The sequence below is a fragment of the Physcomitrium patens genome, chromosome 7 (assembly GCF_059467195.1).
Source record: "Physcomitrium patens ecotype Gransden chromosome 7, ASM5946719v1, whole genome shotgun sequence".
NCBI classification, from domain to species: Eukaryota; Viridiplantae; Streptophyta; class Bryopsida; order Funariales; family Funariaceae; genus Physcomitrium; species Physcomitrium patens.
In genome coordinates this window covers 7,852,350-7,924,438 of record NC_143416.1, presented here as the reverse complement: position 1 = coordinate 7,924,438, position 72,089 = coordinate 7,852,350, and the positions used below count along the sequence as shown (strand labels likewise).

The 72,089-nt window shown below is 31.8% G+C and overlaps 2 protein-coding genes and 1 long non-coding RNA gene across 4 annotated transcripts; 1 reads left to right on the top strand and 2 right to left on the bottom strand.

The window, feature by feature from the left end:
* Positions 1-48,218: 48,218 nt before the first annotated feature.
* Positions 48,219-49,755, bottom strand: LOC149988544 (uncharacterized). Of its 2 annotated transcripts, none has more exons than XR_016504163.1 (2): positions 49,050-49,755; positions 48,219-48,860 (listed from the first exon to the last, which is right to left on the bottom strand). It is a non-coding gene; the product is annotated as an uncharacterized LOC149988544 (long non-coding RNA). The 2 variants fall into 2 exon arrangements; XR_016504164.1 differs by having other exon boundaries at positions 49,054-49,755.
* Positions 49,756-50,320: 565 nt separating this feature from the next.
* LOC112284880 (glycosylinositol phosphorylceramide mannosyl transferase 1) lies at positions 50,321-54,817 on the top strand. Its single transcript, XM_024525219.3, has 5 exons — positions 50,321-51,711; positions 52,478-52,877; positions 53,558-53,727; positions 53,875-53,945; positions 54,369-54,817. The coding sequence occupies exons 1-5, from the start codon at positions 51,455-51,457 to the stop codon at positions 54,527-54,529; spliced, it is 1,059 nt and encodes a 352-aa protein (XP_024380987.1). The 5' UTR covers positions 50,321-51,454; the 3' UTR covers positions 54,530-54,817.
* Positions 54,818-61,282: 6,465 nt separating this feature from the next.
* On the bottom strand, positions 61,283-62,793 carry LOC141045589 (uncharacterized). Its single transcript, XM_073535182.2, has 2 exons — positions 62,183-62,793; positions 61,283-61,709 (listed from the first exon to the last, which is right to left on the bottom strand). Exons 1-2 carry the CDS (start codon positions 62,345-62,347, stop codon positions 61,455-61,457), a joined length of 420 nt encoding a protein of 139 aa, XP_073391283.2. The 5' UTR covers positions 62,348-62,793; the 3' UTR covers positions 61,283-61,454.
* Positions 62,794-72,089: the final 9,296 nt, after the last annotated feature.

The following is a 72,089-nucleotide window of genomic DNA, read 5'->3' as shown; positions in this document are numbered from 1 at the left end:
ATACAAACACAGACTCATTCTCTCTACTGAACTACAATCAAATTTCAGCATTCAATCTTTCTTCTTCTCAAATAATACCAATCACATTTCCATTCCATAATTCACTTCACAATATTCAGAAACTTTCAATCCTCTTATTCAAAGAAAATAACAAATAAAAAAAAAGAGGTAGCACCAAGCTTACCCCGGCTCACAATTCTCACAGTCTAGCATTTTCTTCCCCTCTCCCATCTCCCTTATACTATCTTGAGATACCAACTCCTATACTACAAATGATAACTACTTTTCCTGAGTATTCATCCATTCTACCTATTGAACCACCTTTTCAACAGTTATCTTTCCCTGTTTACACTATACACTAGGTATCTACATTTTGAAAATAACTACTTATTCTATAATGAGTTAGTAGCAGTATCAGTTAGAACTCCGTAATGCCTAGATCTTGAAACTGGAGGCTCAAGTCCGTGAATTGGGAGAATATAATGAAGATCTTTCAAACTAGTTGAGGAAAGAGTTGATGGATGGATTAGAGGAGGAGGAAGATTTGCATTTAGAACAAGCATTGGTAGAATCAACAATGGTTAATGCGGTAAGTGATCAATAGGGTGGACTAGAAGAAATAGTAACTTTGTAGAGTTTTGTTAAGTAGTTTTTAGAAAGGTAAAAATTCTGTGTTTGCGAGGACGCTGCACAGATAAGAGTGGCGCTATGTAGAATAGATATTAGTTTGTTTTTATAAGATATTGATAAAATAGACTAATAGTCCATAGAATATTAAGTTCATGAAGATGGATGGTTAATTTAGTTATTAAAAGTGGTTATTTAGAGGATTACAATTAGAATCTGGGAATAGAGAGTAAGTGTATAGGAGTTGTAGAAGTTAGTTTGATGGCCAAATTGTGATAGTCATAAGCCGGAGTAAACTTGGTGCTACTTCTTTATTTCTTTGTTCTTGAAGAGTAATAGATAGTTTTTGAATGTTATGAAGTGAATTTGTAGAATAAATCAGAGATTGATTTATGAGTTATTGATTATGTAATTGGAATACTATGTGGTTGGATTATTGTGAGAAAATATTGGGAGTTTGTTATTAGACTTTGTAGGAGATTCTTAATAGATGGAAGATTATGATTATTGTTTATTGTGAATTGTGTGTGTTTTGACAGAAGAAGTCTGTGATTACAAAAATTGTATCAAGATAGATTATTTGGAGTAGAAATCTACTATTTTTGGTATGAATAGAATTTATGTATTTAGAGTGGTCTTTTAAGACAGTGCAAGAGTTGCGCTTTGTTGTTATCAATGATTGCAGAGTACTATTAAGAAGTAGAAATCATTATAATATTCTTTGATATTTTCAATGATTCACAATATAGTTAATTATGTGATCCTAATAAGTAGAACTCATGTACTTAATCTTTCCATGCATTTGAATCTCTCGATACAGGTTTATTCTGAAAGGAATTTGTAGAATAAGTAAAACGACAATTACAGTTTTTATTGTCATAGATATTACAAAGAATCTTCTATGCTTCCACTAATCCATTATAAGCAATTACATGTAAAAAATTGGCATTATCCAAATTTGATACAATCATACCAAAAGCCTTCTTTTCACAATATTTATACTCTTTTTTCACCTTGACATCAGCATCATCACTTGTAAGTTCTTCACTTTTATGTACAATGTCTTATAAGACCAATGAAGCTAACAAAAGCTCCATTTTTTTCTTCTAGTGGTAGAAGTTGTCACCTCTATATTTCACAATTGCTCTCAAACCTTTACTTTTACTTGAAGCCATGTCTAAAAAAGAGGTGTATTAAAGAAAATCAAAAAAAGAGAAGAAAAAAACTTTCAAAATAAATAAGAAGGTATTGCTACTTTAGAAACTCAGAATGTCCTCTTTGTAAATAAATAAGTGATTTCACTTTTAAATCACTCTCAATTTCACTTGTAAGACTTCTCATAAATCTTATATTCTATCTTAACTTCTTGTAGAAGCTTTGCCACACTAAAATCACCGTTCTTCTCTCATAAAATACTTGTAACCTCATAAAACACTTCTCATCACTATAAGAGGATTTCAAGAGAAGTTTATCACATAAAACTATAATGTTAGATCACAGATGATATAAATTAACAAAAAAATATAATATTAGTATTCTAAAATATCACTCAAAGGTATCTAATAACTTCCAAGATTATCAATGCATTTAACAACAAGTAAAAGTAAAACTACATTTATTTCAACAATTAGATATAACAATAGAATTAAATAATACCAAATCCTAATATCAGCAATAACCAAAAGATCTACTCCTTACAACAAGTAAGACTTCAAAGAAATTCAAAACTTACAACTTAAGGTGAGTGGGCCTATAACCTATTGAAGAACAAGCATTATGAAGTTACAACACTTAGCATCAACAAGGTTGCACACAAAGAGAGTATAGAATTAGATGTCTCTCACTTCCAATTTTCATTGTCGTATTGTGATTGCTTATAGTATGTAAAAATTAATTAAGACATATAATATGTTTGTAAGTCTTGATATAGATTAGAATAGTTAGTAAATAAATTTAAAGAGAATTGATATAAGGAAATTTATTTGGAGATTTATTTATTTTGATTATAGTATTTATATTATGTAGGATTTAGATATTTAGTATAAAGCTTAAGAGAAGATTGGAGTCTAAAGATGAAAGTCTAAACTATTAGGAGGCTTATCCAAAGAGAAGAAAGCAAGGTATGGTTGGATGAAGGCTAGGAATGGAAAACTTCATTCCTATTGGTCAAAGGCCATGCCCAATGGGCTTCAAGGAGGCTGCTTGAGGCCTTATTAGGGATTAGGATTTCTCTTTCGAAGGCATTTGAGCTTTGGAGGCTAGGATCAATAAATTCAAGATTTTGAGTATAATTCGGATGAAGAATTTGTGTGCTTTCGAGTTTTTGTGAAGGAGATATAGGTGTTCAAAGTTAAGGTATCAGATTTGTACCTACTATCACTTTTTGAAGCATAACATAAGCGTACAAAGAGCAATGAAAGATCGGTGACTAGATTTGGAGAGAACACTTTTTTGACTATACTTTATATATATTATTTAATGAATTCTAAGTCTAGATGAAGGAGTTATAGGGTATTGAAGACAACACATGTAATTCAAAGGTAGTAAGTGAGTCATTTTGTTGATAGTAATGGTTGGAGCAATATCTTGAGTTTTTGGACGAATTTTTGGCTCAAAATTTCTATAAGTATGAGGTATTAAGTTAAGAAGCTATAGAATAAAGTTTCATGGTCTTTAAGTACTTATTTTGTGAGATATGAAGAAAATATCATGTGGGTGTATGTAAGATAGGGTTTAAAGCTACTATTAGGATTTTGATGATATTCTAAGATTCCTAAAGAATTTATAGTTGAATTTTTTTGTGATAGTTTTTGAGAGTATATCAGTACTTTTTGTTAAATTTTAGGTTGTTTGGACAGTCCGATCGTGAGATATGAGCTATTGAAGTTTAAGAAACATTTCTCATAAGGACATATAAGGTTTTAAGATACTTTATCATACATTTGGATGTTTCTTGGTACTTGGGCTTGTATATTGATGTAATTGCTCTAAAAGAAAATATATTATATATATATATATAAACTTGGTAATTTTATATCTTAGACTTGATTGAGAATTTAGTGGCAGCCAGAAGCCCAGTGCTTTCTTAAGGTAAACTCTCTTTATCCCAAAATCATTACTTATAAGTAGTGGCTGTTGTCCTAATGAATAACTTCCATCCTTTGATCAATACATCCATCCAACATTCTACCGAGACTATCCATTGTTATTTTATCTACTAGAAGAATATATCTTAAGTATATTTTTTATATCTTTAAGATTCTTTGTCTATTCATCTACCTTATCTCTTGGCCTTCTTATATAACAAGAGCCAAACCTTTAACTAATAGCAACTTACTTAAATTAATATCTTCTACAATATAATTTTTACTTATTTATTTTAATAATTTTAATATTTATTACATACTCTAATCTTTGTTCTCTTCAAAGGTAGTTGATCGGTCCTTTCAACTACCAATAATGTGTCATTTCAAGGTGGAAAGACCACCATGTTATTTGATCATTGTTCAGGCCTTCATTACTTTTTTTTAAAAAAATATTTGTAATACCATCCTGAGTCGTTTCTACCTCAAATAAATTCACCAAACATCAAAAGTCTCTAACAAGATTATAATAATAAATATGTTATATCTCACCATCTATTCAATGTAGAACATGTTGTTCTTAAAGGTCTTTATTTTAATTACATCGATTTAAAAGTTATAATAATCGTAATGTCTTCTTTGATAAGTCAATAAACAATAGCATTTGAATTGAATTTATTGGTTGTTGGTTCTCCATTTCTTTAGCATCACAAATATACATAAATTATAAACAAAGATAGAAAGTAAAATTTAATATTTTTATAAAATATATTTCTTTTATAGTTATTTGCTATAAATTCTTTTATAATTATTTTCTATAAATTTGTTATTTTTTATCTCGGTTTTGATGGATGTCATTGATGAAAAGCATCAACCTTCTTTGCTGCATTTGTAAGATTCTTAACTAGGTCTTATGTATATTTATTAATATCATATTTGTACCAATGAACTAGATATTTTATCCTATTTTGGCACCACCTTGAGTCTATGACTTCTTCTACCTTGAATTCTTGATTATTATTCACATCTATAGAAAGAGATAGCATTTGTCTTCTTTTTGAGATTTCATTGTCTTATGTGACTTAAGAAGAGACATATAGAATATGAGATAGATCTTCATAGACTTTAGTAGATATAATAGACAAGTAATTGGATTCATTTATGTACAAATAAAAAAATGATCCAAGCCTATAATAATCTAACTTATCACATGATGGCTAGTCTTGATATTACAACAAAATAACTATATCTTGTCACCAACATAGAATTTAGATTGCTCTTTGCATAAGGCATCCGTGTTGGTCTTTTGTCTTTTTTAAGCTTTTTTTAGTTATATCCTCATTGTTGTATGTAGCTTAAATCAACAATTTTCAAAATCTTTTGCCTCAATATTATCAATTTTTGAAAAGTCAAAAATATCAAGTCATGGAAGATAATCATAATTAATATAAAAAAAAATTATATAAAATAATATATTATATTATTATAAGTATCTCTATTAATAATAATAAAAAATTATTTTATTATTTTATTGATAGTTAATGATATATTTCAAATATTGCTCTAAAACTTAGTTTATACTCTCTATTTATCTATTGATTTGAGGATAAAAAGCCAAAAATAGCTTTATGTCTACCTTTAAAATCTTAAAAAGCGTTCTTTAAAATCTTGATATAATTTGAATCATCTTATCTGATATAACATCTTTTGCCATTCTATGATAGCAATAGATGTTGTCAAAAAAAAAACGTAATTATTTATACACTAGTGATAAATTTTTTATATAATAAAAAATATTTTATCTTAATTAAATAATTTTCTATTACAAATATAGAATCACATAAACTTGAGATTAAAAGATACATTGTCGAGGTAGACAAAGTTTGCCTTAAAAAAGTGCTAGACTTTTTTTTGCTACTAAATGCTCAATTAAATTTAAGATATTAAAGTTTCAAGTTTATATATATAATATTTTTTCTTTTAGGATAATTACATCAATACATAAGCTTAAGTAAAAAAAATAAAATCCAAATATATATAAGGTTTTAAGTTATTTTAATGAATTTTTTTTCTAAACTTCAATAATTTATATCTCACAATTGGACCATCCAAAAAAATTAAAATTTTACATAAAATATTGATATACTTTCAACAATTACTATAACAAATTTTGACTATAAATTCATTACAAAACTTGAGATATCACCAAAATCCTAACAGTAGCTTCAAATCCTTGCTTATATACACCCACATGCAATTTTCTTTATATCTCATAAGCTAAGTATTCAAATACCATAAAACTTTGATTTATAGCTTTTTAACATAATAACACATACTTTTAAAAATTTTGAGTCAAAAATTCGTCCAAAAACTCAAGATATGGCTCCAACCATTACTATCAACAAAATGACTCACATACTGTCTTTGAATTACATATGTTGTCTTCAACGTCCTATAACTCTATCTAGACTTATAATTCATCAAAAAATATATGAAAATTATAGCCAAAAAATTATTTTTTCTAATTCTAGTTGCTGATCTTTTGTTGTTTTCCGTGAACATATCTTATGCTCCAAAGAATGATAGGAGATACAAAATAGATACTTTAATTTTGAGCACCTATAACTCCTTCATAAAAACTCCAAATTACACAAAATTTATATCCAAACCATATCAGAAAACCTAAACTTGCTTATCTTAGTCTCCAAAGCTCAAATGACCTTGGAAGAGAAATCCTAATTCCTAATAAGGCCTTAAATAGCCTCCTTGAAGTCCATTGGATATGACACTCGACCAATAGAAATGAACATCTTTATCCTTTGCCTTCATCCAACCATACCTTGCATTCATCTTTTCCAATAAGCTTTCTAATAGTTTAAACTTTCATCTTTAGATTCCTACCTTTTCTTAAGCTTTATACTAAATATCTAAATCTTACATAATATAAACACTATAATAAAAATAGATAAACCTCCGAACAAATTTTCTTATATCAAATCTCTTTAAATTTACTTACTAATCACTCTAATCTACATCAAGGCTTACAAAAATAATATATTTTTTAATTAATTTTTACATACTATAAACAATTATAATATGACAACATAATAAAATCCATAGAAATAAAAGACTATGATTATTCTGGAATAGGTAATAATTAAATAAGTCTATAAAATTAATGATGAAGAGTTTTTAATCTTATATAAATGTTACATGATTGTAAAAAGCTTTTGATTGTCTTGCATATTTGATGCCATCAAAAATCTCAAGATATTAGCTCTAAAGTCTTGTTATATCTAAAATATCCAACTGTTGGAAAATCATGATGAACTTGAAGAACATATAATCATGCTTTGTTTTCTAGAATTTAGAATCATCTCTCAAAATAAAATAGACTAATCTTAAATTTGAACCAAATAGTTTTATAAAAAATTAAAAAATTATTTTTAATATCATGAATAAGAAAATCAAAGGATATACTCAATTGAACTTACTTAAGAAAGGTTAAATCAATAGTCAATTTTGATTTCATTATTCAAAGATAAAAATACTTTGGCTTCAAGAAAATTATTTTTTGTTGATTAAAAGCTATATTTTCTTCTTTGGATGCAAGATAAAAATGTTTAAAAAGGGCGTTTAACATATCTTATTATTTTTTAGGTTGATAAAAAATCTTGAAATCAAATCTTAATAAAGATATACTCTAACAAGTTTAACAACAATTCAAAACATGTATTGACATGTAGTACTTGAGGTTCTTATAATCCATATATATAATGACTAGATTTAAGGCATCTTCTAAATAATGATGCTATTTTTGAATTGAATTCATAATTATAAGAAGTTCTTTATTGAGGATTTCATAGTTAATCTGTGTTGATAAATTTCTTTTAGAATAAAAATCTATTGAATAGAGCTAATTATTTACTCTCATTTGTGATAACACTACATTTGTAGCAAAGTTAGATGCATTTATTTTTATAAAAATGACTAAAATAAATTGACATAATACAAAATTGGTGTAAAAGTAAATGTTATTTTTAATGCTTCAAAAGATGTTTTAAGTTCTTTGCTCCACTCAAATTTGTCTTTATCAGTCAAACATATAAAAAGAGTTACAACTTGAAAAAACTTCTTGATAAATATTCAATAATAATTGATAATTTTCAAAAATCATTACATGTTTCTTATTGTTTTTGAAATCTTCTATTTTATGATAGTCTAAAATTTCTTAGAATCCATCATAAGGCCATCATTTGAAATAATGTATCATAAAAAATCAAATTGAGTAATATAAAATATACACTTTTTTATCTTAGCATAAAATCCTGCATCTCTAAGTTTTTATAGTATATGAGAAATATAAAGTTTATGCTCTATTGTATTCATAGAATAGATTAAAATTTTGTCTATATTAATAAACATCAAAATCATCAAGAAATTCACAAAAGACATCATTTATTAGATGTTGAAATATAATTAATGCATTAGTGAATACATAAGGCATGATATTATATTTAAAATACCTATATTTGATTCAAAATATAGTCTTTTATTCATCTCCTTCTTTAATATATATTAAGTTGTTTGTTCATTATAGATTTATTTTTATATAGATCTTTGCTTGATTTAGTTGATCAAAAAGTCCTAAAATCAATAATACAAGATACATATTCTTGATGGTAATCTTATTGAGTCCTCAATAGTGTATATTTATTAACAAAGATCTATTTTTTTTCTTCAAAAATAAGATAAGAGCTCTTGTTGGAGATTTAGAATCAAATATGAAGTTTTTAGCCAAATTCTCATAAATATATTTCTTGAGTACAATCAACTTATTTTATAATAAGCTATAAATTGGTCTAAATAGTGACTGAGATCTTTTTCAAAGATTAATAGAACAAACATAGAGACAATGTTTTAGAAGAATATCTACATTCTTCTTTTCAAAAACATCTTAATAATCTCAATATTAGCTTGGAATGCTCATTGAAATCTTTTTGCCATCAAAAATAGATATGGCATATATAACAAAAGTTAACCCTTCTTTTCCAGCATATATAAAAGTTCTTACACTTATCAATAAAGATTTGAACATATTAGATTTATGGATTTTTATTTGGCAAGAAAAATCTTGAGCTAAACTACGAAAAATCATCTATTACTTCTACATTCATGCATTTGATTTTTTCAATTAAGAATATTTCTTATTTTTTGGTAAAATTTTTGTCTACAAAACAGACTAAGGTTCTTAAATCTAACATGGCTAAGACTTTGTGATTTTTTGATTTTAATTAAATTTCTACTATAAAACAAGGTGAAGGATTTGATGAAAAAAAATGATTTTTATTAAGTATTGTACAAGATTTTAGTCACATGATTGCTATTATAGCTGAAGAAATTGGTTTTCTGAACATTATCTTTTTTGGTAATCATATTCTTCATTTTTTTTATTATATTGCTTCTTTATAAAATATTGAATAGTATACTTAGCTTCTTTATAATATAGATACAATTCTTTTACATGACATTAAATATTTTCTTATTCGGTAAGAGGTTTGAAACATACCATGTCAATTTATATAGGTTTTAATCTTGATAAAGAAGCTTTTGTAAACTTAGAAGCTATTGTTATCAATTGACTTATACTTCTGTAACCAAATCTTTATTTTTGGCCTCTTTCGAAGCCTTAATTGTTATATGTAATGGATTGAGCAATAAATTGCTTTAATGCATCTCCTCTTAGCATCATCAACAATAAATCTTTGATTTTATCTTTTAATTCATATTAAAATTGATTGATAAGGGCCTTATCATTTCAATCCACATTACAAGCAAGGTTTTAGAATTTGGCAGCATATATGGTAGTTAAACATGATCATTATCATAAAAATATAAATTTGGTCTCTATTATCTTTTTTAAAGCACTTTTTTTAAATGTGGCTATAAAGTCTTTTTAGAATGAATTTAAATAATAATATAGTCATGAATCTTTTTTCATCAAAAGTATAAACAAAAAGAGAGCATTGCTAAAAAAAAGTACACTTATAAATCCAATTGAGAAAATCATTTAATTAATTTTGGTATGAGTTAAAAGTATGAATAAATCCATCAAGGTATTGAGTATTGAAGAAATAGAACTTTGAAGTCACAACACATAGCATCAGTATGGTTGTACACAAAAAGACTATGGAGTAAGATATCTCTCACTTCCAATACTCAATACTTATAGGTTGTCGTTGCCGCCCTACAAGACAACTTCCACTCATTGACTTTTACACACATGATCCTTGGTCCTAGGATCCTTTGGTATCCAATATACCTCAAGGGTATCCTATGGTCCTTAGATCCTTTGGCATCTTACTAACCACAAAGATCTCCTATGCCAAATACTAATTACTCTTACATTATTTATGGATATTTCCTAGTTCATATTTTGTCCTCTTGACTTTGACTCTTGGTCCTTGAATTCATCCTATATCCATAGGATGCTCTTCCTATACACCAAGAATCAATCTTTTGACCATTAACAACTTACTTTAAGTGATATCTTCCACAAGGTAATTTATTCTACTTTCACTTTTACTTCAACACTCTCACTTTGCTATTGGTCAAAAGACTTTTAATCTTAATGCCTTTATCAACATGTGATGTCTATCCTTTACTAATGCCTTTGTTAACAAATCAGCAAGCATATCTTTCATTGCACAATACTTCATATCAATCACTCCCATTTCAATTTTTTTTTCTTATGAAGTGATATTGAATGTCAACGAGCTTGGTCCTTGAATGGTGCTTTGGATTCTTTGAAAATGCAAGACATCCTTGAATGTCACACTTCATTGGAGTTGCTTCTATTTGCACATCTTCAATGTCCTCTAAAAGTTGTCTTAGCCATATTGCGTCCATTGCACTATGGCTTGCTGCCATGTACTCCACTTCTATTGTTGATCTTGCAATTGTTGGTTGTCTTTTGCAATTCCATGAAATTACTCCCACTTGAACAAAGGATACATATCCCATTGTTGACCTTCTATCATTTGCATCTCCAGCCCAATCCGCATCACAATAACCATGTATAATAATGTTATCACCTCCAAGATATAATTTGAAGTTCAAAGTACCTTTTAAGTACCTCATGATCCTTTTGATAGTTGTCCAATGGATTGGTCCAACCTTTAACATGTGTTGACTCATAACACTCATCGCATATGCAAGATCCACTCTTGTGCCAACCATTACATATATTAGTGAGCCCATTGCTACTTTATATGGAATACCTTGCATTTGTCCTTCAACTTCAGCAAACTCTTCTTCCGTGAGCTTCATCAACTTCAATTTGGCCTCCAAAGGTGTTCTAATAGGCTTACACTCTTCCATGTTGAATCGTTTCAACACCTCTTCAATGTACTTACTTTGACTCATTGTAATGGGCTTCTTAACACGATCCTTCACAAACTCTATTCCTAAACAATAGTGAAGTTCTCCCAAATCACTCATCTCATATTCTTTTTCTAACTTTTCCTTCAAGCAATCTATCATCTTTATAACATTGGTTGAGATGATCAAATCATCAACATAGAGGATAACAATCAATATGAACTCATTTTATTGCATCACATAAAATGAATGATCAACTTCACTCCTTATAAATCCTTCATTTACAAAGAATGTATCATTACGTTGATACCATGCCTTTGGAGACCGCTTCAGCCCATACAAGGATTTCTTCAACTTACAAACAAGGTCTTATTTTCCATCTTCAACAAATCCTTGAGGTCGATCTATGTAGATATTTTCTTCCAAATTTTCATTCAAGAAAGTCGTCTTCACATCCATTTGATGCATCTCCAAATCCATTGCTGCCCCAATTGCCACAATGGTTCTAATAGTGGTGAATTTGGCCACAGGAGCAAATATTTCATTGAAATCTACATCAGTAACTTGTGAGTAGCCTTTGGCAACCAATCTAGACTTGTATCTCACAATACTATCCATTGCATCCCTTTTGGTTCTAAACACCCACTTACGATTAATTAAAGATCAATTTGGTGGAAGTTGAGTCAATTCCCATGTTCTATTGTCCATGAGTGATTTGTACTCTTTTTCTATGGTATTCTCCCACGTCATAGCATCCGTGGACTTCATTGCATCAATCAAACTCAATGGATCAACATTGGCATGTTCTTCACTTACTTGAGAAAAGATGTGGTTCTTCCACCATGCACCAAGTTGTTTTTGATCTCTTAAAGGATATCTCCTTTCACTTCATGAAGATTCACTTTCATGCACTCCAATAGCTCTTGCTATCTTCTTTTCTCTTAAAACTTATCTCTTTACACTTAAAGGTTGATATTTCTCATCACCATCATCATCTTCAATATCTTGATTGTCTTCATTGCTGATTTTAGCAATTGTAGGCACCTCATGATCTACCTTCATTGATTCTTCATCTTGATTTCAAATTCTACCATCTTCAATATCATCATCATCAATTTTTTCTTCTTTCATTGCTAGATTTAAAGATGTGTCTACAAACACACCATTACTCCTACTTGGACACATCTCTAAGTGTTCACAAGCACTTTTGTGTTCCAAAAACTCTACATCACGACTTTTAATGATTTTTTTGGTTTCTAAACACATGAGCCTATATGCTTTGGTACCTTCACAATATCCAACAAATAAATATTTTCTACTCTTTGCATCAAGTTGAGACTTCATACAATCTGGTGTCTTTGCATAAGCAATCCATCTAAAGATTTTCATGTATAAAACACAAGGTTTCTTGCCACTCCAAGCTTCTGTCACAGCCATAATCATGTAAGCTAATAATTACATATAGAAATAGGTAGAAGTAAGTAAAAGTAGATAAAAGTAAGTTAATTCTATAATATTTAATATAGAAGCTTCCTAGAAACTTCTTAGATGCTACTTTGACTTCATAGGTGTCTTTAATTGACTTTTTGGATTAGAAACGTGGTCAACAAGTTGGCCATGTGCCACACATGTTGTTAGCTTGAAGATCAAGCTAACTATATGGCCTACACGTAGAAAAACTTGCCTTGTAAGTCAAGGCATGTGTCCTACAAAGTCAACACATATTGGAGGTCCTATAGAACGTCGCCACGTAGCCCCTAGTTAGATAGTATATATAGAGACAAGAGTGAAGGCTTCTTCACTCTTGTCAACTCTTTTCTTGCTTCTAGTCCAGGTTCAAGAGTCTTTAGTTTCTTGTCTTGTGGCAATAGCCATTCCAATTTCCTTTTAATATACCTACTTGTTTATATTTTGACTTATTATATTGAGATAGCCTTTTGGTGTATATTTTCCCTCATCGAGTCTTTGTCCTTGACAGATTGACAAGAGTACACTTACAATATCAGAGCTTTGTTTTTTCTTGAGTAAGAGTGGATTACCCCTTTCTCTTGACAAGACATAAGCGTATTAGAAGTTTGCGGATTACCCACTTCTAAACTGATATTGTTCTTAGTATCTTCTTTGTTATCAAGTCTTTCTTTTCTTTTGTCTTGAGCAATATCAAACAAATTTTTCTTCTTAGTGTCATTATGGCAGAGCTTGTTGAAATGAAGAGTGCAATGGCACAAATGCAAGAGCAAATGAGGGAGTTAATGCTTGCGATGCATCAACTCAATTCACCAACACATGAAAGAACAAGAATAGCAGAAAGTGGAGATATAGAGATGATCAGAGCTGCTTCAACATCTACAACAAATCACGTTCCTTCTCCAATTGTACAACACCTTATAAGCACTAGAGAACCAAGAATTGCCTTACTTGAGAAATTTGATGGTACGAGATCAAAGTTTCGAGGGTCCATCAATCAAGTACAATTGGCAATTGAACTTCAACTGCAAAGCTATCCAACTCCAGGATCACAAGTCAGGTTTATTGGCACTCTACTTTCTGGTTCTGCATTATCGTAGTTTTCGTCTTTTCTTGAACAACGAAATCCAATATTGGACAATTTGGAAGCTTTTTTGGTGGAGTTTCGATCTATGTATGGTGAACACGATGCAACTCGTGTTGCAACAAATAAGATCCGAATTTTGCGACAAAGAAATCGCTCAGTAATAGTATATGCTTCACAATTTCGACAACTTGCAATTGACATCAAGTGGGATGATGCTGCACTCATTAGTCAATTTCTTTATAGATTGCAATACGAAGTAAAGAAATTGATGCTCAACTTACCTAATCCTCAAACTTTGAGTCAAGCAATCGATTTTGCGGCAAAATGTGATAATCGACTTTTCGAATTTCGATCCGAGAATCATTCACGGGAACCTCAACATTATTACTCAATGGCAACATCAACATCTTTGCCAAACGTACATTCAGAAGTAGAAGACATGCAAATTGACGCGGTACGTTTTAAACCCCTAACTGAGCAAGAAAAGATTCGTCGTCGTCAAGAAGGATTATATTTATATTGTAGAGAACCTAAGCACACTGCTCAACATTGTCCAAAGAAACGACGCAACTATAAAATGAGGGGTACGACGGTCAAAGAAGACAACATGTCGGGAAACGGATTCGTCCAGCTACAATAGGGACCGTGCAGCTGGAACCTTGTACAATTCCTAATGAAGGTCCTATCCTCTCCTCAGAACCCTCTCCTTGTTTTATAATAGACTTATATTTAGGACCTAAGAATTACAAAGCCTCTGCTTTATTAGATTCGGGAGCCTCAGCATGTTTTTTAGATGAACAATTTGTTAAAAGTCGTAAAATACCCTTTGTACAGAAACCTAAACCACTACATGTAGAAGTCATAGATGGTCGTCCCTTGTCTTCTGGAGATGTCACTCATGAAACTCATCCTATAAAAGTAACAATAGACGGTCATGATAGCTACATAGCTTTTAACATAATTAAATCCCCGTCTAATCCAGTTATTTTAGGTTTATCCTGGCTAGAAAAATATAACCCTCGAATAGATTGGAATTCGCATAAACTTGACTTTCCCCAAAGCGTTATTAATAGTTCTACCAACCAAGTAAAAAATTATAAGTCTAGTATAATAAAACCCGTACTGATAGGTGCAAAAGCATTTATACACACAGCAAAAGAAGGATCAACTTTTGCTATTTATGCTGCACCTATTTCTGAAAACATAAAGACTTCAATTGGCATTCCAAGTCAATATCAGGAGTATCAAGACGTTTTTGAGAAAAAGAATGCAGATATTCTTCCTGAGCATCGCCCATATGATTGTTCAATCGACCTCAAGGAAGGAACTCAGCCACCATTTGGACCAATTTACAGTTTATCGTAAGATGAGATGGCTAAACTCAAGACATATATTGACGAGAATTTAGCGAAGAATTTTATACGCCATTCAAAATCTCCAGCAGGAGCTCCAATTCTATTCGTAAAGAAAAAAGATGGATCTTTACGAATGTGTGTTGATTATCGAGGACTCAACAAGATCACAATCAAAAACAGGTATCCATTACTTTTGATATCAGGACTCCTTGACCAGTTGAATCAAGCTAAGATCTATACAAAAATAGATCTAAGAGGAGCATATAAACTAGTACGGATCAGAAAAGGAGATGAATGGAAGACTGCGTTTCGAACCAGGTATGGACATTTCGAATATAATGTCATGCCCTTTGGACTCACGAATGCACCAGTTGCTTTTCAACATCTCATGAATGATGTATTTCGTGAATTCTTAGATAATTTTGTCGTCTGCTATCTAGACGATATCCTGATCTATTCTAAGAACGTCGAAGAACATGAAATACATGTTCGTCAAGTATTACAAAAACTTAGAGATGCAGGATTGTACGCCAAGATGGAAAAGTGTGTATTTCACACTACTCAAGTTGACTTTTTAAGATACATCATTTCAAATGATGGTCTCATGATGGATTCTAAAAAAGTCCAAACAATCATGGATTGGAAGATTCCAAGGACAGTAAGAGATGTCCAATGTTTCTTGGGATTTGCCAATTACTATCGGATCTTCATCAAAGATTTCTCACGAGTTGCAGCTCCACTTACACGCTTGACTAGTAAAGATAAATTCCAATGGAATCAAGAAGCGGAAGCAGCATTTGAAGCCTTGAAGACATCGTTTATCTCTGCACCAGTCTTATATCGTGTTGATTTTTCCAAGGCATTTTTTATGGAAACAGATGCATTAGATTTTGCCTTGGGTGCAGTTTTATCACAAATGGGAACAGATGACAAACTTCATCCGATAGCTTTTCATTCAAGAAAATTCTAAGCAGCCGAGATCAATAATGAGATCCACGATAAAGAACTTCTTGCGATCGTGGATTCCTTTCAAGAATGGCATCATTATCTAGAAGGCGCTTCTAGTCTAGTCACTGTATATACAGATCACAAGAACCTCGAGTATTTCATGTCAGCATGCGTGTTGAATCGTCGTCAAGCTCGTTGGAGTATGTCTTTGTCAAGATTCAAGTTCATTATCACTTATCGGCCAGGAAAACAACAAGGTTTGTCTGATGCCCTATCTAGACGTTCTTATTTTGCACCAAAAGAAGGAGATGCAGCTTTTGAGCAACAAAGAACGGTCCTCTTGAAACCGGAGCAATTTCATCTTCGAGCAATGAAATCAACATTGACTGTTGATTCAACTTTTCTCAAGCAAATCCAATCCAGTATGTCCTCAGACCCTCTTGTTTATGATATCGAGAATAATTCTTCCAAGTCTCATGATCCTTCTAAGTTCAAGTTCAAGAATAATCTATTATATTTTGAAGGACGCCTATATGTTCCAGAAGGAAAAGCACGTTTACGTGTTCTTCAAGCACGTCATGACTTTCCAGCAGCAGGGCACTTTGGATATAATAAGACTTTGGAACTCATATCAAGAGATTTTTGGTGGCCACAAATGTGGAAGTCAGTCAAAGACTTTGTACAATCATGTGATATTTGTTCAAGATCAAAAATTCCTCGTCATCGACCTTACGGACTTCTTCAGCCATTACCTATACCAGAACAACCATGGTCTTCTGTTTCTATGGATTTCATCACAGATCTTCCAAGCTCAAGATCTTATGATTCTATATTTGTGATAGTAGATCGTTTCACCAAGATGGCACACTTTGTGCCATGTACAAAATCTATCACAGGTGAAGAAACAGCTAAGCTTTTCATTGATAATATCTATCGCTATCATGGATTACCTAAAGATATCATATCAGATAAGGGAACTCAATTTGTGTCAAGATTTTGGAGGACCCTTTTCAAGATTTTAAAAGTGGACATAAAGCTATCTTCGGCTTTCCATCCTCAAACTGATGGACAAACAGAGCGCGTAAACCAAGTCTTGGAGCAATATTTAAGGTGTACTATCAACTACCAACAAGATGATTGGACAACCCTTCTGCCATTGGCAGAGTTTGCTTATAATAATACGGTACATTCTTCCACGCAACAAACACCTTTCTTTGCCAATTATGGCTATCATCGACGACTTGATACTTTTGATTTTTCAAAAGTTGATAATCCTGCAGCAGAAGATATGGCAAATCGGTTGTCAGAGTTACATGCAATAATGAAGACACAATTGAAGGAAGCTCAAGAACGACAAAAGATAAACGCAGATCTATATCGTAAGGAGCAACCACAACTCAACGTGGGTGATAAGGTATGGCTACTTCATCGCAATATCAAGACTACTCGACCTTGTGACAAGTTGGACTATCGTAGGCTTGGCCCCTTTTCTGTTTCTGAACAGATCAACCCAGTTGCATATCGGTTACATCTACCGGAGTCAATGAAGATCCATCATGTATTCCACGTGTCTCTTCTTGAACCATATAAGACAGTGGATATACAAGGAAGAAGACAAATGCCACCGCCTCTTATAGAAGTAGATAATAATGAAGAATTTGAGGTGGAAGAGATATTAGACTCAAGGCGGCTCCAAAATAAGCTGGAATATCTTGTTCATTAGCGCGGATATGATATTAGTGAACGCACATGGGAGCCATCCAGGAATCTAGCAAATGCATCAGCTAAAGTCAAAGTTTTTCATCAACGACATCCATCAAAACCAAGATGAAAATCTCTCTTATAAAAGAGACAAGATTGAGGCAAGATAACATTCAATTTCCTATCCTTGTTTGTAACTTCTTTGCATTTGTGACGCTAATTAGATGGAGAGCCAACAACCAGCAGATTCAACTCAAGAACCTTCGTTTGCTGACCTGCCGGATGAGACATTACGATTGTCACAACCTTCAAGAAGACGCAATCGAGATGAAGATCTTCAAGAATGACATGTTCTTCTTCGAACAGATGGTGAGATACAACGCGTTTGGTATCACGATTTGGGAAGGGACTCTCGATGTTTGGTGATTTTGCTAGAAGTAGGAACAACTCCTGATGGTGTTCCAAATATTCTATTCGAAGGAAGTTACGAAGGCCTCAACAATGATCAAATAACTGGGTGGTCTTCCTGCCCTGGTATGGGACACTATCGATGGTTGAGAGGCCCTATCAATCATCTTCGAAGAGAACAGAGATCAGAGTATGTGGCGAATACAATTCGTCGCATCATAGATTTCCTCAACATATGATGACCGCTCCTCGTGGAACTCGTCTCTAAAAGGGAGGGTAATGTCACGGCCATAATCATGTAAGCTAATAATTACATATAGAAATAGGTAGAAGTAAATAAAAGTAGATAAAAGTAAGTTAATTCTATAATATTTAATATAGAAGCTTCTTAGAAACTTCTTAGACGCTGCTTTGACTTCATAGGTGTCTTTAATTGACTTTTTGGATTAGAAACGTGGTCAAAAAGTTGGCCATGTGCCACACATGTTGTTAGCTTGAAGATCAAGCTAACTATGTGGCCCACACGTAGAAAAACTTGCCTTGTAAGTCAAGGCATGTGTCCTACAAAGTCAACACATATTGGAGGTCCTATAGAACGTCGCCACGTAGCCTTTAGTTAGATAGTATATATAGAGACAAGAGTGAAGGCTTCTTCACTCTTGTCAACTCTTTTCTTGCTTCTAGTCCAGGTTCAAGAGTCTTTAGTTTCTTGTCTTGTGGCAATAGCCATTCCAGTTTCCTTTTAATATACCTACTTATTTATATTTTGACTTATTATATCGAGATAGCCTTTTGGTGTATATTTTCCCTCATCGAGTCTTTGTTCTTGATAGCTTCTTAAGGAGTCATTGATGTGAGTGTACTTATTGGACATCTATTCATTGTATACACTGCATTGACTGTAGCTTCTATCCAATATTCATGCCTAAGGTTTTGTGCATGAAGCATACTCCTTGCCATCTCCACAATGGTGCGATTTGCTCTTTCAACAATTTCATTTTGTTGTGGAGTGTAAGGAATAGAAATTTGTCTTGCAATGCCTAGATTTCTCAAAAATTCATCAAAATGCTTTGACATATACTCACTTCTATTGTGCGTGCATAATACTTTTAGCTTGCACTCACATTACTTCTCTACAAGTGCCTTGAATTATTTAAATCTTGAGAAACACTCACTCTTGGCTTTAATGATGCATATCAACACCTTTTTTGAAAAATCATCAATAAATGTCATAAAGTATCTTATTCCTCCAATTGATGGTGTCTTCATTGGTCCACAAATATCAGAATGAACCATCTCCAACAATTTGCTTGCACTTATTGCAATTCCACTAGGAAATGAAGCCCTTTGTTTTTTGCCTTGGATACAACCTTCACAAGCAAGTGTCATAGCATTGTGACTGAATTGACCAAGATCCAAGCCACTTACCATAGATTAGAGCTCTTTCATATATTTGGCATTCAAATGACCAAGTCGTTGATGCCAAATGCCAAACTTGTCTTGATTTTGTGGAAAATCAGCATATGTCGCCACTTCAACTCCATTCTCCTTTTTACAATTGATGAAGTAGAGGTTGCCATCTCTAAGGCCTTTGGCAACATGTTGTCCACTCAATGTCTTCACAAAACATCCATTCATGTCAAATTGAACTTTACAACCATGTGATATAAGTTTGCTCACAGAAAAAAGATTCTTCTTCATCTTTGGCACATGTAAGACTTCCTTCAATCTGATCCTCTTGATTTAGTCCTTCACCACAATATCCTTTACAATGGAGCCAATTCCAATAGGTTGTATCATACCATTATCTCTCAACCATACTTTTGTTGCTAGAATTACTTCATAAGTGAAAAATCAATACTTGTATGGTGTCATGTGCTTAGTGGTACCCGAATCTATAATCCAATTAGACATGGCAACCATAGAGGCTCCTTCACTTGCCATGAAAGTATAATCATCTCCACCAAAACTATCACAAGCATTATTTATATTTTTCCTATCTCCTCTCTTGGCCTTGTAGAAATTTTTAGCAAAATGATCTAATTTTTCACAAATATAGTAATTTATTATGTTGCTTTTTGAATTATTACGTTGATATGGAAAGCTACCTTTGCCTTGTCTTGAGAATAGAGCCGAATCATCACTTTGAAGCTCCTTTTCTTTCCTCTTGGTTACTTCATGTGTACGTCTTGATGTGACATAATTCATGGTAAGCTCTTTCATGTTGATAGACTCTAATGCTACAATGAGGTAGTTGTAGGACTCGGGAAGGCTCATGAGCAATGTCAACACAATTTCTCTATCATCGACTAGTGTGTCAACAATTGTTAGTTGGTTTGCAAGTGCTTTTACCTTGTTAATATGAGCCATGAGGTCATCTCCTTCTTCCATCTTTACCGTTAAGAATTTTCTCCTTGTCCATAGGATATTAGCAAAGTTTCTATTCTTATAGATGTTGCAAATAGTCTTCCATGCTTCTACTAGTCCATTGTAAGCAATTACATGTGAAAAGTTGGCATCATCAAGATTTGTTGCAATCATGCCAAAAACCTTCCTTTCACATCATTTGTACTCCTTCTTCACCTTGATATCAGCATCATCACTACGAGGCTCTTCACTTTCATCAACAATGTCCTAAAGGTCCAATGAAGCCAACAAAAGCTCCATTTTCTTCTTCCAATAGTAGAAGTTGTCACATCTAAACTTCTCAATCACTCTCAAATCCTCTCCCTCACTTGAAGCCATGTCTAAAGAAGGGGTGTATCAAAGAAAATCAAGAAAAGAGAAGGTAGAACTCTCAAAATCAATAAGAAGGTGTTGCTACCTTAGAATCCTAGAATGCCTTCTTTGTAAGTAAACTAATGATTTCACTCTTTGATCACTCTCAACTTCACTTATAAGACTTCTCACAAACCTTAGACACTATCAAAAACTCTCATACAAGCTTTGCCACTCTTTTATCACCTCTAATGTCTCATAACACCTCTTATGACTATAAAAAGATCTATTAGGAACCTAAGCACATGAAAATTCAATGTTAGTGTATCAATGAGGTAAGTCACCAAAGAAACTATCATGGACATATCCATGTAAGCGAATAATTACACGTATGAATAGATAGAATTAAATAAAAGTAAATAAAAGTAAATTAATGTTATAGTATTTGACATAGAAGCTTCCTAGAACCTTTATAGATTGTGCTTTGACTTTATAGGTGTCTTTAATTGATTTTTTGGATTAGAAACGTGGTCAACAAGTTGGCCATGTACCACACATGTTGTTAGCTTGAAGACCAAGCTAACTATGTGGCCCACATGTAGAAAAATTTGCCTTGTAAGTCAAGGCATGTGTCCTACAAAGTCATCTCATATTGGAGGTCCTATAGCATGTTGCCACGTAGCCCTTAGTTAGATAGTATACATAGAGACAATAGTGAAGCCTTCTTCACTCTTGTGAACTCTTTTCTTGCTTCTAGTCTAATTTCAAGGGTCTCTAGTTTTTTTGGCTTTTGGCAATAGCCATTCTAGTTTCTTTTTTAATATATATTTCAAGTTATTTCTATTTTGTCATCTTTCTACGAGAGAAGTCTCACTTCTTTATTTATCTTTATGATGTTCTTGTCTTTGATAGATTGACAAGAGTACACCTACAATATGAAAGCTTTGTCTAATCTTGATTAAGAGTGGACTGCTCCTTTTTCTTAATAAGACACAAGCATATTAGAAGTTGTGGATTATCTTCTTCTAAACTAATATTGTCCTTAGTATTTTCTTTGTTCTCAAGTCCTCTCCTCTATTTTTCTTGAGCGATATTAGATGTCTTCTCTTTTTTAAGTATTATCATGGTAGAACTTGTTGAAATGAAGAGTGCAATGGCACAAATGCAAGAGCAATTGAGGAATTTAATGCTTGCAATGCATCAACTCAATTTACTACTACAAGGAGCAACAAGATTGGCAGGAAGTGAAGATATAGAAATGATTGGAGCTACTTCAACATTTGCACCAAATCATGTCCCTCATCTTATGGTGGAATGCCCTTCAAGTGTTAGAGAACCAAGAATTGTCCTATCCGAGAAGTTTAATGGCACTAGATCTAAGTTTTGAAGATTTCTCAATCAAGTGCAACTTGTGATTGAACTTCAATCCCAATGCTATCCAACTCCAGGATCACAAGTTAGATTCATTAATACGCTTCTTTCAGGTTCAGCACTATCGTAGTTTTCATCTTTTTTTGAATGACGAGATCTAATATTGGATAATCTAGAGACTTTTTTGGCAGAGTTTCAATCCATCTATCGAGAACATGATGCAATTCATGTTGCAACCAATAAGATCTGTATTTTATGACAAAATAATCGATTAGTAATGTTGTATGCTTCACAATTTTGACAACTTGCAACTGAAATCAAATGGGATATTGCTGCACTTATTAGCCAATTTTTCTATGGATTACAGTATGAGGTAAAAAAATTAATGCTCAACTTACTTGATCCTCAAACATTGAGTCAAGCAATTGACTTTGCTGTGAAGTGTGATAATCACCTTTTTGAATTTGGATCTGAGAACCGTACAAGTCGACCTCAATGTTACTATAATTCAATGGCAACACCAACACCTCTTCAACATATAAATTCGAAAGTAGAAGATATACAAATTGATGCAGTACGTTTCAACCTCTTATTGAGCAAGAAAAGACTCGTCGTCATCAAGAAGGATTGTACTTATATTATAGAGAATCTAAGCACAATATCCAACATTGTCCAAAGAAGCGACGTAACTATAAAATGAAGAATACTGAAATTAAAGAAGATAGCATGTCGAAAAATAAATTTGTCCAGCTACAATAGGAATCGTGCAACTGGAACCTTATACAACGCCTAGTAAAGGTCCTATCCTCTCCTCAGAATCCTCTCCATGTTTTACGATAAATATTATTCTAGGACCTAAACATCTCAAAGCCTCTGCCTTGCTAGATTCATGAACCTCAGCATGTTTCTTAAATGAAAAATTTGCTAAAAGAAATAGCATATTTTTAGTAAAGAAAACTAAACTTGTTCATGTAGAAGTCATAAATTGTCGTCCATTATCTTCAGGGAATGTTATTCATGAAACCCTTCCTATAGAAATAGCAACTAATGGTCATAGTAGCTTTATAATATTTAATATTATTAGATCTCCTTCTAATCCAGTCATTTTAGTTTATCATGGCTAGAAAAATATAACCCTAAAATAGATTGAACTTCTCATAGTCTTGATTTTTTTGAAAGTATAACTAAGAGTGACATTAATCAAGTAGAAAATCATAAGTCTAGTATAATTAAACCTATATTTGTAAGTGCAAGTGCTTTTTTGCATGCTGCAAAAGAAGGATCACCTTGTATCATTTATGCCACACTTGTTTCTATTGGTGGAAAGACTTCAAGTGGCATTCCAAGCCAATATCAAGATTTTCAAGATGTGTTTGAAAAAAAAAATACGGATACTCTTCTAGAACATCATTCCTATGACTGCTCAATTGACCTTCAAGAAAGAGTACAACTGCCATTTGGACAAATCTATAGTTTATCTCAAAATGAGTTAGCTGAATTCAAGGATTAAATTGAAGAGAATTTGGACAAGAACTTCATATGCCATTCCAAATCTCCAACAGGAGCTCCAATTTTATTTGTGAAGAAAAAAGATGGAACAATGCAGATGTGTGTTGATTATTGAGGACTCAATAAAATCACTATAAAAAATAAGTACCCACTACCTTTGATATCTAGACTTCTTGATCAATTGAATCAAGCTAAGATCTATACAAAATAGATCTATGAAGAGCATACAATTTGGTACGCATCAAAAAAAGAGATAAATAGAAGACTGTGTTTCGAATAAAGTATGGACATTTTGAATACAACGTCATGCCTTTTGGACTTACAAATACACTAGCAGCATTCCAACATCTAATGAATGATGTCTTTTGGGAGTTTTTAGATGATTTTGTTGTCTGTTACCTAGATGACATCTTAATCTATTCTAAGAACCCAGAAGAAAATGAACTTCATATTTCTCAAGTATTACAAAAACTAAGAGATGGAAGACTCTATGCCAAGATAAAAAAAAGTGTATATTTTATACTATTCAAGTCAACTTCTTAAGATACATCATTTCAAATGATGGACTCATGATAGATCCTAAAAAAGTTCAAACTATTATGGATTGGAAGATTCCAAAAATGATAAGAGATGTCCAATGCTTTGTAGGATTTGCCAACTACTATCAGATCTTCATCAAAGACTTCTCTTGAGTTACAGCTCCACTTACACATTTGACTTATAAAGACAAACTTCAATATAATCAAGAAGCTGAAGTAGCATTTGAATCTTTGAAGACAGCCCTTGTTTCTGCACCAATCTTGTATCGCGTCAATTTTTCTAAGCCATTTTTTATGAAAATAGACACATCGGATTTTGCTGTGGATGCTGTATTGTCACAAATAGGAACAGATGATAAACTTCATCCAATAGCTTTTCATTCCATAAAATTTTCAGCACCCGAGATCAACTATGAGATCCACGGTAAAGAACTTCTTACAATTGTGAATTTATTTCAAGAATGGTACCATTATTTAAAAGGTGCTTCTAACCTAGTCACAATGTATATGGATCATAAGAACCTTGAATATTTTATGTCAACACATGTTTGAATCATCGCCAAGCCCGTTGGAGTATGTCTTTGTCAAGAATTGAATTCAAGATCACTTATCCACCAAGAAAATAAAAGGTTTGTGAGATGCACTCTCTAGACAATCTTATCTTGCACCAAAGGAAGGAGATGTTGCTTTTAATCAACAACGAATAATTCTCTTGAAGCCAGAGCATTTTCATCTTCAAGCAATGAAATCAACACTAATTATTGATTCAACTTTCATTAAGCAAGTTCAGTCAAGTATATCTTCTGATCCTCTTATTCGTGATATGAAGAGAAATCCTTCAAAGTCTCATGATACTTCCAAGTTTGAATTCAAGAAGAATCTATTATTTTTTGAAGGACGCCTATATGTTCCAAAAGGTGAAGCTCGATTATGTGTTCTTCAAGCTCGTCATGACATTCCAGCAGCAGGACATTTTGGATACAATAAAACTTTGGAATTAATATCTAAGGACTTTTGGTAGCCACAAATGTGGAAAGCAGTCAAAGATTTTGTACAATCTTGTGATGTTTGATCAAGTTCAAAAAATCCTCGTCATCAACCTTACAGACTTCTTCAGCCATAATCCATTCTAGAACAACCATGGTATTCTATTTCTATGGATTTCATCACAGATCTTCCAATCTCATGTTCTTATGACTCTATATGCGTGATAGTAGATTGTTTTACGAAGATGGCACATTTTGTATCATGTACAAAATCTATCACAGGTGAAGAAATAGCTCAGTTTTTTCTTGACAACATCTATCGCTATCATGGATTATACAAGGATATTATATCAAATAGGTGAATTCAATTTGTATCAAGATTTTGGTGGACTCTTTTTAAGATTCTAAAAGTAGATATAAAACTATCTTCCACATTCCATCCTCAAACTAATGAACAATTAGAGCATATTAATCAATTTTTGGAGCAGTATTTAAGATGTACCATTAAATACCAATAAGATGATTGGACAACTCTTTTGCCATTGGTAGAGTTTTCTTACAATAATACGATACATTCTTCTACAAAACAAACACCTTTCTTTGCTAATTATGGTTATCATCGACAACTTGATACTTTTGACTTTTCAAAAGTTAATAATCTTGTTGTGAAAGATTAAACAATTCATTTGTCAGAGCAACATGCAACGATGAAGGCGGAGTTAAAAGAAGCTCAAGAACAACTAAAGGTCAATGTGGATGTCTATCGAAAGGAACAACTACCATTCTACATGGGTGATAAGGTATGGTTACTTCGTCGCAATATCAAGACCACTCGTCCTTGTGACAAGTTGTACTATCGAAGGCTTAAACCATTTTTTATTTTTACACAAATCAATCTAATTGCATATCGTTTACATCTATCGGAGTCAATGAAAATCCATCTAATATTTCACATATCTTTTTTTGAACCATACAAGATAATCGACTTACCAAGAAGAAGACAAGCTCTACCTCTTCCTATAGAAGTGGACAATAATGAAGAGTTTGAAGTAGAAGAAGTCTTAGATTCAAGGCGATGCCAAAATAAATTGGAATATTTTGTCTATTGGCACGGATATGATATTAGTGAACGCACATGGGAGCCAATAAAGAATCTTGTAAATGCAGCAAAGGCAGTGGAGGCTTTTCATCGACAACATCCATCAAAATCAAGATAAAAACCTTTTTTATAAAAAAAAAAAAAGATCTAGACAAGATAACATTCTACTTTCAATCCTTGTTTGTAGCTTCTTTGTAGTTATGATGCTCAAAAAATAGAGAACCAACAACCAGCAGATTTGACTCAAAAACCTTTGTTTGTTGATCTGTTGGACGAGATATTACGATTGTTACAACCTTCAAGATGATGCAATCGAGATGAAGACCTTTAAGAACGACATATTCTTCTTCAAAAAGATGGCAAGATATAACGCGTTTGGTATCACGACCTTGGAAGGGACTCCCGAAGTTTGGTGATTTTACTAGAAATAGGAACAATTCCTGATGGTGTTCCAAATGTTTTATTTGAAAGAAGTTATGAAGGCCTCAACAATGATCAAATAACTCGGTGGACTTCCTGCCTTGGTATGGGACACTACCGATAGTTGTGAGGTCCTATCAATTATCTTAGAAGAGAACAAAGATCAGAATATGTGGCGAATAAAATTCGTCACATCATAGATTTCTTCAACATATGATTACTGCTCCTCGTGGAACTCATCCCTAGAAGGAAGGGTAATGTCATGGACATATGCATGTAAGCCAATAATTACATGTATGAATAGATAGAAGTAAATAAAAATAGGTAAAAGTAAGTTAATTCTATAGTATTTGGTATGGAAGCTTCCTAGAAGCTTTATAGATGCTGCTTTGACCTTATAGGTGTCTTTAATTGACTTTTTGGATTAAAAACGTGGTCAACAAGTTGGCCATGTACCACACATATTGTTAGCTTGAAGATCAAGCTAACTATGTGGCCCATATGTAGAAAAACTTGCCTTGTAAGTCAAAGCATGTGTCCTACAAAGTCAATACATATTAGAGGTCCTATAGAATGTTACCATGAGCCCTTAGTTAGATAGTATACATAGAGACAAGAGTGAAGCCTTCTTTACTCTTGTCAATTCTTTTCTTACTTTTAGTCTAGTTTCAAGGGTCTCTAGTTTTCTTGGCTTTTGGCAGTAGCCATTCCAATTTTTTTCTTAATATATATATCAAATTATTTCTATTTTGTCATCTTTCTATGAAAGAAGTCTCACTTATTTATTTTTCTTTATCATGTTCTTGTCCTTGATAGAAACACACTACTATTGTTCTAAAAAAACATTCTTAAGTGAATAACAATCTTCTAGACCATGAATGTACTTAACAACAAGTAAGTGCATAACTACATTAAGAATTAGATGCCAAAAGAGATTTAGAAGATACCAAACTCTAACATCAGTAACAACCATAAGATCTACTTTTCATATCAACAAAATGACTTCAAAGAACTTCAATACTCACAACTAAAGGTGAGTGGGTCCATAACCTATTGAAGAAATAGAACTTTGAAGTCACAACATATAGCATCAGCAAGGTTGTACACAAAGAGAGTATGGAGTAAGATATCTCTCACTTCCAACACTCAATACTTATAAGTTGTCGTTGCTGCCCTACAAAACAACTTCCACTCATTGATTTTTACACACATGATCCTTGGTCCCAGGATCTTTTGGTTTCTAACATTGTCATACTGTAAAAGCTTACAATATGTAAAAATTAGTTAAAAAATATTATATGTTAATAAATCTAAATGTATGTTAAAGCGATTAATAGATTAAATTAAAAAGAGTTGATAAAAAAAAAAAAAAAAAAAAAAAAAAAAACTTTATTTTGTTTTCCTTACTTAATTTGATTATAGTATATAAAAGTTATAGAACCTTAATGTTAAGTATGAAGCCTTGAGAGGAGATAGAGGCCTAAAGATGAAGATTTAAACTAATAGGAGGTTAATTGGGAGGGATGAAACCAAGGCATGGTTGGATGAAGGTAGAAATAAGCATCTTCATCCCCATTGGTCGAAATCCATGCCCAATGGGCTTTTAGGAGGCTGCCCGCGACCTTGATAAGGGTTTCGGCGACTTAAAAGAGGCCATTAGGAAATCAGAGGCAAGGGTTGTAAAGTTTAGGATTTTGGCTACAATTTTTTTGTAAATTTTATAAGGTTTGGAGTTAAGGTGAATAAGTTATAGCCGTTTGAAATTAAGGTGTCAATTTGAGACCTACTGTTACTCTTTTGAGTTTAAGAGGAGTCTTACGGAAGCTTTTGGAGATCGGAAGGTGCGGCTGGAAGGGCAACTTTAAGACATACATCTTTTGCGAAGGAAATTTTGCATTTGGAGTTTATGTGAAGGAGTTATAGGGAGTTAAAGACAGCGCATTCAAATCAAAGGCAGTAAGTGAGCGGTTTTATTCAAAGTAGTGTTAGGAGCCATAACTTGAGTTTTCAAACGAAATTTTGGCTCAAACTTTGGAAAAATGTAAAAATTTGTGTCAAAAAGATATTTATACAAGTTTCGTGGCATTTGGACTTATGGTTTGTGAGATATGAAGAAAATTACGCGCGGGTATATAAAGATTAGGGTTTGAAGCGACTGTTAGGATTTTGAAGATATCTCAAGATCCGAGATGAATTTGCGGTTGAAATTCGCTGTACAAATTAATAACAACATATCAATACTTCATGTAAATTTTGATCTTGTTTGGACGGTTGGATCAAGAGTTATGAGGTGTTGAGATTTGGGAGAATTTCCACACAAGGATATACAAGGTTTTCGAATACTTCTACCATATTTTGGATGTTGTTGGTTATTTAAGACTTAAGTATTTGGTGTAATTGTCCCAAAAAGAGAACTTATATATATAAAATTAGAATTTCTTTATTTTAAGCTTGATTGAGCAATTAGTGACAACCAGAAGCCCAGCGCTTTTTTGAGGCAAAACCTCTCTACCCCGACAATGTACCTCGAGGATATCCTATGGTCCTTAGATCCTTTGGCATCTTACTAACCACAAAGGTCTCTTATGCCAAATACTAATTATTCTTATATTTTTTATGGATATTTCCTAGTTCATACTTTATCTTCTTGACTTTGACTCTTGTTCCTTGACCTCATCCTATATCCATAGGATGCTCTTTCTATACACCAAGAGTCAATCCTTTGACCATTAGTAACTTATCTTAGGTAATATCCTCCACAAGGTAATTTATTCTACTTTCACTTTTACTTCAATATTGAGAAGGAAGCAATCTTAGATAGAGATTTATTTATTCTTGAAATCTTCAAAACTTTGATTTTATTCTATTGAAATTTTCTAACATACTTATCTTTATTTCTTTCATACTTGTAGTAGGAAGACTTCTTAGATTTAATTGCTTCTCTCTATTGCACAACTTCTTGGTATAGACTTTGAATTTCATTGTTGACCTCTTTCAAAAGTATTAGAAGACTATCTCTATAGCTAATATTAGAAATATATGAGATTTTTATTCTAAGAGTGCTAACAAGTTTGTAAAGATCTATAATGGTTACAAATCAATTCTCACTTCTACCAAGAGTAGCATCTATAATTTTTTCTTGTAAAAAAAAAATTCAAACAAATCTATAAGAAAAATTAGAAGAAAATAATCTATAACCTCTAATATCAAATAAAAATTTCTACAAAGAATAATAATCCACTCTTTTCAAAGAAAAAATCATTGTTAGGAAATTAAAATATTAAATTAAAGGTAAATATTTTCCAACCTTTAAAATAGTACAATAGAAGTAGAGTAGTCCATTCACTTCTAAAAACAAGATAAAAATAATAAATTAGGATTTTTGTCATATTATCAAAGATATGAATCTTGAAAAACCAAAAATTCAATACATTCTTATGTAACTCAAAAAGAATAGATATTTATCCAAACTAATGAAGTATTAAAATTAAAATGGCTATTGGTAAAGATAAGAAGACTAAAAAATCTTGAAATAAGATCAAAGACTAAATAGGCATTGATAAGAATAAAGAAGGTTTTATTTTTGTCTTCATATATGCTATCTATCCAAAAGCTACATAGCAATGTTTTATAGGACTTCTAACATGTGTTCAATTTATAAGACACATATTTTAACTTGTAAAGCAAGTTTCTTATATGTATGCCACATTATTAGCTTCTACTACTGGTTACCAACTTATGCAATACATGACTAACTTGTTGGCCAAGTTTCTAACCTATTAATTATTTATTATAACATAGAATAGATAAGATAATTATATAGATAGTTAGAACTATAGAAGTTTTTAGAATTGAAATTAAGTTAGTGAACTAAGTAGGATACACTATAGAACATTTTAGAAGAATTTAGGGCAGTTATTTAGATGGGGCCTATCATAGAATCTTCTAAAAAAGGCTTAAGGTGGTTATTTAGATAGAATATATTATCTAAGAATATTCTAGAAAGTCTAAGGTGATAAGATAAGATATAAATAAGACTGGTAAAGTTCTTTGGAATATTTGGTTAAATATAGCTTCAAACCCTTTCTCTTAGTAAAGTTTGGTTTTGCATCCTTTTGTTCAATTCTATTCTGTTCTATTCTCATTTGCTTAGTTGTCTTTTATGTCCTAATTTGCGTAATTTTTTCTAATTTTGTTTTGGTCTGTTTTATCTTATTTTTTCATGAGATTTTATATTACTGTAGAATAAAAAGATCTTCAATTTTTGAGATATTCTGGTCCTATTTTATTAGTACTAGAGTAAGTGTTAGACTATTTACTTTTGGTAGCATGCCAATAGTCATCATATAGTCCAAGGTCAATTGTTGTGGTCATACTATGTACTATGCTCAGGATACTATGAGCTACTCTTAAGAGTCTATCAGGAGGTGAAAAAATATTACAATAAAGGAGTCTAGTGAAGAAATTACAATATAAAAGATATGGCAGAGCAATCTTAGATAGTCTCAAATACAATATCTTTTAAGCCATATAGCTACTTTATAAGGACAAATAAAAGCCTCGAAGATAAGAGAGTCGATATTTGCTAAATTGAAATTGAGTAAGCCTAGTATATACTCTGAAACTTCAAGACAAGAAGATGTATGTCAATGGCTCTTCAACATGTGACAATACATCCAACTATTTGAGGCAAATACCACTAAAAGAATTATATATGTAACCAACTATTTGAGAGATGCAACAGCCATTTGGTGGCGATATTGAGTTCAAAGCTATGGAGCTCAAGGTAGATTTTGTGACTTCAAAGAGTTTGAGACCAAGTTTAAGAATCAATTTCAGCCCATCAATGTGAAAAAGATAGCACGCAATTACTTATCAAATCTTACACAAGTTAATTGGTACAAGTTTATGTATCTTGATTCAAGTCCTTATGTCTCCAAATTGACAATGTTTCAGAGGAAGAGATGATGGATTGATTCCTATAAGATTTGAAACTTAAAATCCAGTAAGAGGTAGAGCTAAGGAATCCACAAACATTTGAAGATGCAATTTGGATTACAGAAAGGGTTGATACTATAGATTTCAAAAATCATGGAGCACGACCTATAGCATGAAGTTCTATGATGCTATTTAATATTACAGCACAACAACCAATGCCAATAGAAATTGATGTCTTACAAAGATCATTGACACCACAAAGACAACAAATATTAGTATAAAAAAAATTATGTTTTTATTGTTAGGAGCCAGGCCATCAGATTGAAGGTTGTCCAAAACATCAAAGTGTAAGTACCAGCAAGACAAGGCAAGTTTATATTCTCAAAATTCACTAAGCCAATAATGAGTCAAATAGGAAAATGGGGCTCTATAGTAAAGGTGCCATGGGTCAATACTGGGAGTAGCTACTGTCTTTTATAGAAAAATGGCATAGCCTCAGATAACTATAAAAAAAATCAATTGATGCATCTAACGAGACTACTAAGGAGACAACCATATCGAGTACTTGTAGATTGTGGCTCTATAAAAAATTATACTTCAATTAAAATTACCGATTGGCTTCGAATTAAAACTAAAGAAATCAAAGGAAGAAGTATATACTTTGCACATAATCAAAAAAATATGTTGAATGAGATGTATGAAAAAGAAATCTTGAAATTGACAAACACCTATATCTTAAGAGAGAGATTCAATATGACAAAGCTAAGGTATGATGTTATGCTTAGTATGCCATGGCTAAAGATGGAAAATAAAAAAGTTAATTAGATAGCAAAGACAATCTCTTTTAAAGATGGAAGACGTAAGGTAATTCTTTGTACTTCCATATTAAATGAAGAGAAAAGACAGCCTACAATCAGAGATTTATTTGTAAGAATGACTTTTATAAAGAAATAATTATAGTATGAGCAACCAATATATATGGTGGTTTTAAATCTTATATCAATGGTAGAAAAGACAGCTGAAGGAATAGAATAGGCAGAGCAACTTATACGGAAATATCAAGGGATCTTTCCAATTGACCTACCTAATGTCCTACTTCCTGATCGAGGTGCCCCGTTTCAAATAGAATTATTGCTTGGAGCCAAACTAGCAAGTTGACTAATTTATCACCTAATACCAAAAGAATTTGAAGAGCTACAGATGACATTAGACAAATTCTTGGAAAAATATTTCATTTGAGAAAACACATCACTATAGGGAGCACTTATATTTTTTGCACCTAAAAAAGATGGTGGACTTGACCTTTGCATTAACTATCAAGGTCTCAATAAACAAACTATTTAAAATGTATATCCACTTCTATGTATAGATGATCTTCTTGACTAACTTCAAGGTACAACCATCTTTAGTAAATTAGATCTTTAGAGCAACTATTGATAAATACCTATTTTAAGAGAAGATGTGGAAAAGACAATATTTTGTATGTACTATAGATATTTTGAATGGCTGGTTTTACCTTCTAATCTCACCAATACTTTAGTTTCTTTCATAGGTCATGTGAACAGATTGTTTTGACACCTTTTGAATAAGTATGTAGCTGTCTTCATTGATGATATCCTTGTATATAGTAAAATCCTTGAAGAGCATGAACAACACCTACAAGAGGTAATGCATCAACTACAAGATAATTGCTTCTATTGCAAGTAATCAAAATGTGAATTTTGGTAGTTAAAAGTTTTATTTTTGGAAGATGTGGTGTCTTTGAAAGGCATGTATATGGATCAAGATAAGGTGAAAGCAGTGGAGGATTGGCCAACTCCCAAAGATGCTTCTGAAATTTGCTTATTTTTAGGCCTTGTTGGATACTATTGCCATTTTATTTCGCAATTTGTTCATATTATTGCCTCATTGACAAACCTATTGGAAAAAAGTGCCCCATTTGAATGAAAACTAGAGCAGCAAAATGCCTTTGATAAGTTGAAGGAGGCATTCATTATTGCTTCAATATTGTAACCGTATGATCCTAATTTTCCTTGTATGCTTGACATTGATGCTTTTGACTTTGTTATTAGAGGGGTCCTTCAACAAGACTTTGGTAGGAGCCTTCAACCTATAGCATATGAATCACACAAGCTCTAAAGAGCAAAGCACAATTACTCTATATATAATAGAGAGCAATTAGCAATTATACATGCCACAAAGGTATGGCGACACTATCTATTGGAAAAGCCAGTGGTTGTTTGGACTAACGATCGACCTTTGCTACATGATTTGCATCTAGAAAATATGGAATTGCGGCATTATTATTGAAAAGAACAGTTGCATCTTTTTGATATTCAGCTTGAGTATAAGCAAGGGTGACAACATATTGTGCCAAATAGTTAATAACAGAGACCAAACTTGAAAGACAAAATCCATAGACAAGGCAACAATCACTACTATTACTAATATTATTTTAGATCTAATTAAAAGGGTAGAATGGAAAGAAACTATACAATAAAATGCTTATTTTAAGATGATTAGCAATTGATTGTAGATAGATAATATACAATATCAGGATTATATTCTTGTTAATGGTTTGCTCTATTTCAAGAAATAAATTTATGTACTTGACAATACTAAGCTCTAGATGCGCATGCTTTAAGAATGACATGACATCCCAATATTTGGACATCTGAGATGTGAAAAGATCCTACAACGGATCTCAAGGACATGATTTTGGGCAAGTTTGGATTGTGATGTTTAAATCTTTGTATGCTCATGCGAGTCATGTCAACATAATAAAGCATGCAAAGCAACATCTCTTGGACAATTGCAGCCAATTTTACTACCAACATGTTGAGAGTAGGTGATTATAGATCACATTACATGTTTGGCACAAATACCTCATAATCATAGTGCAATTGTCATCTTTGTGGTTCAACTCTTAAAGCAACTTCACTTGGCTACAATATGCTTGGATATTGATGTTCCAATGCTCAGATAAGTCTTCTTTGATTTCGTCTTTCATCACCATGGATTATTTCATGTCATCATTTTAAATCGAGATCCACGCTTCATAAGAAGTTTTTAGGAAGTCTTATTCAAGCTATTAGATATACGACTAATTATGCCTACAACCTTCTATCTCCAAACAGATAGAAAAATAAAGCATGCAAATTAGACTTTAGAGGATATTTTAAGGGCATTTATGACAGTTCATCATAATGATTGGGATGAATATTTGATGCTTTTAGAGTTTGCTTATAATAATAGTATTCAAGCAAGTACCAATCATTCACCATCTTTTTTTAATACCAATCAACATCCAATTATATCAATAACTCTCCATTGTCCCATCGGCACTAACAATCCAAAAATGGATGAATTTATACAATGGCTTATAAGAGGCACGACATTGGCACGACTGCACAGAATTGACAGAAAGAATATGTGAATAACCATTGATAATATAAGATCCTTTGATAGGGTAATTAAGTATTACTCTCTAACGCCAACTTATCACTTGTTACATCAACTCAAATCCACGAATTAGCACCTCAGTGGCTTGGACCTTTTTACATTTCTATAGTAATTTTTGATGTCATGTACTGCCTCAAGCTTTCGCCACATATTCAAGTCCATCCAATTTTTCATATTTTACAATTAAAAGAATTTCATATTGAACCAAAGCACTTTCCGAAATCAACATCAATGACCACCTCTACTAGTTGTAGTTGATGATCAACAAGAATATGAAGTGGATAGCATTTTGGAACATCTTTATCTTTGTCGTGGCAGTAGACGTCCACAACTTCAATACAAAGTTCTTTAGAAAGCTTATCCTAGTCACAATATAATGTCGAAAACTGCACAAAACCTTATCCATTACCAAGAAACAATTTGAAGATATCGTTAGGAGCAAAACAAAGACATTCCACATTAGTAGAAAGGAATTAACTGTAATAAGGTATAGATAAGATAATTATATAGATAATTATAACTATAGAAGTTTCTAGAATTGGAGTTAAGTTAGTGAATCAGGTAGGATCCACTATAGAACATTCTAGAAGAATTTAGGGTGGTTATTTAGGTGGTGTCTACCATGGAACCTTCTAAAAAGACTTAAAGCAGTTATTTAGGTAGGACCTACTACCTAAGAATATTCTATAAAGTCTAAGGTGGTAAGATAAGATATAAATAGGACTCACCAGGGCCTTTTGGGGCATCTGATTAGGTATGGCTTCAGACTCTTCTTCTTAGTAAAGTTTGATTTTGCATCCTTTTTTTCAATTCTATTATGTTTTATTTCCATCTGCTTAGTTGTCTTTCATGTCTTAATCTGTGTAATTCCGTTTAATTTTGTTTTGATCTATTTTATCTTATTTTGTGATAAGATTTTATATTGCTGTGGAATAGAAGGATCTTAGATTTTTGAAATAATCTAGTTCTGTTTCACTTTTAGATATGTACAAAGGTGAAACTATGTCTATAAAATTTTTAAGAAGTTTTTTTATAAGATATTATTAAATTAATTTACTTTTATCTATTTATAATATCTAAATAATAATTAAAATAAATATGAATGTCTATCACAAGTAAAGAAGGAGGTCTAAAGCTATTGTCAATAGATTATTAAGCTTCTTAAATATGATAGGATATTTTGGTGTAATAACTTATATTTTTTACTTACATTTTATTATTGAAAGTATACTCCTTCTTGTTTGATACAATATGCATATCAATCAAATTTATATTGTAGTCACAATAAAAATAATCTTGCTATATGTAATATGTCTTTAAAATTGCTTATTAAAGATGGTATTGTAAAGATGATTATTGCAAGTTTTTCACTTAGATTTTCTAAAGAGAAATATAATTAAATCCAAAAATCTTAGTAAAAATCATATAAAATATAAATATATAGTTTACACATAATTTAGTCAATTGCATTAGGAAGATTATAGAAAAATAGGAATAGAAGTTGAAAACAAGAAGAATAAAATAATGGTTTAAATAAATAGATCTATTTAACAAAAATTTGGATCATTTTAACATTAATATCAAAATTATAAGTAATTATAATTTATTATATATATTTTATTAATATATTTTATAATTAATTTATATATAATTATATCCTTATTATTTGATATATTCTAATTAATATTTTTTACATATTTGATAATATTTGTTAAATAAAGATTGTTCCTTGATTATAAATTTATATTATTTAATTAACATTACTTCTATCATTTATCAAAATATAATCTACTAAGATTATAAATTATACAAGGTTTTGAAAATATCAATTAAAATTTTTAAAATCTAAAAATATCAATAAATTTTAATATCTCTATATATAATGGCATTTAAACTTGTACCTAGATTCTTATCAATGTACTCTTTTAATGAAGCCAACTCATTATGTCATAAGCTATATAATGGTTCAAATAGTAGTTGAATCATATCTTAAAAGTTAATCAAATAATCATAGAAATAATACTTTAAAAGTATATCTACATTCTTTTTTTTAAAGATATCTTCTAAATCTTAATATTGGCTTAGAATGCTACTTAAAATATTTTGACCATTACAAATACATGTGGTATTAATAGCTGTAGAATAGATAAATAAATTTTGTGATAAGTTGCTGGTTGGTTATTGATAATCTTGAGAATTAGACTGATGGTTAGGTAGTTTAGTTGGTAACAGTAGGTTGTTAGTGGAATAAATGGTTAAGAATTCAAAGGGTCATAACCTTTGGAATCCGCTGGCCAATGGATCATCTTTTTGGTAGGATAAAGAGGTTGACGAAAGAGAGATTAGAGCCAGACTATGAGAGTTGTAAGCCGAGGGCTAGACTGTGAGAGTCGTAAGCTGGGGTAAGCTTGGTGCTACCTCTTTGTTTTCTTTGCTTTTATTATTTTCTAATGAAGAATTGTAATTGAGAGAAGTATTGTTGAAATTGTGATTAGAATATTGTGGAATATGATTTTGGATTGATCATTTTGGAGAAAATCTGTGACCTTGAGAATTGAGATTATCAAATTGTGTTGTATTAAGTGAAGATATTGAATTCTGTATGATGAATTGAGAAATTGAATATAATAAATAAGCTGGAGATCAGTGATTGAATATATAACAATCGAAAGAGAGTAAGCGGGAGATGAATTGATAAGAATATGGAAGTATTGTTGAATTAATAGTCGTAGAATGGATTATGTCTTGAATTAAGACGGAAGTAGTAAGCCTTGGTGTTTTGTAGTTTGATAATTGATTTTAGATATCCAGAGTACAATCAATTATAATACTAACAGACCCAATTCATATAACCAATCTTTCCCCGTGTTCGAATCTACCTCTATTAGTTCAATTACTTTGGTATATCGAAGCTTGAACGCAACGAGACCAACAATAGCCATTTTTTTTTTTTTTGCCACATACATGAAATTTCTTGTTTCAATAAATAAAAGTTTAGACTTATGATTTTTTACTTGGATAATAGGGATCTAAGTTAAGCTGTAAAAAAATTTTAAGGTTACAAGAAAATAAGCCTATATAAAGATCATTTTTTTTTATCATAATGAATCTAAAATTATTATATTAGTAAACGATCTAATAATATTAAATATTATTAAGCTATTATGATCGTTTTTTGCTAAATCTATATGAATAATTTCATAGATAACATCTTCAAAAGATAAAAGATGGCCATCCATGATTTTTATATGTACAAATTTATTTTTCTTGACTAGAGATATTTTCTAATTTTTTATCAAAATCTTTGTTTAGAAAACAAGACATTGCTTTTAAATCTAAAAAGATAAAGAATTTGTAATTTTTTGGTCTTAAATAGACATCTATTATATAGTAAGATGAAAGATCTAAAAGAAGAATATGACATAAATTATTTGTTGCATTAGATTTCAGCCACATAGTCACTAATGTATTCACAAACATGTTTTTTGAGATGTTATCCTCTTTAGCAACCATACTTCTCATTTTACAATTATATTTTTTATTTTGGATAATATTAAGAATTGTGTTTAGCTTCTTTATAATATAAGTAAATTTTTTTTTAACAATATTATATCTTTTTTCACTTAATAAGAAGTTTGAAATGTACTATATCATTTTCTATAAGTTCCAACTTTGGTGAATAAGTTTTTCAAACTTAGGAGTTCTTGTCATGTTTTTGACTTATTCATCTCCAACCAATTCTTTGTTTTTGGCCTCTTATAAAAAAAAATTATTACATGCAATGGCTTGAGTAATAAATTATTTAAATGAATTTATTTTTGACATTATCAATAATAAATCTTTAATATAATATTTTTACCTATATCAAAATTAATTACTAAGGGCTTTATCATTTCAATCTATATTGCAAATAAGGTTTTGGAATTCAATAATATATATGGTAGCTGATTGTGATTCTTATTATAAAAATAGATATTTTATTTCTACTATCTTTTTATGATTATTATTTTTAAATATTATTACAAAAAAATTTAAAAATAAATTAGATTATATAGAAGACTTGAATTTTTTTCCATCAAATAAATAAGCAAGAAAGAATATTTCTAAATGGAAGTAGACTAATAAATCTAACTTCAATGAATCTATCATGATGTTGAAAGGAATGTAATTTCAAATAAAACTCGACTTATTATATAAATCTTTGAAATTATATTCTTCTTCAATTAAACTTCTTTGGCATATTAATTCTTACATCACTCATACTTGTGGTAGTAAGTCTTTTCATATTCAATTATGAGATTGATCTACTTATTTTCTTAACTGCCCAACTTTTTGGTGTAGACATTAGACTTCATTATTGATTTCTTCTATAGGCATAAGAATATTACTTCCATATTTGACATTATTAGTATTTGAAATTTCTACCTTAAGAGTGTTAATAAACTCATGAATATTAGAAATAGTTGCAAATAAATTCTTACTTTTTTCAACTATAGCAATCATATTTTTCATATATATATTTATTAAAAAAAACTTTAAAAAATCTATAAATTAGAAGAAAATAATATTTAATATTTAATATCAAATAAGAAATTTTTAAAAATAATAGTAATTTATTATTTTTAAAATATATATATATATATTAAAAATTAAAATTAAAACTAATTTAAAAATAGTTAATTTAAAACCTTTAAAGTACAAGAAAAGAAATGGAATAATTGAATCACTTCTAAAAAAAATAAGAACAATGAATTAACATTCTTGTCAAACTATCAAGGATAAAATCACAAAAAAATCAATGGATCAATATACTCTTGTTTCATTGAAAAAAAAATAGATATCTATTCAAAGATGATATAATATTAAATTAGAATAATTATTATCAAATATAAGAAGATTAAAAACTTATGAAATAAAACTAAAAACAAGAAAGGTGTTGATAAGAGAGAATAAAGTTTTTCTTTTGGCTCTATATATATTATCTAATTAGGAGACATATTCTATAGGACCTCCAACACATGTCTAACTTACAAAAAACGTTTCTTTTATGTGTACCACATAACAAACTTGTACTACAAATTATCAACATGTGCAACATACGGCCAATTTGTTGGCTAAGTTTTTAACCTATCAATCACCTATAAGTATTCATAAAGTCAAATTCACATCTATGAAGCTTCTTAATAATGCATTATTTCATTTGTTTATTTTTACTTATTTATATTTAATTCCTCTTATTTAAATAATTATTAATATTGATTATATCTATAACAATAGTTCTATTTATGTAATTTTATATCATATTATTTTATTATGTAATATTAAGACTAATTGACCTTGTGACAAATTTAATCACTGAAGACTTGGCCTAATTTTAAATTAAATAATATAATAAGATAATAATTATAAATTATAATTATCACTATCAATAAAGATTTATCTTATATTTTATATGAATCTTATAAAGCCTTATATAATATTATTATTTTAATATACTAAGAAGAAATTGATAACTTCCTCTTTTTATTAAAATAAATAACAAAAAAAGGTTTATAGTGGAGGAAATCTTAGAATTAAGGCAGCACCAAAATAAAATAGAATATTTCATATAGTGGTGTGGATATAATAATATTAAATGAACATGAAAGATCATCCAAATAATAATTTTACAAAATAATCATATCTCATTACCAGCTTTAAATAAATATTTTTTTATAAAAAATATATATATATTAATTTTTTGTTGTTTTTGAGTTTTTTTTTAATTATATCTTTAATTTTATGTGAGGCTTTTTTATTCTACATGCAAAATATATTAATTTAAATTTTAAAATTTTAAAAAGTAAAAGTATCTAATTATAAATGGTAACTATAATTTAAAAAATTTGAAATTTTTTAATAGAAAAATATATTCTATAATATCAAGAAAGTTATTCAATTGTGTTAGTAGTAGTTAATACTATATTATAAATATTATTTTAATACTTTATTCACAAATTTTATTTGTTAATAAATTTGAAGATGAAAAGATAGAAATAATTTAATACCAATATATAGTGTATTAAAAAATGTCTTTCAAAAGCTTGATATAAATTGAGGTCTGTGGTCAAATATAATATCATTTGAAAGTTTGTGACATCAAAAAATATTATTTAAGAAGAATTTAGCTATTTTTTTATTAATAATATTTTTGGACATGGTCCAAAATATATTATTTTGATAAAATAACCAAACATTATAAAGATAAAGTCATTAGAATTTGAAATTTAAAGATTTTTGATGAAATCTATTGAAACAAATGACTAAGATTTCTTCAAAATTATAAGAATTAAAAAAGTCTATACAACTAATAATATGGAGTTTTTGCTCATTACCAATATACCATGATTAAATATATGCTTTTACTTCTTTCTACATTTGAGGCCAGAAAAATCCTTTTGAAATAAGTTCTACTGTTATATTATGTCCAAAGAGACATATTATCAAAATACATGTAATTTTATTCTACTATTAAGAATATAAAAATATCTTTTACAATAATAAAAAAAAAAATGTCAATGAATTTGAATTTTTTTAGAGTTATTATGTGAATATTTTTTAACATCAAGAATAAGAAGGTTTGTTAGTATACTTAAACAAACTTCAATGAAAAAAGCATTGCCAACTAGGATTATTGATTTATAGTCTATAAGTCAAATTTTTATAGTTTCAAAAGAATAATTAGTTGTTGATCATATATTTCATCTTTTTTTTGTTTGGTGTAAGATAAAACATCCAAATGAGATATTTGACAAGCATTATTGTATATTTAGATAAGAATATTATATATAAATTTTGACAAAAACATGCTCTAATAGACTTAGCAACAATTTAAAGCATATACTCACATAAAATACATAAGATTCTTGTAATAAGCATAAACTGTGATGGAATAAGAAGTATCATTTAGATAGCAATACTATTTTTGAAATAAATCTACAATAGCAAAAAGTTTTTTCTTGTGGATCTTATAATTAATCTTTACTGCTAAGAATTTTTTTGAATAAAAAGAAATATAATGGAATCTATTATCTATATCTATTTGTAATAAAATTGTACCTTGTGAAAAGTCTTATGTTTTTGTTTTTATAAGAAAGGCTTTAAAAAATGTAAGCAATATAAAATAGGAGCTAAAATAAAGGTCATTTTCAAATCTTGTAATATCATTTCTACATCTTTGTTCTATTTTAAATTTTCTTTAGAAATTCATTGAGTAAAAAAAGTAGCTAATTTAATAGAATTTTCTATAAATGCTTGATAATATTTCATGATTTCTAAAAAATATTAGATTTCATATAAAATTCTTAAATTTTTTTAATTTATAATATTTTCTACTTTCTTAAAATCCATTTGTAAACTATCAATTGAAATAATGTACTTTAAAAAATTTACTTAAATTTTATAAAAGACACATTTCTCTATCTTTGTATATAATCTTGCATTTCTAATTTTTTGTACTACAAAGAAAATATGTTCTTAGAGTAGATTAGAATGTTGTTTATATAACATACAATAAGATTATCTAAATATTCATAAAGTAAATTATTTTTTAAATGCCAGAAATTAGCGAGAGTGTTTTCAATTCTAAAATGTATGAAATTTTTTTTGCAATAGCCATACCTAATCCAAAATATAATCTTTCATTTATCTCCTTTTACAATACATACTAAATTAAATATTCTTTATAAATCTATATTAATTTAGATCTTAACTTTCTATAATTTATTAAAAAGTAAAAATATTAAAAATAAAGAATACCAATTTTTAATGATTAATTTATTATAATTTTAAAATAAAATAAAATAAAATAAATAAAGGTTAAAATTAATAGTTTTCTTTATAAAGAAGTTTGATGCACTTATAAGAAAATTTGATTATTGAATAAAATTCTATATAAGATTTTTATTAATGTATTCTTTTAAAGTACTAAGTTTATTTTGCAAGAATTTGTAAATTTATTTAAATGGTGGTTGAGCTCCTTCTTAAAAATTAATTGCAAAATTATAAAGGTGATGTTTTGGCAATATATAAGTTTTTTTTTCAACTCATCTTGATATTCTTTATATTGCTCCAAAATTCTATTACAATTTTTATTTTAATAAAGACTTAATATTGAAAAAATAAAAAATTTCTTTCCATCTTTTGCAACTTGCACTATTGTGTTATTTAAAAACTAACTTAGTAATGTACTAGGCATCTAGATGTAGAAGGGTTAAATTGTCTTTGCAACAAACAAAGAATCTAAAAATCCTAATAAGATTCTAAATAAATCTTAATTGAACCTTAATAATTTTAATCAAATTATAATTAAATTCTAAAGAGTCTTAAATAAATCTTTAAAAAATTATTAAATAATTAATAAAAAAAATTATAAAGAATATTTAAAATTTTCTAAAAATTTTTTTAAAAAATTTGAAAATTATAAAAGATTTTTTCAAGAAATTATAAAAAAATTCCAAAAAATCTTAAGAGGTTTATTAAAAAAAATCTAAAAAAATTAAAATAAGTCCTAAAAACACCTTTATTAAGTATTCTAAAATTTCCATAGATACATAATTTTGTACCTGAGAGTTTACTTTCAATCTAAGTTTATAATTGGTCTTCTTTAGATATCAACATCTAGTTTTTTTTAATATAAATTTTATTAGAAGAGGTTATTTAATTCTATCTTAAGATGCACATAATAATAATTTTTCTCATCTATCTTTTTTTGTCTTATTTATAGTCTTCCAAAATAAATAAAAGTCTATTTTATAAAAAAAACAATATTAATATTTTTTATTTTTTATTTTATTTACTAATATCTATATTTCTAATATAATTTTCTTCTAAGTTTTAAAATGAGATCTTCTAAAATATAATAATTTCTCTTCTCTTTTATTCAATAGCCATTTTACAACACAATAACATAAATGCTTTGACTGTCACTACTAAAAGTTGAGATGATTTTTTGTAATCAAAATAAAATCTTAGATCGATCTTTTATAACTTCTAATTAATATAAGGACTATATATTTTGAACCAAAAGAAGTCAAGTATTACTAGATTTGAAATACATTAAATTTTTTTAAAGACAATGTTGGATACTTAATTTATTAATGTCACGTTTAATACTTTGGTTTATTCTAACACATTTTTGTATTGTAACACAAATATATGGTGAAAGATAAAAATATAGATTCTATTATAGAAGAACTTTTTTAAAAGATATTGTAGCAAAATATGGATAAAAGATAAGAAGGTAGTAAAAACTTTTAATATTAATAATATTTTTTATTAAAAAACTTATATTTACTTTATATAATCATAAATAAGAAAAAATAAAATATATTAGAAAAATAAATAATATAAAAAATTAGAAAAATAATTAAAAATAGTCAATATTAAAAAATTACCTTAAAAAACTAAGAATTGATAAATGAAGAGGATCATTTTTGTAGCAAGGTCAAAATTAGACCTCAAGGTACAAAGAAATTTACCTACAATAATTTTAAATTCTTTGGTAAATTAGAGAGTAGAATTTGAAAGTAGATTAAAACAATAATCTTTGTATGTTGATTTTAAATGATTTACGTTTGTAATGACTTTGTTATAACAATGCAAAGTTAGAATTGTTTTGAGGTAATTTTGGATTTTTGAAAAATAAAAAGAGTTTATGATTTTAAAAACTTTATATCATTGGTAGATGGTCTATGGATGGAACTTTGTGATTGTATAATCAAAATTGTGCTTAATGTATGTTATAAGTTTAATCTTAATCAAATAATTTATTTGAAAGTTATTGAATTTTAAAAGTATTAAGATTTCAAAAATTGGAGTTTATTGGACTAATAAAAATTTCTTAGCTTTGCAAAAATCCACAAGTTGGATTGAGATAAAATATAATCTCTAAAAGAAATAAATTTATTCTCATTTCTTCTAAAAGTGGCATCCATAATTTATTTTCTTTCCATCTCTATAATAACAAATTAAAACTCTTATCAAGATATCAAAAATATAAAATTATCAAAGATGTTAATCATAGAAAAATTATAAAAATAATAATATATTCTTATATCACCAAAATAAAAAAATAGAAAACTAAAAAAAGAAATAAAATTAAGAATAAAATACCTATTATCAAATACAAAAGACTATGAAATCTTGAACTAAGATAGAATATAAGAAAAGCAACAAAAAGGGTAAAGAAGGCTTCATTCTTTCTTCTATATATATATTATCTACAAAATCTATGTAGTAATGTTTTGTAGGCCATATGACACATGTTTCACATGTATGCAAATAACAAGCACATGGCTAATCTATAGGACAATTTTTTGACATATGCACTACATGACCAACTTGTAATATAATTAGCTAAATATACAATATGTGGCTAATTTGTAGACTAAATTTTTAACTTATCAATTACTTATAAAAAAGTTATTGTATCATATAGTAATTAATTTTGGAATGCAATAAGCATCTAATTGTAGAAAGGTTTAATCTTGTCTTGAAGTTTGTTTTAAAATTCAAAACAATGCATATAGTGTTTAGAAACATACTTTGGCAATCTTGAACAGCATAAATAAGATTTAAATTATCTTAGGTACATCCTATCAACCTTAATAAAATCCTAAATATATCTTATTATACTCTAATCAATTCCAAATAAATCCTAAATAATCTTTAATAACTTTAATCAAATATTAATAAGTTTTTATTTAAATTCTAATTAATTTTAAATAATTCTAATTAAATCATAATTTAATACTAACTAAACCATGATCAAATCTTTAAAAAATTTAAATAATATTAATCAAATCCTAATCAAATCTCAATTAATCATAATCAAAATTTAATAAAATTTTAAGAGAACTTTAATCAAATATTAAACCAACTCTAATCAACCTTAATTAAACTCTAATGAAATCTTAAAATAATCTTAATTAAATCTTAATCAAATCTTAAAGAAGTTTTAATCAAATTTTAATAAAATTATAATTAATTCCTAAGTAATCATAATTAATTTCTAAAATGGATTCAAAACCTCAATAACTATTAAGTTAACTATCAATCTTAAAATAAAATTTGTACAATTTTTAATCTCTGATTTGAAAATAAGCACATTTTTTTAAAAAAGAATCAAAATTACTAATTAAGAGAAAATTTTCATAATCCACTCAAGTATCAGCTAATCTCCTTTTTCAACCTTTATGTTAATTTCTTTGCATCAATATTTTTTTAATATAATATTTAATTAATCTCAAATTTTCACAATTTGTTGAAAACCAAGTTTGCTACTAATTTACTAGATTTCTCAATCCAATTTACAAATTGTGCAAATCTTAAAAAACCTTACTAGCCTTCAATATCCAATTTTTCAAGATCCTAATTTACTTGAATTTTAATAACCTTTAATTTAACCATCCAATTAAGTTAAAATTTATAATATATACTCAATAAAATTATATATTAAGAAAATTACAAATTTTTATTTACAAATTTAATATAATTTTTAAAAACATTGCCAAAATAAGTTCTTTTATTTTACAAAAATATGAATCACTTCAAAATAATCCTAAATTTTTAAAGATCTTACAAAGGCATTATAAACTCAAATTACCAAAAACCATTGCTCAAAAAGTCTACTTTTTTTTGCTATCAAATTCCACTTTTTGACCATTGAAAGAACCTGGCAATTACTGTAGATGTGCAATTTTGTGCCTTATGGTCTGATTTTGAATTAGGTTTAGAACCGATCCTCTCTAGATATCAACATTTAATTTTTCTGGATAATTTTTGCTAGAAGCTATTATTTACTTCTATCTAAAGATGCTTATGATACCAATTTTGCTAACCTATTTTTTATTTTTTTCTTGTTAATGGTGCTACAAAATAAGTAAAAGTCTTTTTTACTGAAAGACAACATTGGCACTTATTAGTTTTACTATCTCTTTAACTATTATCTATACTTATAAGATTATTTGTCAATATATTTTAAAATAAGATCTTCTATAATACAATACTTTCATCTTTCTTTCACTCAATAGCCGTGCTATAACACAACAACATATAAAACCTAAAAAGCATCTAAGAAGCTTTCTATTAAGATATCAACAATTTAACTTGCTTCTACTTACTTCTAGATAGTTATACATATCTAAGTTAATATGCTTGTAGAAATAGATGTTTATTTACAAGAGACATTCATTTGAGATAATATCAAAATATGTTTTGCCATCAAAGAAACTAATATTTTGGATTGTGATAATAGATTTTTTGTATTCAAGAATAGTTTATCTCAATTGAAAGTAAGAATGTATATGGTTATACCATGCTGTTCAATGAAGGCAATAGTCACTTAACTTTATACTTTGCTTTTACTCCCTGATAAATCTTTGGAATCCTAGTGTAACATGTTAAGTGTTTTTGATGGTGTTGATCTAAACAAACTTCATTCACATCATGCAGAACTCTTGAATGACATGTTTAGAATAACAGCATTCTGGATTATTTTGAAAGCTGCTTTGATACCTCCTGAAGAGAAATTGAACGTCCTTTTACTTCTGTCTTGCTGCACGTTTGATTTACCCTTGGTTTAGAGTCTGATGTTTCCAGCTGAAGGAACATTGAGGCATTCTCCCTCAAGGATACTGTAACAACAAGTGAATTCCAGCTTGTAGAAAGGCTGATCAAGTGACATCAACAAGCTCAACATCAGAGACGATAATTTCCAAATTACATTACCAAGCTAGTGCCATTGCTTCAGAATCCGGGGGTTGCGCATGGACATGCACTTCAGTCTGCTTGCTCCAAGGTTCTCCACAGGTTCTCACAGGTCAAGATCTGCTCTGATGTTGAACTTCCTTACGACATGCAGGGTGCAGGTTGATCTGATTGGGGAAGCTTGTTGCCATCCGGGACTACCTACAACTAGATTTGCATCCAAGCGAAGCCCTCATGATTCTAATAAATAAGTAAACAATATTTTTGCATTCGTGGTGTTTAATAGTTGACCAACACCATCACAGTACTATGCCCCCAACCTAGGAGCTGGGAGTATGTCATTGTGCAGAATGCCATCCGAAGGAATTCAATATTCAGCCAAATCACTTCACAACCACCGCGAAATCAATTTCTTTACATTTGTTCCCAGAACTTGAGTGCCGCAGTGACGACATAGTATATATTGTCATGCCACAAGCACATTGCAAATGACGAGCAAAAATGAGCAGCCACTGTGTAGAATATTTTGGCCAGTGCTCTGCCTCATTGCATAATGCGGTAGAGATGCTGAATTGGAAGATAGGATAATCATCCATTCCAACAGAAGCTGAAGCAACTCGGTCAGTAGATAGCAGTGGTATCCCACATTAGAACATCCGTTCGTCATGAGCTGAAGATCCACTAAGTCGGAGGTGAGTGTTAGCTGTGACAGTTTAATGTCTAGATATTCTAATTAAAATTTGTGTAGTGAAAAATCACGTCGACAGATTCGAAGTACTATACAAAGTAAAATTTCCTTGATTCGAAAATCATTATCTCTGCTAGTTGAATCAGGACGCTGTCTTGCTAAACCTCCAGTTGCAGCAACAGCTTCCGTTTCAATAAATGATGTTTAATAACAGAAAACAGAGCAAACCTTGCTTTAGTAAGAATCCCAAGAGGAAGCTCCTCAAACGAGTTTGCCAATAAGTGAAGCAAAGAACTAGGCCAATTCCAAGCTAAGTGCTCATCAACCCTGCAGAACATTGCACTAACATTTTCTAAAAAAACAAAACAAAAAACAAAAGCAAGCAGCGATCCTTTGCTCCCAGCCGGCCATAACTAGCCCAATAAGACCATAAAGCGAAACGGCGAACAGCAACGAGCAAAAACAACAACCAAGCTGGACATTACGACAAGGAGAGCAGCGAGTAAAGCCAGTCACCTACACACTTGAGTAACATCTGTAAGCCATGAAAGAGTCGGAACATGTAGGGTCGGAATAATATACATGCTTCGAAAGAATCGGACATCCAAAGGGTTCGTCCGACGGATAATACCTAAGGCACCACGAGTCTAGCTCGTAATTGTTCAAACCGGGATTTGCACGCCTTTCGTTTTTTACTTTCAAAGGAACAATGCTTTATTGACCCAAGCAACGACACTGACCTCACCACACACACCCCTCAATACCGACCCCAGCCCTGCTCCTTACTCCTTCTCCTTCTCCGTTGAGGCAACACTTCCTTTTATGACAATGCTTGGACTCTCTCAACCAGTCAAAATTGGTTTCTCTTCAACATGTCATTATATCCCTCACACCAACTTCTTCGCCTCCATGTTGTCAATATTCATGTACGAAAGTGATGGTTGTAGTTGACGACTGCAATTGGTTCGAAGCAGAAGCTAGGACCAATTTGCCCATGGATATGGTTTCACCTAATCTGATGATACGTATTTGGCTTTGTAATGATGTAGGTTACCAATTAAAGCTCAGGTATCGGAAGCGATGAGCAGATTGTGTACTTATTGGTGTTTATTCCAGGTTATAAGGATGATCTACAAAGTATTTATGACTTGCATGCACAAACACTTGGTGTTTATAGAAATTTTTTCATACAACAAAATAAAATCACATACAGGCCTAGGGTGCACATAATGTATCAGAAGCAAGATGGGAGGGCCATGAGAAAGATCAAGAGAAAAAAAAAATCATATTATATTACTTTCTCATCCCTCTTTATCTATTTATTAATCATTAAAGTATTCTTGAGTGATCGTAGTCCTTGTATAAAGTAAGTTTACTCATGCAGTATTTAGAATGGTCTTAAATACATCATCAATGGAAATATTTAACAATGCAATATGTTTTCAATAGGTCGATAATATGAAAAACTGTAGAAAATGGTTTACAATTGATACATGGAAGACATTCAACATTTTTGAAAAACTCATTTCCATTTTGTACATGTACACCACGTATACCCAAATTGAAAAAATGATGGGAAAAAGTAGCGAGTATGGGGTCAGGAGCGGGGGGGGGGGGGTAGCAAAGTAATTTCATATTGAAAGAGTGTAGAACTCATTGGGAAGAAAGAGAGGAATGTGTTTGCGGGGGTTTTGCATGCAACTCCGGGAATCCGTGGGGCATGTGGGGGAGGGCGTAGGGATCTTATCATTTCATTTCATTTCATTCCAGTTGGGTTGCGCTGTTTGGGGGAAATTGGGAGGAATTTTCGCATGGTTTTCCTGCGTGTCTGTGTGCTCTGTTTTTCCTCCTCCACCGGGTGTTTAATCTCGGATGCAGTATCGCAGAGGATACTGATGTGATGGAATTTTCGAAGTGAGATTCAAATATGAAACCGGGGTTCGTTAGTGAAATGAGGGATCGGGTGGGTGTGGATGTGCTGTGAGTGAGAGGAGGACGAGGAGGAGCAGTAATAGCAGCAGCAGCAGCAGCAGCAGGTGGTGGTGTTGGTGTTGGTGATGAGGTGGTGAGCCTTCCAGATGATGTCGCATGGCCCACTGCCCCCGCAAGTAAAGGGTCCCCCCCGAATTGAAGAGCTCTCGTGCCTACCGCACTGCCTTGCGCCTTCACCTTCGCCTTCGCACTCGTGGTCCTTCCTAGTCAAGTGCATAGTGGCTTACTGTTTTGTTTTTTGTTTTTCTTGTCTCATCTCCTTCTGTGATTCCTATGCGCCGCTGACTCCACTCTCTTGCTGTACCTCCTACCCGCTTCATCTTTCTCCGTTGCGATCTGCGCAAGGCACAGCAAGCCTAGCAAGGTAGCGACAGAGAGAGAGAGAGAGAGAGAGAGAGAGAGGAAAGGAGAGGCACGGGCAATGACCCATATTACCACTGCCCTTGCGTGCGCTCCATCCTTTTTCAGCAATCTTTACATGTACCTCTTCGTGCTGTGATGGCCACAGCTCACATCGGATTCTCTTGTGCACCATGTTGCGGATTCATTCAGCCCGTGCTTTAGATCCTACGTCTAAGGAACTCTCATTCTCTCCACCCACTCCTGCATCTTTTTCCCCCTTTCCCCAGGACACATGGTTGGGCAGTGGTTGGAGCCTCTCGCGGCAGCATTAGGGTTGGGCTCATTTACTTCCTCTGCTGTGTACAATTAATATTTGAGTTTTGCTGAGGTGGTCGGGAAAGGCTAGGGAAAGAGGGGCACTGCTCTAGTGTTCCCCTTGGTTTGTCTGATTGAGTCGTGCCTGTTGTTAGCCCCCTCATGCGTTTGCACATTTCGCAAGCTGGGCAACGGTGGCGTGAGGTGGAGTGAAGTAGGGCGCTGCTTATGGATGTATTGAGCTGGAGGACAGCCACAAGAGAACGTTTTGCATGGACACCTTGTTAGGAGGGCATGACCTGTGTTTGCATTATTCTTCTTCATTGAAAGAGAAGGTGACCATGAAAAGTCATCGGGATCGCTCATATGCCCGTTGGCGGACTTATGCTCACAGTTGCATGAGTGATATTTACAGAGTAAGGGTGTTGATATTATTATGCCTAGTATTTGGTTCTACACTTTTTATTAGTCGAGCGTCGTCAATCATGGGCTGGAGTCATGATCGCCAGACTCCACGAGTATTCCCCAGGTTATTTCTTCACTTTAAAAGCACTGATTGGCAGCCATCTGTTCTAAGTATTCCGTCGTTTAAACGAACTCTGAAGCAATTTTCTGCGTGTAAGAGATACGTTTACTTCTGTCCGAGAGTCACTTGCAATTGTAGCCTCAGATGCGAGACTCTTACTTGGTTATTGTGGTGGTAGTGGCGATGGTGGTTCAAAGAATGCCGGCTTGTGTTTATTCGCCAGCTATATCTGCTTGTCTATTACTTTTCTATGCCACCTTTTCGCGTCATATATATATTAAATTTCGTATTTTTGATGCCTTACATGACGAGGAACAGGATTGTTACGTGTTGACATAAATCTGTATGGGAAGTTTGAAGTAATAATCACAGCTGTTTCCTAAGGCGTATGCGATAAATTGGTGTTGTAGATTCCTGTCTTCCTTTTTCAATTCCGTTTTCTGGGTATTTGTAAGTTCGTGTACTGGAATTGGCTATTACCAAGCTATGGGGTTAAAATTTATTTATCATGTATCGTTTTTCGTTTGTATTGGTTACAAGATTCCAAACTCTCTCAGCTCTGTAATGTACTCTTCCAGGATGCCTGTTTTTCTGGGGGAAAGCCGTCGTGTTTCTCTTTTGACTTGACCTTATTCCTAGAATCTGTTTCCGTGAGAGTTACTGCAGATTAGAAGAACATGTCTGGCTATTTGTGATCGATGCAAATTTTTTAACTAACCGGAGGTGTATTTGAATGGTGGGATATTGATATTTTATCTTGCTCGTTCAGGTCTGGTTACACGGTGGTAATAAACACTTGGAAGAGAAATGACCTCTTAAAGCGTTCAGTATCCCACTACTCTTCCTGCCAAGGTGTAGATGCGATCCGAGTTGTTTGGAGTGAACCTACTCCTCCTTCCGATAGCCTACGCAGCTCTCTGGAAGGTTTAGTAGAACTTGCGACTCGAAAGAAACACCGGCATGTTAGTTTGCAGCTGGATATTCATGTTGATGATGACTTGAATAACAGATTCAAGCCCCTTGATGGTTTAAGTACAGATGCCATATTGTCAATTGATGATGACGTGCTGGTTCCATGTGGTACTGTGGAGTCTGCTTTTAGTGCGTGGACGAGTGCCCCGAACAGCATGGTTGGGTTTGTTCCTCGCATGCACTGGATTAAGGCTATGGTGAGAATGTCTCTGAACTTAACAGTGTCCATCAGGGTGATTGTCTTTGATGCATGTCTTACTGTCAGCTTCGCGTATTTGGAGCACCACAACATGTTTGCTGTAGGTAGGATTGAGAGAAGTCTTGTATGATATAGTTGCATCAATTTAGTTCTTGCTAGTTGGCAGCTCAGGTTGTCAGGAAGTTGGCTAATCGGTGAGGTATCTTTCACACCGAAAGTAAAGGTTTTTGCAGCTGCGTTTGTTTGCTGCATTTTGAAGCCTCGACACAGATTATTTTTGGACCCTGTCTTTTACTATGTCAATTCTTTGTTTCTGCTTTACATCCTAGAAATGGTGGGCATTGTCATTGTACTTTCTATGAAAAGGAATTGCACTTAACCTACCGTTTTCATTAAGTTAACTTATTTTCGAATTTTCAAGTAACAGCTAAATAAACCGTTTTCTCGTGACAATTTGGAGCAACCAAGTTAGAAATATGAGTATTTGAAACAGGAAGCGACGAGTGATTTTAAATTACCATGGGAAATGAAAGTTTATCTCGGTTTCTCACTTTTACTAGGTGTCAAATCGTTGAGACTTTCTTTCTTTGCAATGTTATCTTTGCTAACAGTCTATTAATGAACCTTTCATGGGTTCGGGATTATGCTTATTCACTTTTCTGTGTAATTGATGCACAGAATCTTCCCCTTGGGAATTATGAATACAGTTATGGAGGATGGTGGTCAGTGTGGTGGATGGGTACTTATAGCATGGTGTTATCAAAAGCTGCTTTTATTCATGAGAAGTATTTCGACATGTACACAAATCAGATGCCTGCATCAGTTCGGCAGTACGTGAAAGAGAAAAGGTATTGAGAAGGTATCTTGGAGTAGTAAGGAAGTCGTAATTTTTGTTTATGTCCACATGATTACTGACGGGATACTAACTTCTGTTCTTGGATTCAATGCGAAAGTGATAAGAGGATCCTGTTGTTGACTTTGATGTTGGTATGCAGGAACTGCGAGGATATTGCTATGTCTTTCTTGGTTGCAAATGAAACTGGCGCTCCTCCCTTATGGGTAAAAGGTAAATCATTGTGCGCCGAGTGTATTAAAATAATGTATCATCTTATGTGTGTTTAGAAATTTGAGTCCTATATTGGTGTTATCTGTCGCGATTAAATATTTTGGAGAACTTCGTCTTGTCTGTGGTGCTGATAAACTTTTGTGTTCTGTTTGCATTCAGATCAATTGTTAATTTCAGCTTAGAATCCACGCAAATTTTATGTTATCTAATTGAAGTGTATTAGTACTTAGTAAGTGTGTGCTGTCGTTGCTGGTTTCTGTGCATGGTTTGGCAGGTACTTGGGAAGTATTTGAATATGACGCATAACAGACCTTTGTTAACTGTCCGTAGTTGTGCCATCTCTTTAGAATGTATACTTCAGTTCAATTTTTAAAATTCCTATGTGCAAACAGAACAATGACCATATGTTCGTTCACTGCGCAGCCAGGATTTACGAGATTGGATCTACAGGGATTAGCAGCCTTCAAGGCCACAGTGAACATAGGACTGACTGCCTGAACCATTTTGTTTCACTTTTCGGGTGCATGCCCCTTATCGCCACCCATGTGAAGGTTGCCGATGCACGACATTTATGGTTCTGGTGACTTGCTGTACTACCTGTATCTTCTAATTTGAGTTCATTATAACTCTTTCAGACACGGTCCATTTTCATAGGATTGTATTCTTTCATGTAAATACGGATTTTAGGTTTTGCTACTTTCTTTGTTTCATTGTTTTGTTAATTGATATGTTGTACTGCTCACCTGCAACCATTCTAGACGCAATGTACTATCCGTGGGTGGTAGTTTGGAAACCAGTTATGTTGACTATCATACTGTAGAACATCCGGAGCTTCCGCTTCATAATCTCAGGCATGTTGGATCTTGTGAGGATGTTCCCGGAGTTTATTTTTGTCTTGAACGCTGTGAGGGTTCTGTTTGCTTGCTATCCGGACACTTGCGTCAAGGTTTGATGCATGTAATATGACCATAAGAACTTATGCTATGCTCTGATGAGTGTTTTGTAGGTTCAAGTTCACTTGTCGTTTGAAGTAACTAGAATTGTTTGCCGATTTATCTAATTCTACGATATTTCGATACATTCAGTTTATATCATGTTGTACTGGACAAACTGATTGATGATGGAATGCTTGTAGAGTACAGAGATCTGTGTAGTGCAAAGCACATGTGGTTGGGGTCCAGTAGATGACTCCAAGTGTAGGAAGATGAGAGAAACTCAGCAGTTAAAGTCTTGGATGGTTAGTACTTGTTTGCAATTATTTAAATGAAGTCAATTGCTGCAAATTCAAACGTCCACTTGCATATTGTACTGGTGAGTGCAGGTAGAGTGTCCTTAATATCCGTAGGCCTTTTACGACGACTCCCTTTTTTCACTATTTTTTGTTATGATAGTTGTATGAACTTTGAGCTTGGAGCTGTTTGATGGATCACTGTTTTTCAATAAGCTTAAATAGACTACCTTGCTACTATTTAAGCTTATTAAAAATTGAAGCGTTTCAATTTTTAAGCTCTTGATATAATTGGGTGCATGTGCAAAGTTTCTGTGCATGTACACGTGCAAGAAAATTTCAAAATGTATAATTATTTTTAGGTGATGGTTAATTGTTCATTGTGTTGAATACTTGTGTAAATTATTCATTAGAAATTCATAAATTCTTCCATAATTGCCTCAAGTTTGGATTTATTGAATATGATTTGTTTGTGTCGAGTTAATAATGATAACAATCCATTCAGTTTTACTATGTACTCCTCCAGTTGATTGGAAATATTACGAATTGGCTTGATATTCAATTAACCTATTTATAGAAATTAATGTAATTTTTTATTTTTATTTTATTTATTTAATAAAAGAATACAATTTTTTTCAAGTTCGAAGGTGAAAGTTTGATTTGATTATTAATTTTAACATCGTTTAAAACATAATCATCCATGTAAAACATATAATGAATTGAGGTAAATCCTAATGTAATGTTTAGTATTTGAACTTAATATTTTACATGTCCTAAAATTACTATTGTTTCTAATTTGATATTTTCTAAGATACTACAAAATTTTATTACATATTCATATGCATGGAAAGTAAAAAAAAAAAAAACCATTTCTAGAAGTATAAAAGAAAATATGAATTGAAATAAGTACTTTTTGTCTTTTTGTAATAGTATTTAATTTAAGATATTAATATATACAAAAAAAATGTGATATTTTAGCCTCATCTAATTATGATTTATTTGTTATAAATTTTTCTATTAATCCTAATTGAAGCAACAAAGCATTAATTTTGAAGGAAAAAGATCATTTTCAAATTTCAATGCTACAAGCAATAGGTGCTGGATCTAATTAGATTAGAAGCTACAGGACCTAGTAGTAGCAGTGGCAAGACTCGATAGCAAAAGTAGGATCTGGCAGTAGTGATGGGACTCGGTAGTGGAAGCGGGCTAACACAGTCCAAAAAACTCTAGCAAGACCAAGGAACTCCAAATTTATTTTTTTTCAAATTTTTAGATATAGTTTCACACAAAAACCTCTAAAAATCATAATTTTTGGAGTTTTGAGTTGAATTTTTTTGAAAATTCTAGTGATACAATTTCATATATTCTAAAAATATTTTAGAAATTTTTGGAAATTCTTTAAGATTTTTTTATTAATACTCAAAAAGTCTATAAGTAGTTGTGAAATCTTACCTAGATTTCATTTCTATTCACCTTCTATTTCTTCTTCCATTTCTCTAATTCTTTTATTTAGGGCGTATTTCTTACAAAATTACAATAGAGTACCACATTATAGAAAAATTTGATGGAAACAATTGGCGCTTGTGGAAAAAAAAAATCCAATTTGTCTTCATTGATAAGGGTTTATGGAAGGTTTTTTGAAGAAAATACATAAAACCTACTGGGTCACCCATAGATCCAGAGGAGTTGGAGAAATGGGAGGATATAGACCAAAGGGTATTATTTGCAATTGTAATTTGCCTATATTTGATATATGTAAGGTCTTTATATGATTACAAGAAGGATGTCAAATACATATATTGTGGCAAAAAAGGTCATTATGAAAGAGAGTGTCAAACCAAGGAGAAGGACAAGAAAGTTAAAGAAGACTTTTAAAAAAGAGCAGGCTATTACAATAGACAAGAAAGATTAAAAGGATGATGAATCTATCTTTGTAGCTGCGTTATCTATCACTATGAGTGTCAAAGAATGGTACATTGATTTTGCTGCTTCTCAGCACATGACATGAAATTGAAGTTGATTTTTAAGTTATAAAGACCTATCACAAAATCCTAAAGTCTTTTTAGGTGATGATATTGGTCTTTCCATTAAAATAAAGGATTAATTTTCTTTTCAATTTTCAACAATGTTTGCAAGGATGTACGTGATATCTTATATATTGAAGGATTGGCTAAGAATTTTCTTTCTGTTAGCAAAATGACAGATCAAGGTTACAAAGTCAATTTTAACATTAATACATGTCTCATGAAACAAGACAACACAACCATTAAAGATGTTAGACATGATAGCTTATACAAGCTATTGAGATCTTTAGATGAAGATAAAAAGACTTCTCTTGTTATTGAGATGAAACAGATTTTGAACAAGGCTGATTTTTGGCATCAACGATATTGTCTTGGCATTTTGGGCTTGAAGAAACTACAAGCAACTAATATGGTCACTGATTTGGACATAAGCAAGGACACAAAGTTAGAGTTTTGCAAGGGATGTATTCATGATGCTTTTCCAACAAAAGGTGGTGCTTGTGCAACAAAACTCTTGAAATTGATACATTTCAATGTAAAAGATCTTGTGAAGACAACATCTCATAAAGGAGCAAAATACTTTGTTATTTTTATTGACGATTTTTCAATTTTTTTTTTATATATTTTATGAAACAAAGGTTTGAAGTATTTGATAACTTTAGGGTTTTTAAGGCTTCAATTGAAAAAAAAATAGGCTTAAAGATTCAAAAATTGCATACAGACAATGGTGGAGAACATACATTTAAGGCCTTTAAACAGTTTTGTTAGCAATATGGCATTGAAGATAATTTTCAATACCTTATATGCCTCAAAAAAATGGAGTTGCACAAGGCAAGTATTGGATATTATTTGAGAGTACGAGGTGTATATTATAGCATAAACAACTTTTGAATATATAGTAGGTAGAAGCTATTAATACTACAACATAGTCCTTAATGAAGCTCCTACAACTGCTCTAGAAAGAAAAACACCCAAAGAAGTTTGGTCAAGTATAAAACCTTGAGTACAATACCATTGTATCTTTGGATGTAATACAAATATATATATGTTTCAGATAAAAAACACACAAAACTTCGCTCTAAAAGTCAAAAATATATATTTTTGGGCTATGTTGAAGATATTAAGTGCTATTGTTTATATGATGTTGAAAATGGCTCCATAATTAAGAATTGTAATATTAACTTTGTTGAGTGTGAAGATTCTAAGTAAATGGAAGAGACTTTGGAGGTTTTTATTGATATATCTCAAGAAACAAGGATTAAAATTGAGCCTATAGAATCTTCATCAAATTCAAAAAGTAAAATTGAAGATACAATAGGAGATTTGGACATTAATAAAGGTCACCAATAATTAACTATGGAATCTTCATCTTTTGTTTGAGATATTTGAACTTAAGCTCAAACACTTAGATAATAATGTGTGACTTTAAATCCACCTCTAATCCTACCTCCACTTCCACCTTTACTTATAATAATGCATACAAGAGCTTGATTTTTGGCACAACAACAAATGATTGATGAATTAATATTGGCTTGGATTCCTTCAAAGTTATTCATATCTTTAGCGAGTATAGCACATACTTTTTACACAAGCACTGAAAAATTAGCTACTATCACAGAAGCTATGGGAAGGAATGATACTTGGAAGTAGAAAGAAGCAATGGATTGAGAGTATCAAAGTCTCATTGACAACAAAACTTGGATTTTAATACCATTACTAGCAAATAAAAAATCAATTAGCTAAGATGTTTGAAAATAGATTGATTTTGAAAAATAGATAGATTTGGTTTGCATATAGATTTTTAAGATCAAATATAATGCAAATGATTCAGTGGAATACTACAAGGTAAGACTCATTGCAAAAGGTTATGCATAAAAAAAAGATATTAATTACAATGAGACTTTTGCTTTAGTGGCAAAAATAACCTCAATTTATATACTTCTTGCACTAGCTGTAGTTGAAGAATTGAAAGTTCATCAAATAGATGTCAAGACAACATTTTTAAATAGAAATCTTAAAGAGGAGATATATATGGAGCAATCAAAAGGCTATATATTAGAGGGTGAAGAGGGATTGGTGTGTAAATTCTCTAAAAATCTCTATGGGCTCAAATAATCTTCTAAGGTATGGTATAGAAAGATAGATGATTATTTTGCCTCACAAAGTTTAAAAAGAAGCCATGCTCATCCTAACATTTATATATTGTGGACAACTAATGGATTCTTCATCATCATTACACTCTATGTAGATGACTTAATGCTTGTGTCTAATAATAAGGAAATTTTCTTAGAAATGAAGAAAAACTTAGCTAAGAGGTTTGAAATGAAGGATTTGGAAGAAATCCACTATATTTTGGATATGCAGATTATGAAAAACCAAAAGATTTGTAAAATCTACCTTAATTAGTAAAAGTATGTAAAAAATATCCTTGAAAGATTTAGCATGAAAAATTATAAATTTTTAGCTACACCTTTGAATTCTAATAATAAATTATTAAGAGACATGAATCTATAGATTCTTGAGTAGATTGAAGTAATGAAGGAGATTCTATACTAAAATATAGTGGGCAGTTTCGTCTATGTAATGATAGGCACTTAGGCTGATATTTCATATCCAATAGAAGTTGTTAGCCAATACAAATCTTGGCCTACAATATTGGATATATGTAAAACGTATTTTGCAATATCTTTAAGGCACATCAAATCATGTACTACAATATGGTGGAAGTTCTTTGAGTTTGTAAGTGGTTGGTTATAGTGATGCAAATTATGCAAGAGATATTGATACACAATGTTCAACCACTACTTATACATTCTTGTTGGCTGGTCGTGCAATTAGTTGGATTAGTAAAAAGCAACCAAGAGTCGCATTATCTACCACCAAAGTAAAATATATAATAGCTAATGCAACAAAGGAGGCAATCTGGCTTCAAAGGTTTTTTAAGGAATGGCTATTGCCACAACACCCTTTACTCGGCCCACAAAATTTTTCTGTCCACATCAAAAATATGCTAAGCACACAAATAAAATATAATTTTGCTAATCACACAAATAAATAGGCTAAGCGCACAAAACTCAAAATCTAAAAAATAACCACCAATTCATTGTCTTCATTCATTATCTCCATCGTTGTGCTCCTGTCACCCGATAATTTCTCAATTCGTTCTCCAAACAGTGCCTCCCAGTTCCTCGCTTGTGCAATGCACATGCATGCCCAAGTTGGTTCGACCCTTCAACAGCCTGCCTTCAACAAAAGTACCTAGAAGTGCGATTTGTGGAACAGAATTGCATTTACAGAAGCGCTTTTCGGTTTGACATTTGAAGGGGGTGCAACATTGGTAGGGAAGTAGAGCATGCTAGCGTTGTTATTGCACAAGAATGCAAATGGTGTGTTGTACGCATTTGCTGCCATAATTGCCATTTTTGGACAAGTGAAATATTTGCTTACAGGAGTTGGACTTCGGCTGCATACCAACGCGTCGGCTACTTTGTTCAATTGATCTTTTCAGATGCTGGCAACATATTGCGCAAAATTTGCTTTCAGGTGATCAGAAAGCCTTTTCTAGACTTGACTCCACAATTTCTTGTTTCCCATTGCAAAATGTTCAACAACACGGAATCCACAATTGCCGTCGCCTTGTACATCGGTCCTACTCTCGTAACTGTCGCGGATTCTCTGCTCCAATCCGGCAATCTTTGGATCCTTGGCTTCCACAATAGTGACCTCGTTGGACGACTTCCTGCTGTTGTTACCAATTGGAATAGCTTTAGTACTTTCCTTGCCCTTGGATCTTTTGGCTTTCTTCTTTGCTATCTCAAATGCACTTGGAAGGCGCTTGGTTCTAGAAGAACGACCTCTGGTTGAAACGACGACTGCAGGCTCCGTGACGTTGGCAAATCGCTTCTTGGAATGTGCAATTGCATCCAGCTGTCCAAGGATTTGCTTCCTGACAGCATTCGATGAGGTCATCTTGAAATGAGCCTGTATGCGGCAGAGCACGCTCTCCAATTCAGTATGTGATTCTTTCACATCGTTTGGTACCAATGTCAAAGTCTTCCAAAATTGATGAATTGAATCCAACGGTATTGGTGTTTCGTTGACAACAGGGTAGACCAATTCATGGTAGCAAGGAAGGCCATTCGTTTTTCGTAGCCGATGATGACAGACAAAATCTGTACCTAAGAACTTTTGCATATCAGCACGCATTGCCGTAACATTTTCCATTATTAAATCCATTACTCCAATTGCGATGTTTCCTCAAAGATCCGACAATAAAAACTCCCCGTCATGACAGTGTGTCGATGAGATTTGGTTGCGACGGAGCTCAGTTTGAATCTCGTGTAGCTGAATATTAATGACAAGTTCAACACTTTCAGATATAGTAACAATGTTGCCAATTGATGCGCGAAGTTGAGCTTTAAGGGTAGCATGGGATCCTTCTACCCTTGACGTTGTGTTGATCCCGAAGTGCATCACCTCATCGACCGCGTATGCGGCAAACATCTCAACATACTGTAACCAAGCGGATTCCAGATAAGCAAACGCAGCCGGATTCATCACCTTCAGGCGTCCCATTTTCTCCCAAAACCACTCTTTTGTTTGTACCATAGTTATTGTAGCATCCCATTCTTGGATGAACGAAGTCCATGTTTCCTCTGTTTGAAAGTGCTTCTTTGCTTTCGCAACAAGGTTCTTGTTTATATGCCATCGACATGACAAGTTTTTTGCTTCTAGCATCACTGTTCGTATCGCTGATATGAGACCTAATTCACGGTCTGTGACGAGGGTCGACATTTGCTTGGACATAATTGATTAAAGGCATTGCAACAACCATCCATAGGACGAGGCATCTTCCGACGATACAAGGCAAGTTGCTACCGTGAAATTCTTACCACAACTAGTCACTCCGATCACATGGATCAATGGCATTTGGTATCTATTGGTTTTGTATGTAGCATCAATGACAAAGACAATGGAGAAGATACCTGCCATAACAATTGATTCCGGATGCGAGAAGAAGAGACGTTGCAGAGCTCCGTTTGTGTCAACAGTATGCCTCTCATAGTATCCGCCATGTTGCAGCTTCTCCAGTAGGTGCTGGAATGGTTTCCTCCCAGACAGCTCCTCCTCACTGATTTTTGCTCGTGCATTGTAGATGTTCTTTAGAATCGCAAATTTTTGTCCCTCTCTTTCTCCGTCGCATTCACGTTTTCTTTTTTCTTCAATGACTTTGATTGCAGACAAGATCTTTTATGGTGCTGAACCGGCCTATGTCATGCATGCGACGGTCTCTCTGTCTTTGTTGATAAGGCAATGTGCAAAAGGATGGATTGCAATTTCTCAACCTCTAGTTGGGGAATGATTATGTTGCACATTCCGTATATCGGCAATCCAACAACCATTCTTTTGTGTCCCTACGATCAGGCAAGGACACGCAATCAAACGTGAACCGGTTTTGCGACTTTTGTCGAGGCTACTTTTTGTTGGTGCATTCGGTTTCCTGTCGCGGCACTGATCGCCACGGTTGCATTTCAAGTGAATCCAACCATTGTGGCCTTGTCGTTTGGCGCTATTTCCAATGGTCAACACATAACCTTAGTTTTGGGCAATCTTTCTATAATGACTCAGAAAAGCCTCCCGAGTCTCAAAGCTTGCAGGTTTGACACCTTTCATGATGGTCATGAGCTGCACGGACGCCACTTCGTCGTCCTCATGCGCGTCCCTCTCCTCACGCTCGTCACCTTCGTCGTGCGGATCACTATGCGCATCACCTTCCGTAATCGCAAATCCTTCCTCAACTTCATGCGCATTCCCTTCTTCCTGCGCGCACTCCACTGCCTCGTCCTCTTCGTCTTCACCTTCTTCATGCGCACCTTCCTCAATCGCGATTCCATCCTCAACTTCATGCGCATTCCTTTCTGCTTGTGCGCGGTCCACTGCCTCCTGTTGATTGTTGCAATCCTGGCTCATAGTCAAAACAGAGTAGCAAGAGTGTCGAGTAGTGTGTGCATTGCGAGACTGACATGACAGCCGACAGTTCTCGAAATGTGAATTGTAATTAGGGGCACAAAAATTTCTGCTATCCCCACACATCGGCTAAGTGCACAAATAATTGGACTACACGCACAAAATTTGTGTCATTCCAAATTTTAGGGTTTTTGTACGCCAAGTAAATGGTATTGTGGCAATATCCACAGGCGTTTTTAAAGACATTGGGTTTTCCCAGAGGATCATTTGACTATTTTCAGTGATAATTAAAGTTGCATTTTTCTTTCAAAGAATCTTATATTCCATGCTTATACTAAGTATGTTAAAATTCAGCATCATTTTGTTTATGAGAAGATTGAGAATGGCAACATTAACTTAATTTTTTGTAGAACTTAAGTCATGGTTGTAGATGTTTTGACCAAAGGTCTAACTTGTGGGAAATATTGTAAATTCAAGGAGATGATGGACATCATCAAATTGAGTTAATTTAATATGTCATTAAGTAGGAGTATTAATAGAGTATATAACTCCTACTAGACATAAAGTAGAATGGGTGGTTGACACTACTATCGTGTTGTAACACAACTATATGGTGAAAGATGATAATATGGATCTTATTATAGAAGAGTCAAGTTAAAAGAAAAAGTAGAATAATATGGATAAAAGATAAGAAGGTAGTAAAACTTTTAGTAGTAATACTGCCCTTTTAAAAAAAATAGCTTCTATTTACTTTGTAGGGCCAAAAATAAGGCAAAATAAGGTAGATTGAAAAAATAAATGATATAAACATCTTTAGGAGGAAATTAAGAGTAAATTCTAGTAAAAATTACTTAGAAAAACTAGATGTTGATACCGAAAGAGGGCCGGTTATGAATCAGGGTTGAAATCAGACTCTGAGGCACAAAACTAAGTCTCGACGATAATTTTAGGTCTCTTTGGTAGATCAGAGAGTAGGATTTGATAGAAGATTGAATAAGGTTTCTATGAGCATTGGATTTGGGTGATTTGAATCTAAATTGACTTTGAAAGAGCTTTGCAAAGTTAAGGTTTGTTTTGGATGACTTGATTTTTGTGAAATAAAATAAGATTTATGTTTTGGGTGATTTTAAGAGTTTTTTAATAGATCTATAAGTAAAATTTTATAGGTTAATGGTTATAGTTGTGTTCAATGTGTGTTGTGAATTTGAATACGATCTAATGGTTGAATTCAGGATTATTGAGGTTTAAGTGAGTCAAGGTCTCTGAAAGTAGAATTTTAGGTCTAGTGAGAATTTTTAAAGATTTCTTGCAATCTACTTATTGAATTAGAGTGAAATTTGTGTGAGAGGATATTAGACTTGTTTTTCTATTTGTATAAGAATTTTGAGATCAATCGAACGGTGAAAAGGAGAGATATTTGCTCTAGGAGATTAGCATCAAGGTTGGAGAAGGAGGCCGACCAATATCTGAGTACACTTTTGAGGTTATCGTCTATTTGGTAATTTCGATCCCTTTTCAAATTTTTTGTGCTTGTTTTAAATTTAGTTTTTAAGAAGTATGCAAATTTTGAGTTAAGATCAATGGTTCATTCATTAGTTATTGAGGTTTAATTATATTATAAAAATTACTAGGATTTATTTAGGATTTGGTTTAGGGTTTAGGATTTGATTTAGGGTTTTGTTGAGATTTGGTTTAAGGTTTATTTAGGGTTTGATTTAGGGTTTATGGTTTGGTTTAGGATTTAGGGTTTAGGGTTTGATTTAGGGTTTATTTAGAATTTGGTTTAAGATTTGTTTAGGGTTTACTTTAGGATTTAGGATTTTATTTAGAGTTTGGTTGGGATTTGGTTTAAGGTTTGTTTAGGGTTTGGTTTAGGGTTTAAGATTTGGTTTAGGATGGTTTAGGGTTTAAGATTTGGTTTAAGATCAACGGTTCATTCATTAGGATGGTTTGGTTTAGGATTTAGGATTTTATTAGGATTTTTTTAGAGTTTAAGATTTAATAAGTTTTGGCCTAAATTTTGAATGAAGTCCAATAGGATTTAATTAGAATTAAATTAAGATTGAATTGAGATGTATTTGAGAGATATTTGTGATCATTCTAATATTTCTTTAAGATTTCTTATTATTTCTTTGAAATTTTTTTGAGGTTTCTTTGAATTTGATTAAAGCTTGCTTAACATTATTATGGTCTAATTAAAGTTTAGTTAGTATTCTATTATGGTTAGAATTTTGTTGTTGCAATTTCTATTCTACCTTCCACAACCAGGTGCTCGGAGCATTCTCAAGCAAGACTTCACGTATTATGACACCGCTGTCATATGGCGTGATTTGCTATCTGGGAATACACTGGGTATCTAGCTGTAAAGAGTGTACCTTAAACCTTTATATGATTCTTTTCTTGGCTTCCAAAACTCCTTTATTTTTGTATAAAACTCCAAATATAACTAAATTCCTTTAAAACATATTTTTCTTGCAAAGGTTTTTCTCATCCTAAACTTTAGAAAATCATAACTATTGATCGAACCGTTCAGTTTGTTTCAAATTTACAAGATAGGTAGAATTTACCCTTAACTTATACCTCAAAAAAAACCAACGGCAAATTCACTCCCGATCTTCTAGCATCTAAGAAACCCTAGCAGACACTCCAAACCCTAATTTACAAGTACTTGAAAACTATTTTCCTTATTTCTCAAAACCCGAACTCCAAATGTCATAAAAATTATGCATAAAGTTTACTAACATGAAATTACACATTCTTTGAAATTTTGAGCCAAAACCTCACAAAATTGCTCAAGATATAGCTCAAGAGACAAACACTAGTAAATCGGTTTACTTACTACCCTTAGATTGCATGTGCTGACTTCAAAATCCAATAAATCCTTCACCTTAACTTAGAATCCAGTAAGCAGTATGTGAAAAGTATAGCCGCAAAAGTGATCTCTTCAGTCACGGTCGCCGATCCTCAATTGCCATCCGAACGCATGTGTTATGTCCAAAAGAGTGACAATAGGTCCAAAACTAACACCTTAACTTTGAGCACCTATAACTTCTTCATAAAAACCCCAAATGACACAAAACTTGCACCAAAATCTTAATCAAAAACCTAAACCTTCTGATCGTAGCCTTTAAAGTTGGAATGCCTCGAGAAACTAATCCTAATCCCTAATATGGCCTCAGGCAGCCTCCTCAAAGCCCATTGGTCATGATTTTTGACCAATAGGAATGGAGATTTTTATTTTTCATCTCCATTCATCTATATTGGTGCCCTAATTACTCCCTTTGCTACCAAAATCCTTCTTCAATCCTTTTTCTTATAAGATTTATATAATGTATGCTCTAAACACCAAATAAAAGAACCAAAATAAATTTTCAAATGTCACCAATGTCCAATAAAGATGACTCTAAATATTTAGAAGTTACTATCAACCAAAACCAATCTTAAAAGCCACTATCAAAGAGAAATTAAAGTTATACAAATTCTATAGTAATCTTTTTAAATACCCTCTTCTCAAAGTAATAATCAAATTATATTCTACAATCAACTAAAATCTACTAACATAGCTCTCACCATGTTACTTAATAAATTATATATTAAATACATAATTACATTATTTTCACATAGTAGCCGAACCACAACACAACACCGCTTTACCAATTGATAAGTTGTAGCCAATATTTGTTGGTGGCAATACCATTTAGCCATTGTAGCCTACTAAGCCATCATATGGCCTAACAAGATAAGTATCCATATGCTAATTGGATATTGTTGATTAGACTAGTTGTTTGTGTATTCATACTAAAAATTCTATGTGGTTAGAATATAGACTTGTGTTATATAAGGATTATAAGTAGAGATTCATTTTAAGCATTTGTATCAAGGACATGAACTGGAAGAAGATGCATAAACTTGAAAAATCTATGTCAAAAGAAAAATAAAAAAAATAGAAATAAAATAGTATGTATATTAAAAGAAAATTGGAATGGCTATTATCAAATGACAAAGAAATTAGAAACTCTTAAATCTACACTAGAAGCAAGAAAAGAGTTGAAAAGAGTGAAGAGGGTTTCACTCTTGCTTCTATATATACTATCTAATTAAAAGCTACGTGGCGATGTTTTGTAGGACCTCTAATATGTATTGACTTTATAAGACACATGCTTTAGCTTACAAGGCAAGTTTTCTATGTGCGGGCCAAGTAGTTAGCTTATTCTTCAAGCTATCAATATGTGTAGCACATGGCCAACTAATGACCACATTTTTAATCTAAAAAATCAATTAAAGATACTTATAAAATCAAAGAAAAATCTATGAAGCTTCTAGAAAGCTTTTATAGAAGATACTATAGAATAAATCTATTTTTATCTATTATTATCTAAATCATATTAGTAATTATTGATTTACATATGTATGTCTGTGACATTACCTCCTTTCTAGAGACAAGTTCTATAAGAAATAATCTTCATATATTGAAGAAATTCAAGATGTGACGAATTGTATTTTTCATATACTCCAATCTTTGTTCTTTTCAAAGATAGTGGATAGGTCCTCTCAGCCATCAATAGTGTTGTATATTAGGGCAAGAAGACTACTTTTTTATTTGGTTTTTTTTGATGCTTTTGTAACTTCCTTCAAATAAAATATTTAAGACACCGTCAAGAGTTGTTTCTATCTCTAATAAAATCACCAAATATTTGGAGTCTCTTCTAAGGTTGTGATACCAAACACATTGTATCTCACCATCTATCCAAGAAAGGACATGTTATTTTTGGAGAACTTCATCTCAATTTTGTCGTCTTGAGGGTTGTGATAATGATAATGTCTCATTTGGTTAGTCCGCAAATGAAAGCTTTTGAATTGAATCTGCTGGTTGTTGCTTCTCCATCTTCTTAGCATCACAAATACTTAGAAGCTACAAAGAAAGATAGAAAGTAGAATATAATTTTTTTTGGACCTTGTAACTTTTATAGTAAAGACTTACTATTTTTTATCTTCATTTAGATGGATGTGGTCGATGAAAAGCCACCACCACCTTTGCTACATTTGCAAGATTTTTTACTGGCTCCCATGTACATTCACTAATATCATATCTACCCCAATGGACAAGATATTCTAATTTATTTCCGCACCACCTTGAGTCTAGAACTTCTTCTACTTTGAAGTCTTTCTTTATTATTGTCCACTTCTATAAAAAGAAGTAGAACTTGTCTTCTTCTTAGTATGTTCATAGTCTCATATGATTCAAGAAGAGATACATAGAAGACAAGATGGATTTTCATTGCCTCTAGTAGATATAATTGATAAACAACTGGATTGATTTATCTATGAATAGGAAAAGATTCAAGCCTGCGGTGTCATGTTGTAACACGTCTATATGATGAAAATATAAATGAAGAAGATTTATTAATATTTAGTCACCTTGGATGTTAGAAGCGGCGGCCAATTCCAGTGCAAATATTGAGAGGCCAGGTTCAGTCACCCTGTTATAGTGAGCCGAGGCATACTCACTAATAACAAAATGCTCTGTTGGATTCTAGTAACAGGAGTCAGCAGGAAGGGAAAGGACCAACTCAACGTCAGGTGAGCCTGGTTTGGAGAGCCAATTAGATCCAATTTCAGAAGACATCTAATCCAAGTTCTATTACAGGCCTCTTACCTAGTATGAGACCTCACTTGGTTGGGCAATCCAATGCAGTCCAATTACGGGGCTTCGATTTCGTTTCAGGCTGTTCCGTTCTTTGTGCCATTCCGAGAATGTCCTTTCTGTAAAAACGATCTCTTAAAGGCAAAAATAGGGAGGAAAAAGTGGGGGTCAGCTGTTCCAATTCGGGGAGTCCAAGGTGGAAGAATAGGATCTTCTCAGGATAAAAGAAGAGGGTAGGTTAAGAAATGGATTTTTTGAGAATCGAGATTTTAGGTCGGAGAGCTAGCTTCATGCTTTTGGAAAAAGATGAAGAATTGGGATTTTTTTTATATATAGGATTTTGGAGAGACTGAGAGGAGGGGATTGGTGAAAGTCAGTGTTATATTGGTGAATTGGATTTTTTCGTAAGAGAGGAAAGATTGATACTCTTAATTGTTGATGGAATGGGAGATACTTCTGTGGTTGAAATTCAGAGTTGTCTAGAAGGTTGAGTATGCTGAATGCATGCGTAGTTGTGTTAATCTGACTGTAAGGATAGAGGATATCTGCCAACAATTTAAAGAGGTATTAGAAGTTGGTAAATTGGAGGTTGTTTAAGGTTTCTATGATAACTGGGGACCTATTGACATGGATAAGAGGAATATTGGCGAACGGCCAAGGGACATCGCTGCGGATTGCAGCATAGCCTCACAATCTGTAAGCGGAGTTGAACTGGAACTTCTTGAGCATTCGAAAGGGCTTGCAAAGATACTAATGATAGATGTTTCACAACAAGTCGGAAGGACAGATTGAGGATCACAGCTTGCCAAAGTTCACGGTCTAGGATTAAGGTAATTAATAAAAAAGATAAAATAAAAAAACATAAAATAAATAAAATAAAATAAAAATAACAAAAGAGATTAAAGTTATATAGGGTCTTTAGGCATTTTATATTGGAATTAAGCTTTTATATTGCAATCCGATATAGATTGTATTTGGGTAGTCAAAAACTCGATAGACTGTTTGAGTACTAGCGAAACACCATACTATCTCCTACAGCCAGACGTCCAATGCGTTCTCAAGCAAGATAGCACGTAATATGACAGCGGTAGTTTAACTTATTACAAAAATAAGTAGTCTTAATATTACAACAAAGTAATCATACGTTGTCTCCTACATTGAATTATCGTTGTTCTTTTTAATAGGCATTTGTATTGATCTTTTGTTATTCTTGAGTTTCTTTTACTTGTACCTTCATTGTTGCATGTAGCTCTAACAAAAAGCCTGTTAAACCTTTTTTCATAGAATTGTCAACTTTTGAAAAGTCAAAAGTATCAAGGTATGGATGATAACCATGATTGGCAAAGAAATGTGTTTGTTACATAGAAGAATGTATCGTATTATTATAAGCAAACTCTACCGATGGCAAGAGGATTCTCTAATTGTCTTGTTGATAATTAATGTTACACTTTAATTATTTCTCCAAAACTTGGTTTACATGCTCTATTTGTCCATCAGTTTGAGGATGAAAAGTCAAATAAATCTTTATGTCTACCTTTAAAATCTTAGAAAGAATTCTCCAAAATCTTGATATAAATTGAGTCCTTCTATCTAATATAATATCTTTTGATAATCCATGATATTAATAAATATAGTCAATGAAAAATTTAGCAATTTCTTCACCTATGATAGATTTTGTGTATGGTACAAAATGTGCCATTTTGGTAAAATAATCTATTATCACAAATATAGAATCACACAATCTTGAGACTAGAAGATTTGTAATAAAATCCATAGAAATAAAAGACCATGGTTATTCAAGAATAAGTAATGGTTGAAGAAGTCTATAAGGTCAATGCTGATGAGTTTTTGACCTTAAACAAATGTCATATAATTAAATAAATTCTTTTATAGCCTTCTTTATTTGCGGCCACCAAAAATCTTTAGATATTAGTTCTAAAGTCTTGTTATATCTAAAATATCCTGTTACTAGAAAGTTGTGACGTACTTGAAGAATACATAAATAAATTTCTCTTTTTGGCATATATAGGCATCTTTTGAAATAAAGTAGGTTGTTCTTGAACTCTTACTTAGAAGTATCATGAGACTTAAAAGAAATATTCTTAATATCATAAATAAGAGCATCAAAGGACATACTTGATTAAATTTCTTTGAGAAAAGTTGAATCAACAATCAATGTTGATTTCACTGCTCGAAGATGAAATTATTCTAGCTTCAATAAAATTATCTTTTTTAGATCAAAAGCTACATCTCCTTCTTTAGATGCAAGATAAGAACGTTTAAAAAAGGCATAAAAAAAACCTTGTTTTTTTGGCCAATAAGTAATATTGAACTCAAATCTTCACAAAGACATGTTCGAATGAGTCTGGCAATAATTCAAAACATAAGCTAATATGAAATACTCAAGATTCTTGTGATCCGTTGTCGTATTACGTACTTTCGTGCTCGGGAACGCACCGGGTGTCTGGTTGTAGAAGGTAGTATGGAGATTCACCAATATTCAAGCAGTCTATCGGTTTTTGACTGTTGGAATATAAATGACTGCAAGAATATACCGTAAATCTATACGAATGCCCTTCAACTGCTCGCTGAAGTCCTTTTTGCCCCAGTCGGTAGGTCTCTAGACGTTACAAAGAACCCCGAATAACCCAAACTGCTAATCTTCGATACCTCTTTATACTCACAATCTTGTGTCCATTAACTGTCTTGTTAGATTAATCCAATAAATTTCATTCACTCCGCATACTCAATCCTATAGACATCCTTTTAATTCTTCATCACGGACGTTGTCGTATTACGTACTGTCTTGTTCGGGAATACACTGGGTATCTGACTGTGGAAGGTATAGTTGTTTTTGCAAATAACAAAGAAATCCTAATAGATTTTATCCATGTATGAAGAATATAATTGAAATATCAATTTCCAAGTATTTAAAAACACTCCTCATAGTCATTTTAACCATACAATATTCCAATTGCTTTATTTCTTTTATAATTAAGTTGTTTTTGTTTTTCTTAACAAGCCCTAATCCTAGCCAGTGAGCTTTGACAAGCTGTAACTTTTGATCCAACCGTCCACTTAGTGTGAAATTTTGCACCCAAATACCAGTATAAGCCTTCTATATGCTCAGAAAATTTCAACCCAACCCAACTTACAGATTGCAAGAAAACGCCCAAAAACCGCACTAATGACACTCGGTCGCAACCTTGAAATTTGATGTAGAAACTCTAGAAGTGATTTCTCCTTTGTCAACCATTAACTCCACCTCAATATTGAATAGC

What these genes read in the sequence shown, in the direction of transcription:
- LOC112284880 (XM_024525219.3), top strand. Translation starts at nt 51,455, where the DNA reads ATGGACACCTTGTTAGGAGGGCATGACCTGTGTTTGCATTATTCTTCT. An exon ending in CAGTACGTGAAAGAGAAAAG is followed by an intron (nt 53,728 to 53,874) that starts GTATTGAGAAGG and finishes GTTGGTATGCAG; the next exon opens with GAACTGCGAGGATATTGCTA. An exon ending in TCCTCCCTTATGGGTAAAAG is followed by an intron (nt 53,946 to 54,368) that starts GTAAATCATTGT and finishes TTCACTGCGCAG; the next exon opens with CCAGGATTTACGAGATTGGA.
- LOC141045589 (XM_073535182.2), bottom strand. Translation starts at nt 62,347, where the DNA reads ATGCACGAGCAAAAATCAGTGAGGAGGAGCTGTCTGGGAGGAAACCAT. An exon ending in GGAATCAATTGTTATGGCAG is followed by an intron (nt 61,710 to 62,182) that starts GTATCTTCTCCA and finishes GCTTGGTTACAG; the next exon opens with TATGTTGAGATGTTTGCCGC.